This window comes from Ascidiella aspersa, chromosome 1 (assembly GCF_963924565.1).
Source record: "Ascidiella aspersa chromosome 1, kaAscAspe10.2, whole genome shotgun sequence".
Taxonomy (NCBI): Eukaryota; Metazoa; Chordata; class Ascidiacea; order Phlebobranchia; family Ascidiidae; genus Ascidiella; species Ascidiella aspersa.
Genome location: NC_139447.1, coordinates 32,701,977 through 32,774,065, shown reverse-complemented (window position 1 = coordinate 32,774,065; position 72,089 = coordinate 32,701,977). Strand labels below are relative to the sequence as shown.

The 72,089-nt window shown below is 35.2% G+C and overlaps 4 protein-coding genes and 1 pseudogene across 4 annotated transcripts; all 5 read left to right on the top strand.

Annotated features, from left to right (window-relative positions):
* Positions 1-6,297: 6,297 nt before the first annotated feature.
* LOC146169833 (uncharacterized) lies at positions 6,298-7,303 on the top strand (annotated as a pseudogene).
* A 28,839-nt stretch (positions 7,304-36,142) lies between these two features.
* Positions 36,143-41,889, top strand: LOC146169832 (mitochondrial cardiolipin hydrolase-like). Its single transcript, XM_083387525.1, has 5 exons — positions 36,143-36,355; positions 38,500-38,622; positions 39,708-39,822; positions 40,010-40,123; positions 41,786-41,889. The coding sequence occupies exons 1-5, from the start codon at positions 36,143-36,145 to the stop codon at positions 41,887-41,889; spliced, it is 669 nt and encodes a 222-aa protein (XP_083243651.1).
* An 800-nt stretch (positions 41,890-42,689) lies between these two features.
* Positions 42,690-45,280, top strand: LOC146169831 (peroxisomal membrane protein 11A-like). The gene is made up of 3 exons (XM_083389266.1): positions 42,690-42,864; positions 43,531-43,646; positions 44,332-45,280. The coding sequence occupies exons 1-3, from the start codon at positions 42,809-42,811 to the stop codon at positions 44,862-44,864; spliced, it is 705 nt and encodes a 234-aa protein (XP_083245392.1). The 5' UTR covers positions 42,690-42,808; the 3' UTR covers positions 44,865-45,280.
* A 2,903-nt stretch (positions 45,281-48,183) lies between these two features.
* On the top strand, positions 48,184-50,214 carry LOC146169830 (amyloid beta precursor protein binding family B member 2-like). Its single transcript, XM_083383296.1, has one exon. It carries the CDS (start codon positions 48,196-48,198, stop codon positions 49,801-49,803), a length of 1,608 nt encoding a protein of 535 aa, XP_083239422.1. The 5' UTR covers positions 48,184-48,195; the 3' UTR covers positions 49,804-50,214.
* A 1,424-nt stretch (positions 50,215-51,638) lies between these two features.
* Positions 51,639-71,016, top strand: LOC146169829 (uncharacterized). The gene is made up of 14 exons (XM_083383293.1): positions 51,639-51,810; positions 52,462-52,655; positions 53,506-53,665; positions 54,261-54,415; positions 55,740-55,891; positions 56,784-56,900; positions 58,540-58,743; positions 62,092-62,207; positions 63,214-63,454; positions 65,150-65,239; positions 66,709-66,914; positions 67,962-68,165; positions 69,319-69,469; positions 70,348-71,016. The coding sequence occupies exons 1-14, from the start codon at positions 51,643-51,645 to the stop codon at positions 70,491-70,493; spliced, it is 2,304 nt and encodes a 767-aa protein (XP_083239419.1). The 5' UTR covers positions 51,639-51,642; the 3' UTR covers positions 70,494-71,016.
* The last annotated feature ends 1,073 nt before the right edge of the window (positions 71,017-72,089 follow it).

Sequence of the window (72,089 nt, the reverse complement as noted above, 5' to 3'; positions counted from 1 at the left end):
ACAAACGTAAAAAAGTCGTAGCAGAAATTGTTCAAATTCCGCGAAATTCAAGCAAACAAGTCATCACGGTAAATACCATTCTGCATCCAACGAAAAAAAATCCCGTTTGAAAAGTAAATTTGCTTAGTGTTTAAACCGCTACAACAAACGTGATATTTTGCAAACTCAGTCCAAATGTTGCGTAGTGAAAACTCGGTTAGGGTTGTTGTAAGTTTTCTGTGTAAGTGTCTTAATGCCTCATAAAAGAATGTTAAGGAAAACGCTGCAATTAACGCAATATTTTGTGAACTTATACTTTTACGTGGGTAAACAAACTGCAAAAATCTATCAAACATAAAAGTATAAATTTTGCCACATGAAACTTTATTTTTTTCAAGGCAATGCACTTTACGCAGGTTATTGGCTTATAAATGTGTGAAAACGCTTTACCCTTTTCGTCAAGAGGCTTTGCGAGAAGTCGCACGCCCGCCCTTTCGAGCTAACATGTAGCCACTGTTGTGTGATGTTTTTTAATGGTACGACTAAATAATCGACTATAGCACACAACACTTGGCTAAGCATGTCATACATCTTTTAAATAACGAAACCCCGTAACATTTGTCAATTGACAATAACTCTCAAACGTAAAACTTCAGGTTGTAGCAGCAATTTGTTTAGACTTGCTTGATAGCGTGATATTTAAGCAAATACGTAATCCCGGTGCTAAACTGCGTCAAACGTCAGAAATCCCCATTGAAAAAACAAATGCTTTCTGTTAAACTGCTGCAATCAACGCAATATTTCGTGGTTAAGTATTGCGTGGTTAAACCCATTGTAAGAAGTCATTAGACTTTGGCCTCAATCACCATCACAACATTGCTGGGAAGGCTTGTTGTACGATATCTGTATAGGTTTTCTGATGTGTTTTCAAAGTATGTTTAGTATACGACCCGTGTGGTATTTGACGTCCAACGAAAGAAAACCTCGTTTGAAAAGTAAATCTGCTTAGTGTTCAAAATGCGACAAAAAATGCGATGTTTTGCGAACTCTGTCTAAATTTTGCGTAGTTGAATATACTGCTAAAAGTTTTAATTAAGTCTTTACTTGGAACGTTGCACACGTTCGGTTACAATAAATTTCATAACATATTAAGTTTTTTTTGCTTTGAGCCTATTGTTTACACCAAAGCGCTGGTCGTCCCTTGACTTATAAGGATTAAAATTAAATTACTCTTTTCATACGGTTTTTAATACACAGCAACAAAATATGTAGCGACATTTATCGGTCCAGAATTGCTAACAAACGCATTAAAAATAAAAGTTGCTCACCCGTGACCGGTTTGCGACGGAGCTCGCTTGAGATGTGAGACTTTCTCTAATAGAAAGAAACTAATTTTTTTCTGTCTGGGAGCATACGAGTTTCTTTCTAGTTTTCCCACTTGCTCGGCGACTCGCTTAAGAGGAGCAAAATGAGCCACGGTTGCTCTGTCTGTCTCTCCCTAATATGAGCCACGTTGCTCTGTCTGTGTCTCTCTAAAACGCGAACATGCAGCCGACTGCCGACTGCCGACTCACAAACTTTCTATTTTATTAGGTTTAGATAACTAATATGGGCAAGAATAACTCACAACTTATCAGGGGCAGGGGCGTATCCAGAACTTCAAAAAGGGGGGGTTCCGAATTTTGAACTTAGGGAATTCCCCGTTATTTTTTCGTGTGGCGTTAACGACGTCATAAAATAGCGATGGTAATGACGTCATAAACAAGAAAAAAAATCATCCGAAAGAGCCAATTAACGTCCAGCAAAAGCGAACATTTTTAGACGCAATGCGAACACGTGCGTTGTCGACAATCCTGCCAGGCGCCAACTGCGTCACCGCTTATCGTGCAATCGTTAACTTCAGGCGAAAAACTAAACCAAGACCGTGAAATATATGTGATTGATTTTGATAGATCCATGTACGGGACTAGCTAAATTACAAGCACGTCTGTCACCCCCTGCAATACTAAATGGAGATCGTTTTTCCCAGGTGTTTTTCGGTTAGCGCGACATATAAAACTACTTTGAAGAAACGGTATAACTTTAATAGTTAGTTAATTTAGTTCAGCGTTTGATAACCGTTGTAAGTTTGGGCGCACCTGGCAAGCGTAGCAAGCGCGATTTTTTTTGTTGCTATAACGGCATTTCTTTTAAATTTCTTGCAAGTTTTTATGACATTGCCGAAAATAAAAAATGTTATATGTCAAATAGTTTTGAATACGTTTTCGGTTTGTCCGCGACGCACTTGGCAGCCTTCCACGGTGCAACGGTAAAGAAGCGCTGATCTAGTTCAAAATACCGCATCAAAACGTTAACAAGCCGGACGTAGTAAAATCATTCGCTTACGTAGTTTGAAATACTTACGTAGTTCAAATAGTCAAAAAGTATTTGAAATGAACTCGTATATAGTTTGTCAAAGAGGCGACGGGCCCGATGAATTACAGCAGGTTGCCGACCCCAGTCTTGCACCAACATTTGATATTAACGCAGACAACAAACAGCGAGAAACATCAGCACCGTCTAACTTGACGTTTTCAGGGAGAAAAAAGCGGAAACCGCTTAATTTATATTATTAATTGTCGAACACACACTTGCTGATTAGCCAACCCGAACGAATAACTAAAGGCGAAAGAGAAAAACTATCTAGCGTTTACGGTCGGCCAAACAAAAGACGAAAAACGGCGTTTTGCGTTTGATTTTGGTTTCGCATTAGCTTAAGAAGCGTGACCCCATTACATTTAAAAACACGCAGCTTCGGACGGTGAGTAAAACTCTGGCGAAAACGAACAAAAAACGATAATGTCACTTACGAAAAGAGGGGGGGGGTCCGAACCCCCCTAATGTGAATGTGTAACGCCATCCCTAATAATGCCTTCAACGTAAGTATTTTGCTTGCTGCGGCCCTTGTACAATTTTAAGTTGTGTAGGCCCCACTTTTACGAATACAAGTCACTTCTCACAATGAACATTGAACGCGTGGGACAATAAAGCGCAGCAGGATGCCAGCCGCCGTCGCTCCGCGAGCTGAATAAAGCAAGTAAATATGGACGAATTATGTTTTGAAGTTTTTCTGCCGCTAGATAGGAGTAGATAGCTGTAAAGAACTAAAACCATGACGTCACACAATTGTTTTTTGTCTCCCAATTAAAGGCGCCCAGAGACGGGACTCCTAAACCCCTTACACGCACCTACATACCATTCTACGCCATGTCTGAAAATTTGAAAGTTCTACGATGTCTATTTTTTCTATAAAGCTTCGGACAAAAATCGGTTTGAAACATACCAAGCAAACCTTAACAACCAAAAAGTATCATACTCATTAGCCTCTATCTAAGTATGCTAAAGGTCACTTACAGTCATCGGCAGCATAACTCTTAATCATAGCAACACAATAATTGCAGTCGCAATGTTTACATCTGCATATTACCGACTAATAAACATACAACTTTTGTGACCAACTACAACACAACAATGTTTCAGAAAACATTTAAAAGTATGTAAACATTTGTATAGAGTTCATTTTGCTGCATACCACAAAATATTTGGAATTGTAATAGACAACTAAACAAAGCATAATCATGATTTCACTTAGATGGTAAATTAGAATTATATTTTGTGTAACTATAGATCACAATTCCCACAATATGGTTTCAGACATCATTGTTTTAAATTTTAGTGATTGGGTTTTTTACATTTTATTAATCTAAATGTTAGGAAACGGTTTTGCTATTCATTGCTGTTTTGTGACAAAAGGATATATTATGAATAACCTCCCAGCAAAAGGAAAATAAACCAAAAAAAAAATATATATACGAGGATTTGATATTTTTTTTGATTATATTTGAAAACCTACTATTCTAGAATACCCAGTTATTTTTTGTAGCATTTTCTGCTGATTAACACAAAAGGAATTAAAATGCATTAAAGCTGTGAAGTCCTGTTGTGTATGTGTGTCTGCGACAAACCGAATAAGGTTTGTTGTTAACTTACAATAATTGTTGCTAATTTAGCATTAATGACATGGGTTATAAGCACCTGTAGGTAAATAAATGCAAATTAAACAGAGATAAATTCTAAAGCCACGTAAAGTCAAGCTACCCGAAAAAAGTAAACATTTAAACCTTAAAAGTTAACGTTCAGGTAAAATGCTTAGCTGCTTTAAAAGATAGTGGGGTGTTGGGGTCAAACACAATGTGGAATAATTACCTTTGTTTCTGCTGATATCAAGTAATACAGCTTTGATTGAGAGCAGATAGACAAGACTGGGGACATCAGATGGTAAGACACTTCCTTGAAACTTGATTTGGCTCGGCAAGTACTCAGCAATCTTTTTATTGAGTTCTGGATCTCTGAGCTCGTTCAACCAGCCACTGATAGTTATAAGCTTTTTTGTGTCAGTTGAACTAATTTGCTGCATAAACTGAACTGCAAAGTCAACTAATTTGGATCTTTTGGCCTCACATATCTGATGGTTGGGCTCGCAACTGAATGCAGTGAGAAATGAGCTAACTCTTGAGTTCAGTGAAATGTTAAAATATCCGAACATGAATCTTGACACAACTTCCCATCGACTTTCAGTTAACTTAGGAAGAATGTTAATAAATTCACTGAGAATGGAATAAAACACCAAGTGAAGAGCTGAGAAGTTTTCTTGCAATAACAAATGTGTGAAGCTTGTTCGTTTGAAACCTTCCAGTATTTTTAAGCTAACTTTATATCTGGAATCAAGATAGTGCATGAGAAAGGCATCTGCATCACTTTGATCCATGCCTACATCACAAAAGTCCTTGACTGTAAATACAAGATCTCCTTTTTTAAATCCATTCCATGCCAAAAGAGCAATTTTGCTTAAGTGAGCATGTTTTTCCCTGATGTGTTCACTTTGACAGAAATACTCTAGAACTTTGAAAAAAATATATGTGAGGGATTCTATTTCCAACTCTTTACCTTCTGCAAAATGTATGTTTATGACATACATAATGATTATGCAGAGAGCAGGAACGTGACACAAAACACCAATGTCTCTCTTTCTTTCCAAATAAGTCATTACTAATGTGACCTGTTCTGCCGTTTCACAGATTTGTTTACAAATATTTTTTTGTGAAGCAGCTGAAATACCTCTAAGGTTAAAGACAGATGTTGTTTGGATAATTTTAGTCATATTGTGAAATTGACCAGGCCTACAAGTGAAAACTTTTATAGATTTTTTCCAAACTTTAGCTTTAAGCAGCCTCTTTATATGAACATCAGCTGTTGCTATTTCATCTGATGGCAATGGTTCATCTGTGAAGAAAGCATCATTATTTGCTTCATCCAAGCCATCACATACAAATACAACATTTTCACCGTCCCCAATTTCTTCAATTAAAGACTTTTCTGTAGTTTGCTTGTGTCGAAATTTGATGTCTGTTCCATTTAAACACATTTGTAGAAGTGTAGTTTTGGTTTTAAAGTTGATTTCCCGACAAAAAACAAAGAAAATGTACTCGCATTTTGAAAAAAGCTCTTGATGTAGAACCATTTCAACAATCATGCGAGTAAGAGTGGTCTTGCCAATACCAGCTTGTCCGATAAACACAATGTTGTTGCCGTTTCGGTCGATGTAGTCCTGTCTGGCTTCTTCAGAGGCATGTTGTCTTGCATCTGACTCTGCTTGTTTAAAAGCCTGCTCTATCGCTTCCCTGATGCCAAGGCTTTCTGATTCAAGTGATAAAAGTTGCTGAAAATCTTCTCGTTTGCTGTAATGTCCTTCTTTATTGAGTTGTTCGATAGATTTTGATTCATTTTTAGTTAATGCAACAGGCACCAGCTGAATTGGCTGGTCCCGATCAAGTTTTATCGGCATATTTCTTATTCCTGATATTAATTTCGCATGTTTTCGCAATTCCATTTTTTGTCTTGCTCGCCAAACTATAAATAAATATAAGAGCATAACAACATTTGATTGGAAAAAATTTAATGTAAAATACACTTAACTTACTTTTGTCAGGAATAAATTGCAAAGCTCTAATTAATAAAGAAGGTCCTGATTGGTCAGCCAAACTTTGATGAACATTTGCATCTGGTTGTTCGTTATTTGTATCTGAAAAAAGGCGTTTTCTAATTTAACACAATTAAAAATATTAGTTTGACTTCATTACAGACACAAAAAAAATAAGAAAAAAACACTAAAAATTAGCTGATCTGACATTATTGCTAAGGAAAAATAATGACTTGCTATTCCAGATTAGATATGTTTTGAATTTAAAATAAACTAATCCAGAATGATGAAAATCGAATATGTGTGGTTAATTCCATTTTCAGTTGTTTAATTTAATACCAACTTGATCAGATTCTTATTGTTTGGTATAAAATTAATATATTTGAAAAGACAAACCTCACTAAATTATACGCATATGTACTTTCTTTTTGGAAAGAATATGATAAAAAAAAGGAAATTTACTATACATTAGTAAACGAGGAAGATGACAATAAGAACTATGATGAAACTTTAACTGTTTTAAATGAGTAGTTTATACCAAAGTGCAACATAGCTTTTGAAAGACATTTGTTTCGTCAATTGCAAACGAATGACGAATCAGTTGGTCAGTTTGTATGTCGACTAAGGCAAAGTGCAGCTACTTGTAATTTTGGAAATGAGACAGATGACCAAATTCGTGATCAAGTAATTGATAAATGTCACTTAAATGCACTACGTAGAAAGCATTTGAAGCTGTGAATTCCCAAGCAAAAGTGATGGAGGGAAGCCAGGCAGTCAACTACATTGAAAAGCCTGGAAAACGTCAGGTTGCTTCAACATCAAGAAAAGAGGTAAAAACCTGTTTTGCTTGTGGCCAAAAGGGACATTTTAAGAAAGATAGGATATGTCCAGCTAAGAAAAAGGCTTGTGCTAAATGTGGTAGAGTTGGACACTTTAAATCAAAGTGTTGGTCTAATGGTTTTAAGCTATCAAAATGTAATGGTGAAGAGGGAACTCGTACTTTTGAAAGGCGTTCCAATAATAACACTGTACAAAATGGAAAAGAGAAGGAAGATGGTGATGGATTTGTTTTTGGTCTGAAACCTCTAACAGAGTTTTATACAGTGACACTGGTAATTGGTGGTGTTACCTTGCCAAATATTTTGGTTGATTCAGGGGCGTCAGCAAATATTGTTGACAAGGATACATGGGAATGGCTAAAGATGCAGAAAATTAAAGCAGAAACCAGAAAGTCTGCGAAGGCGTTGTATGCATATGGAAGTGAAGGGCCTCTTGCTACCTTAGGAACTTTTACAGCCCAGGTGAAGACTAAAGACAGTCTTCAAGAGTGCAAGGCATATTTCATTGTTACAGAAAGAAAGGGTGACACCTTGCTTGGAAAGCATACTGCAGAAGTGTTAGGATTACTACACTTGGGGCCAAGTTGTGTGAACTCTGTGTATGAAGATGTTTTGTCCAGATTTCCAAAATTGGTTTGTTGAAGGACTACAAGTTGAAGTTGCACATCAATGATAAAGTTAAACCTGTGGCACAGCCTGTGAGAAGAATTCCATTTCAGCTGAGAGAAAAAGTGGAATTAAAATTAGAAGAGCTGTTAAAGGAGGGGATAATCGAGGAAGCACCTGAAGGGCCCACTGGTTGGATTTCTCCATTGGTGGTTATTCCTAAACCTGATGGTGACATTAAAGTGTGTGTGGATATGCGACAGGCTAATACAGCTATTGTAAGGGAAAGACATCCAATACCCAGAGATTTCAGAGGTTGGAAAACTACCGTTGTGCTAATTTTCGTTTAACAAAACAACTTAACAAACTTTCGTTTGAAAGAGTCACAGTACGCAGAGGGCGACTTTTGTCTACAGAAACGCGTTGAAAAACAAAAGAGATTGGCGCGAAACGCGAAAACAAGTTCCTTTTAGCTACGTCTTTTAAACAAAAATGGAGTTTAACAGGGTTATGTAGATCCGTTCTGGAAAGAGTGTTTATATGTGCAACCAAACATAGAGTCGCCCTGGTTTATATTTTAGGAATAATATATGAGCCGCGGGCCGGATTAAATGGCTGACGGGCCGTATTTTGCCCTGGTCTTATCTAGGGCGTTCAAACGTCAACAGCAAGACGGCCGATGCCAGACCGACGGTCCCCGATCGTCCCAAACCCTGTACCTAAGTTTCAGGCGTTATTTAGGCCATATTTCGATAAATTTAGGACGTATTCCAGCAGAATTAGATCATGTTTAGACGATTTAGATCTTATTTTGTACTGTTATTACTGCGTATTTGGCTTTATTGTGTCGTTGGTCTTAATACTATGGTTTTATCATTTTATTCTGTTTTAGATATGCTTTTTAGGGCTTATTGTGTGTTCCCATGCTAACCGGTTCGCTGATATCATAAAATTCCGCGAGACGGTTCTATAAACCGGTGCGAACCGACTGAATCCCAGCACTGCTTGGACCTTTACCAAGTGGAGACAACATATTGATTGTGGTGGATTATTATAGCAGGTTCTATGAAGTGGTAATTATGAGGTCAATTGCAAGTTCCTGTTTAATACAAACGCTAAGCAAAATCTTTGCACGATTCGGTATGCCTTACTCACTTCGGACTAATAATGGCCCACAGTTCATTTCTAAGTAATTTGAAGATTTTCTAAAAGAAAATGGTGCTGAACATGTTCATACAACTCCACTTTGGCCTCAGGTTAATGGAGAAGTGGAGAGGCAAACCAGAACTTTAATGAAAGCAATCCGTGTGGCTCATTTGGAACACAAAGATTGGAAGGCTGAGATGGAGAAATTTTTAATGGCGTACAGATCAACACCACAGTCATCAACTGGAGCCTCTCCATATTACTTAATTTTTGGTCGTGAAATGCGAACAAAGCTTCCGGAGCTTTGTCAACAACCAAGGGTGACGGAAGAAGTGTTTCATGACAGGGACTGGAGCAACAAGCTGAAAGGAAAACTATACACTGACGAGAAAAGAAGAGAAATTTCCCCTGGAATAAAAGTTGGTGATCAAGTTTTGGAGAAGCAGCCCAAAACCAATAAGTGTAGCGGATTCTTTGAAACTCTGTGACCCCGTCAACTCTGGCCGCCTGTAAACAGCTTGCCGGCTGAATCGCTTATGCTGTCACTTTAATTTCCCGTCGCGTATTGTAATTTCGTTGGTCGTATGGCCGATTTCCTAAGTGGTGTTATGTGTCGCGTTTTCTAACGAATTAGTAATTACTCACATCTGTCCGATGTAGGCTATATAAGAAATGTTGTAAATCGTTAATTTAGCAGTCCCACTGTTCACTTAGCTGGAGTCAGATCGCTACGTACGGTACCGTACACGGAGGTAATGTATTGTATGTATCGTAAGTACCTGTGTAAGTATACTGTTTGTCGTTTGTTTATTGGCAATAAATATTATTTCATTGTGCTAAAAACCCACACAAGCTTTCTACCAATTTTGATCCGGAACCTAAAAAGGTTGTCAGCGAAGAAATTGGCCAAGTTACAATTCAGAATGAGGAGGGGGTGGAAATAAAAAGAAATTCATCATTTCTGTGAAAGTATGTCAAGGACGAAAGTGAATTAGAGGATGTTCCGCATGTACCACCATTGGTCGACGTGGAGGCCTCATACCCAAATTCTTATAGGCCAGATGGAACGCGAAGTCGTTCTGGGCGACAAATTGTAACACCAATGCGGTTACGTGATTTTGTGTAATATTGTCATGTACATGTGTTTTAATGTTGTGATGTAAAAGGGGAGGGATGTAGTGTTTTATAATGTGCCGGTTACCATTTCGTGTCGTCTGTTACATGAACTGTTGTGTACATAAGTATTCTACCTAGCGTGTGCTGAAGTTGTGCTGCGTAATTGACAGCCACGATAATAAATCCGTCTGAATACCTAAAAGTGTGAGTGAGACGCTACAACATCTGTTTAATGTCTTTTTTACTTCACATTTCACTTACAGTTTGTAGACTTGGGTTGGTCTGAGTCAGCAGATTTGCTTTGTGCAGTCTCTTGGTAATAATGGTAATGATTCTCATTATTGTGATGCTCTATGTTGGTCACATTCCCAATATTGCAATGTTTAACAACGCTGCCTTGTAGTGAAATACCTGAATGGTAGTTATAATTAAAAACTTGTGTGAATAAATCTCATTAGTTCCAAGCAGTTGTAAAACAATAGCTGTTGTTAAACAAAGTAATGTTTTAGTATAAACTTAAGGTACAATAACATTGTCACATGCTTTTCATAAAACTATTTAAATTTTAAAATAATTTGACTGCATCGCATGTCTTACCACGATGTTACTCAAATAAACTTTGACGCTTTTATAACTTTTGTTAAACAGAGTGCCTTTTACACTACGATAAAATAAAAAATATTATTTGTAATTACTATTTTACCACACGACTTACCAACAGTTTCCTGTTTTTTTATTTCAGTCTTTCCAATCTGCTGGGCAGTTTCTTTGTAAAACATTATAAAAAAAGTTTAAATCATATTCTCAGTTAGGTCAAACAGTAATGATAAAATTGTAACTCAGCACTGGCCAGGCTAATAAACCACACGTTTTAAATCAAATATAGTTGGAAGCAATGCTGCTTTGTGTTGCAGTTAAATAGCCACAAAGAACAGTTAAAATGTTTTTGATGATACATGCATGCAATGGATATAATGCACCAACAAATATAATTCAAGCTTTTATGTGATTATTTACTAAATAAGTAAACCAGGGAATACACGCACCTTCTGATCTCGTTGTGATTTGCTTGTCTTTGGATTCCACATTTTGATGTTTTGAGACTGAAAAAAAGCAAAGTTACTACTAATAACATGTGGTGTATTTTGCACAAAAACAATGCACTGTAGATACGCAGGTATAAAATAGATGTTGCAGATGTGTGTCTTTATTTTGCACAGAGAAATAAACAACAGAGAGGTTTAGAAATTAGAATAAGTTCAAATAGCAGACAGGGATTATTTGAAGCTAAAAATTTATCTTTGCCGCATTGCAACACAATATACTAACCTGTTTGATTTGTGCTTGGAGATGGCTCAGACCTTGCATCTGAAAATTAACAACTCAATGAGCTTTTTGACGATCATTTAGATTGGAGGGAAAAGTCAAACAATAGATAATAAACAAGCTAAAAAAAGCATTGTACACAAAAAGTGCATTCAAACAATTTCTTACTTTGTGCTTGCTGAAAGGTTATGTGATGGTCTGCAATCAACCCAGCTAAATACATTTCATTGTTATTAGCAACAGAATGTTGAAAAGGGGATATATTTAACTAATAAATGATGTGTAGAACAATTGGTAAGCAAATAGATGGCTTATATCAGTGATGCTCAACCAATACACCAGGGTTGCCAGATAGAAAAAATAAAAAAAGCCAAAATTACTCCAAAAAAAGGCCAAAAAAAAACAAATCTAATACCAACTCTAACAAGCCTATGTTTTTCCTTAAATAAATAAAAAATGCAATAAATGGTCATGCTGGTACATTGAATTTCTCTTTTTGTGGCAAATTTTCTTAATTTTTTGTAAATTTGTCTTGTCAATTTTTTTCTCTTTTTGTAAATTTTTCTTGGCAATTTTTCTCTTTTTGTAATTTTTTTAGAATTTTTTCTCTTTTTGCGTTAGTTTGATATCTTCTTAACATAACACTCATAACATTTTTGAACAAAACGAAAAAAGCCAAATTTCATTTGGATTTTTTTTTGAAAAAATAAAATCCAAAGAGCTTCAGAGAAAGCCTAAATTTTCAAATTTGGCTTTAAAAAATCCTAACTGGCAACCCTGCTATACACCAGTGGTTCTCAACCTTTTTTATCTTACAGACCGGTACAATTTCAAAACAAATTTTGCGGACCGGTTGACCTTCAAATATCAAAATCAACCCAAAATGCAAATATGACAAAAATATGCAACTTAAAAGCAAAGAATGGAAACTTAAATTGAGCAAATTTCTCATCGATATCATACGTGTTATACGTGGTTCCATTAAAGTTTTTCACATACAACTGGTCCTAAAATTTAAGACTTGAACGATCTGTAGCCTACTTTTAAACAGTTGGGCACAACACTTGCATTGTGTCGTACGATAAAGTCCAAAGTAGACTATTACCTCTACGTTACGTCACAATGTTGCAAATTACGACGCTGGCGAAGTTCTAAATTTGATGGACAAGCCTTCAGTATCTTGCATTTTGTAGTTGAGATTTAAGATTGTAATATATTTGGCGGACCGGCAGGAAAGTTGACGCGGACCGGCGGTTGAGAACCACTGTGTTATACACAATTGGGTTGTCGCTCGACTTGGTTGGGTTGCCGATGGGAATAGTTTTTTTTTATATTTAAGAATTTTTATTTGATTTATTGAAGTTCTGAGTAAGATGATTATCCATACTTTTTAAAATTGAGTAAGAAATATGAAGGTTATGGCGCATATCAATTAAATTTGAACTTATTTATGTTAATGTCTTGTGTTTCGTTTGCTTACAAAAATCAATATGTTTAGGATTTGTGCCGCCATTTATAAAGGTTGACAAACACTGTTATAAATTCATGTTTTATAATTAAAAATAAACCTTATAATATTTTTTAATGCAAATACCGTTTTGATTTTGGGTAAGGCAATTCTACAAAGACTGTAAGCATAAAAGCTATAAAACGATAAATTATCTTGTTACCTTCTTTTAATCCTCTTCTAGCTCTTGGACTCTGATCTGCAGAACAAAATTTGATTAAACTATACTTTATCACCAATACTAACAAGCGGAGTTGATTTCTCTTGTCCACTGATTTCTATATATCTCTATTACTTTTAACTAGCACGATTTCTTTAAAAAGTTTAAATTTGTTAAAATTACTTTAAGTTACAATCATAGTTTGTTAATTTTTTGCTCTTTTTAACTTGCATTTCAACCAAACTGTTCACTAAACAATTTTGTAAAATAACCAACGTCGCTATTATTTGGAATTTTATAGTTATTAGTTTTTTGATATTCCAAAAATATCAACTAAGCATTCACAAGTGTTTTGTATAAACCCCATAAAATAATAATTTGTGTTCCACCGGTCATCGCTAAAACATTAAAGACTGATGGGGCCAAGACACTAATGCAGTACTTTATACAACAAATGTGGTTTAAATCAAGTTTTTCCTAAAGCGTCAAAACGTTTTCAAAACAATTTTTTAGATAAAAAAAACACGAAGGATAAATTTGCAATGCAATATTTGTTTATTTTTGAGGGAAAACTATATGGATATATTATTTTCAAATCAACTTATAGGCAAAAATATAAGCTGAAAATTACTGATACCGAAATATTGGTAAGAAAGGCATATCAGCCAATAAATAAGTTTAACTTATAATTCTTATTTAACAAACAGATCTAAAAAAATAATTAAACCAACCTTCTTGTTCTATTTTTTCCACCTCACGTAAATCAAAAGAGTGTTGGCGATTTTGGTGATGAGGTTGTCGATAAGTTTTGACAGAATATGTAGTCTAGACAATATTTTAAGTGCTAAGCAACACTTTGTGGTAATTTAACTAGACGACTTTATTCAATTTTAATGTTTATTTAACTTGGTGGTTCTTGTGGTAAACACTCAAGTAGTAGTTGTAACAGATTGCATATTAAACAGTTAAAACAAATTGGTTTGTTAAAAAACTAGGGTATAAAATCAACTTAGTAGATTTAAAAATTATCATGAAGTTAAGAGCTTGATACACCTTTAGTTTAGGATTTTTAGTGTAATAAATAAAGCAGTAGGTCCAGTGACAAGTAGTAATAGAATCTGAAACTAATTTGGCGTCCGATATCATTTACTGTCATAAAAAGTGGTGGTTTTACTATATTACAAATATTTTAATCAGCAACAGAAATATAGTAAAGTTGAACCAGAATCTAAACTCACCAAAGTTCCGGGTTTTTCCGATTCTTCCTCGTCTTGTGATTGGTCGCTTCCATCGCTGTTATTCTTGGCATTTCCTGCCACAATATTTACAAAACTTTTAGTGTGGGCATGAAATAGTCAGAACTGTCAACTTTGATACATCGTATAACACATTGCTTTGTGTGACGTAACAATTCCTAAATCTTAAAAAAATACGCTTTGACATTCAGGCGTTCAATATGAATATAAAACATTAATCCAAATCTCATACGCTTTTAATCTATCGCAACCAACATAAAACTAATTTTTATTCAGTTATATATTTATAATTAATGCGATTATTTTTTTACTTGAAATTTTTGTCATTTTGTCAAAATTTACACTTTAGGTAAAAATTAAAAAAAAAAAATTTCAAATTTTTTTCACGTCAAAGTCAATTAAAACTGCACATAATTGTTTACAAATTAAAAACGTATAGTCAGCCTTTTGAAATTGTCGTTCAGTTAACATTTTATCATAACAATTGGTCTAGTTTATCGTATTAGGTTCAGCTCAAACTTCTTTACGCTTTATATAGTTTTGGCTAATAGTTTTAAACAGTATTTTATTTTTTATTGTGATTTGCAATTATCCTATTTCTTATTTGGATAAAATACTAGGTCCTAATAGTTAATTTTCTGCAATTATTTATTCCTTGTATTTCAACTGTTCACACAACATTGTTCTAAAATAACCAGCGTCATGTTTTTCTTTGGCATTTTTATACCTGTTTGTTTTTTTGAAGTGACAAAAACATCAATTAGGTAATTTTGTTTTGCACAAACCTTAAAAAATAATTGATTTGTGTTCGACAAACATCAAAATTATGTGGTTGACGACACTAAGACACTAATTTAGTACTTTAAAATGAATGCATATATTTCTAATAGGTCAAAATTTTGTCAAAAAAAAAATTTCAAGGTCAAAATTTATCATTTTTTGATCAAAAAATAATCGCCCTATAAAATGAATCCATAAGGCTTTTGTAACAAAAAAATACAAACAATTAAACAAAATCCAGGTAGGCTATGCCACAAAAAAATTCGCGTTCACTTTACTCGCAAGGTCTTCAGGTATTTTACGACTTTGTCAGCAAGTATAACTTAAACGCCATTATAATTAAGTATTGCTTTAAAATGTGTAATAAGTAATATAGTGTTCACTGACAAACAGCACTTGGACCAGTGGTTTCCAACCTGGGTACAGTTTGTAACACTTAAGGGTGCCAAGAGATATTTTTAAATCTTTTTGATAATATTCCTGAAATATTCTCTATTAAAGAGTGTATTTGCAATTTATTACGGCTCAATTACAAAAGACATAACTACGGGCCCGCAAAAGTAAATAAAGTATTTATCGCCCAAAAACATATCACATTATTTATAATCCATAAAATACCTTGACTTTTCTACAAAATATTACGTTTTGGTAACTGGCATCAATTCAAAGAAGAACCGTGGCCTCTACAAATAAGCAATTTCGTTAGGTCAAAATAAAGTTAAAATTTGATTAAAATAAAAATAAAAAACTTTTTAGGTCAAATCAAAATGACCCTAGACATAACGCATTGTTCCAATGATAACAATATTTTTTTGCTTACGGTTTCCAGTTAACCTAATGACATAAATTCGGGCTGATCATGTAGTCGATCCAATTATGACACAACACACAACATTGTTTTCCTTTACGTAGCAACAAAATATTTTGGAAACTCTTTTGTTCACACGTTGCTCAAATAAAGTGATTTAAGCATTTGTTGGTGCAGACAAAATGCTAAATTTGGGCCGAAAATGCTTGTCACCAGAGGGCTGAAAACTTTAGGCAATGATAATTTTTCAGTTTAATAACATTAGAATTTTTTTTTTAATTTCTTAATCGATTAAAAATAGTTAAGTTGTTTCCAAAACTTACTCTTTTTCTCTCTGTTGTCCTTCTTTGCTCTGGCAGCCTTCGCTAGTTTCTTGGAACTTGTTCTTGGGCGATTGCTTGGTGGGGAACCCCCCTTTTTCTTGCTCCTTGCATCCGGATGTTGACTGGTGGAGGGATTATCATCGGAGCCACAAGACGAAATATCTTCATCAGGGCTTGATCCTAAACAAAAGTACAAGAGTTTAAATCACTGATTAAATCAACTTAAGCAACTAACTACACTTAAACACTACTTATAAATTACTTTGGTTAGAAGTCCCTGCTCTTGACTGCGAAGCAGATTCATTCTGAAAAAAATTAAAATCAAGATTATAAAGAGCTATAAACAATTAAAAAACAATCCATAAAAATGTTTTGTTTGCATTCTTGAAATAAGAAATCAATCAATTATTTTCTGCTAAATTTTACAGTTGAACTTTAGTCATATATTATAACCCAGAAGAAAATCTATCACAATAATAAGTAAAGTACCAAAGAACAACTTGATTAAGGTTTGACCGATGTCTATAAGAAACGTTTTATTTCTTAAAAAACACTTGAAATTAGAAATAACAGAAATCATACATACCTCAAAATGTAGGTTTCTTGTTCGTTCGTCAGACATTTCGCAGTTTAAATGAATTTGTAAAGTTTCCACATGTTTACAAACCTAATTCAGCAATTTGAAAAAAATATTCTCCCATAAATTGTGTTAATCTATTTAAAATAGTACACCGAAAGTCATTGCAGACTCGCCGAATCTGTCGATCAATGTTACAAGCCTGAGCCTGCAGTGAGGTTCGAACTCACGACCTCCAGTCAAGCTGGGACCGTCGCTCTACCAACTAAACTACACAGGCTCAGAGAGGAGCCAGTCAAGAAAAACCATACGCCAATGCTTGCTCAATCTCTATTCAAAATATTCACATATTATCCGCATTGGAAAGACATTATATATTTACCAAAGGTTTACTAAATAACAGGCGTAGGTTGACGTCACACCGACCATACGGTTTCAATTAAATGACGGGGGTTTCAACCCGGTAACAATATGGAGCACAATTACTAACAGACCAGGTGTCAAGCAGGGCTGACGACTCGGTTTAAAACAACCTAAGTACGATGAAATAAAGTCGAGTCCCATAACAATATGGAGCAAAATGCTACATACACTCCCCTTGTCTTTACTAGGCCCGGAGAAACTCCATGTTGCTCTTCTTCTTCCAGGATGTTTTTAAAGTAGTCCCTAAATGACAGACATTCTAACCTTGGCGTAAAGGTTAAACTAAAAATTTACACTATCAAGCAACGTGCACCATAGGACCAGCCGGCACGTTAGCCGCTAAAGGAAATGCACTTCAGAAGATACAACTTCTTTAGCGTGAGAGATAAATTTATCTGTTTATAGGCTTAGAGATTACTTTACGAGAAGAACATTTTTTTACGTAAAGTTTCACCTTTAGCTTAACAAAAAGGGCGTAATTTTGCAAATGACTGGACAGCTATGCCGTAAATTTAGTTTAGCTCAAACGCGGTTTTAAAATAACCGATATTGCAATATTAAAACGAGCTCACAAATCAGCGGCAAAATACTTACAATGGAGGCGGCTTGGAAAGGACAAAACATATATCAATAACTGACAATGGAAAGCGCGCACAAAAATTACGAATAAACTATAGCTGCCGTCTTACGTAATGAACCTATTGTTTCAACTCAATTTGATTTTTGAATGGCTCATCCCTGCGTTAACGACAATAAAAGCTATAGGCGCTATTAACAATTACCCAGAAATGTGAACAGAACGCCTATGAAAAAAATAGCAAAACGTTAAGAATAAGGGAAAAGGAAGGTTAGGGAAGTCAGAAGCCGTAAACAAGGTAACGTTAAGTTATGAAAGCTTACTATCTTATCATCAGGTGTAAACGTCGTAAGAAAGTGCGGCTTCTATCGCAATGGATGCGAAAGCTTCTCTTGCGAGCATTTAAATCCGGCGGACGCTTTCAATCATCGAGATACTTAGAACCATCAATCGAACGACAAGAATTTCTTTCTGATAAGATTATGTAAAGAGAAGGGCGAGAAAGATAGGTTGGGAGTACCTTTAGAATAGAGATTGGCTCAGAGGTGCATGACGTCATAGATGTTTCGAACGTAGTAGATGCAATAAACTCGCGTTGTGGCGTCGCGTCTGCAAATGAAAGTCGAGGGGTCGCGTCTGCAGATGAAAGTTCGCTGTTGGACGTAACTGCAACAGGCTGCAAATATTTTAACGGAACAATGATAGGTTTTGCTGCGCTGCAAAACGACAAAGAAGCGACTTCGAAACTGGTTGAACGCGGTTGGTCGTTGTCCATCTGCGGGGCTGAAAAAAACAGCTGCAGGTTGAAAAACTAAAACTGTGTTCGATGTTGGCAATATAGTTGGTGGAACGACCGTCGCTGATGGCAAATAAACATCAGTAGTAAGAAGTGGGTCAGATAGTGAGCAAATTAGTTGTAAAAATTGTTACCATTTGTAGAAAATTGTTACCAATTGTAGAAAACTGTTACCAATTGTAGAAAATTGTTACCAATTGTAGAAAATTGTTACCATTTATACAAAATTGTTACCAATTGTAGAAAATTGTTACCAATTGTAGAAAATTGTTACCAATTGTAGAAAATTGTAACCAATTGTAGAACAATGTTACCAATTGTAGAAAATTGTTACAATTTGTAGAAAATTGTTACCAATTGTAGAAAATTGTAACCAATTGTAGAAAATTGTTACCAATTGTAGAAAATTGTTACCATTTGTAGAAAATTGTTACCATTTGTAGAAAATTGTTACCATTTGTAGAAAATTGTTACCATTGTAGAAAATTGTTACCAATTGTAGAAAATTGTTACCAATTGTCGAAAATTGTTACCAATTGTAGAACAATGTTACCAATGGTAGAACATTGTTACCAATTGTAGAAAATTGTTACCAATTATAAAAAACTCTGACCATTTGTAGAAAATTGTTACCAATTGTAGAAAATTGTTACCAATTGTATAAAATTGTTACCAATTGTAGAAAATTGTTACCAATTGTAGAACATGTTACCAATTGTATAAAATTGTTACCAATCGTAGAAAATGTTACCGATTATAGAAAATGTTACCAATTGTAGAACAATGTTACCAATTGTAGAACAATGTTACCAATTGTAGAAAATTGTTACCAATTATAAAAAACTGTGACCAATTGTAAAAAATTGTTACCAATTGTAGAAAATTGTTACCAATTGTAGAAAATTGTTACCATTTATACAAAATTGTTACCAATTGTAGAAAATTGTTACCAATTGTAGAAAATTGTTACCAATTGTTGAAAATTGTAACCAATTGTAGAACAATGTTACCAATGGTAGAACATTGTTACCAATTGTAGAAAATTGTTACCAATTGTAGAAAATTGTTACCAATTGTCGAAAATTGTTACCAATTGTAGAACAATGTTACCAATGGTAGAACATTGTTACCAATTGTAGAAAATTGTTACCAATTATAAAAAACTCTGACCATTTGTAGAAAATTGTTACCAATTGTAGAAAATTGTTACCAATTGTAGAAAATTGTTACCAATTGTAGAACATGTTACCAATTGTATAAAATTGTTACCAATCGTAGAAAATGTTACCAATTATAGAAAATGTTACCAATTGTAGAACAATGTTACCAATTGTAGAACAATGTTACCAATTGTAGAAAATTGTTACCAATTATAAAAAACTGTGACCAATTGTAAAAAATTGTTACCAATTGTAGAAAATCGTTACCAATTGTAGAAAATTGTTACCAATTGTAGAAAATTGTTACCATTTATACAAAATTGTTACCAATTGTAGAAAATCGTTACCAATTGTAGAAAATTGTTACCAATTGTAGAAAATTGTAACCAATTGTAGAACAATGTTACCAATTGTAGAACAATGTTACCAATTGTAGAAAATTGTTACCATTTGTAGAAAATTGTTACCAATTGTAAAAAATTGTTACCAATTGTAGAAAATTGTTACCAGTTGTAGAAAATTGTTACCAATTGTAGAAAATTGTTACCATTTATACAAAATTGTTACCAATTGTAGAAAATTGTTACCAATTGTAGAAAATTGTTACCAATTGTAGAAAATTGTAACCAATTGTAGAACAATGTTACCAATTGTAGAACAATGTTACCAATTGTAGAAAATTGTTACCATTTGTAGAAAATTGTTACCAATTGTAGAAAATTGTTACCAATTGTAGAAAATTGTTACCATTTGTAGAAAATTGTTACCATTTGTAGAAAATTGTTACCATTGTAGAAAATTGTTACCAATTGTAGAAAATTGTTACCAATTGTAGAAAATTGTTACCAATTGTAGAAAATTGTAACCAATTGTAGAACAATGTTACCAATTGTAGAACAATGTTACCAATTGTCCAATTGTAGAAAATTGTAACCAATTGTAGAACAATGTTACCAATTGTAGAACAATGTTACCAATTGTAGAAAATTGTTACCAATTGTAGAACAATGTTACCAATTGTAGAACAATGTTACCAATTGTAGAAAATTGTTACCAATTATAAAAAACTGTGACCATTTGTAGAAAATTGTTACCAATTGTAGAAAATTGTTACCAATTATAAAAAATGGTGACCTTTTGTAGAAAATTGTTACCAATTGTAGAAAATTGTTACCAATTGTAGAAAATTGTTACCAATTGTAGAAAATTGTTACCAATTGTAGAACAATGTTACCAATTGTAGAAAATTGTTACCAATTGTAGAACAATGTTACCAATTGTAGAACAATGTTACCAATTGTAGAAAATTGTTACCAATAATAAAAAACTGTGACCATTTGTAGAAAATTGTGACCAATTGTAGAAAATTGTTACCAATTATAAAAAACTGTGACCATTTGTAGAAAATTGTTACCAATTGTAGAAAATTGTTACCAATTATAAAAAACTGTGACCATTTGTAGAAAATTGTTACCAATTGTAGAAAATTGTTACCAATTGTAGAAAATTGTTACCAATTGTAGAAAACTGTTACCATTTGTAGAAAATTGTTACCAATTGTAGAAAATTGTTACCAATTGTAGAAAATTGTTACCAATTGTAGAACAATGTTACCAATGGTAGAACATTGTTACCAATTGTAGAAAATTGTTACCAATTATAAAAAACTCTGACCATTTGTAGAAAATTGTTACCAATTGTAGAAAATTGTTACCAATTGTAGAAAATTGTTACCAATTGTAGAACATGTTACCAATTGTATAAAATTGTTACCAATCGTAGAAAATGTTACCAATTATAGAAAATGTTACCAATTGTAGAACAATGTTACCAATTGTAGAACAATGTTACCAATTGTAGAAAATTGTTACCAATTATAAAAAACTGTGACCAATTGTAAAAAATTGTTACCAATTGTAGAAAATCGTTACCAATTGTAGAACAATGTGACCAATTGTAGAAAATGTTCTGAAATGTTAGTAAATGTTTGAATTTCGCTTTCTGCGTAAGGGGAAAACCCGATTGTGCGTCGCGTCATGGCAAAACTAATTTATGTTGCGCGCCAAACGCGGCACTCAACAGGATGCAGGATGCATCAATCTCCTTGATTGGTTAACTGGCGTCTCTCTGTGAGTTCTGTATTGGAAAAAATATTGACAACAACTGCTTTATAGTGAAGGATATGTATTATTAGAGTTTATTTTTAACATAATTTCTTTGGTGATTTACCTACGACTTAATTTTCAATGGAGTTTTCTCACCCCTTTACCTGTGTTGTAGCTGGCCCAACGGGGTGTGTGGTTTTTTTATGCTGCCCTACGCTTTACATAAAAAGTGTTTGTGATTTGCAAAGTTTTAAACTACCAATTGATAAAAGTTTCTTGGTGTTTGGGCCTCTATTTTTCACTATTTACGACCAATTCTAGTAATTATAAAAGTATAGAAATGTAAGTCTGTGTTGTGCACAAGGATTGGACACCTGGTCGTGCCCAAACTGATATATTTTGCCAATATAACGATAGAACTTCAAACAATTTTCGCGCATTGTGTATCACAGTGTAACAAGATAAATACATGGTATTTTTGTGCTTCAAACTTATTACGTGTTTTTTCGGTGCATGTTTACAATGACCCTCACAACATGTTCGTCAAATTAAAGCTTAATATACTAAAAACTCTAATATATCGAGTCAAGCAATGTGCAAACTTTCTTGTATGCCCACGTAAGTCATTTTTCCTAAATTAAAGTTTAGTCAATTCAAAACATGAAGTATGTGTGTTGATTACAAGTCTCATTAAACTAATTTACCTCGACCAATCAACCTCACTATTACCGTACTTCAAGGTATTTGCTGTAGTCACATAAATATATTTACACTTCGCATGACGGAAACAGGTTACGTGTCACAGCACGAAAAACATTTTTTAGGGCAGCGGAAATGTGCGTCATTACGTAACGGTGCGTTTTGCTGGGAATGTTTTTGTTACGTTTCTTACGAGCGACAAAATAATGGTAAATTTCCATTACGTCATAGCGATAAAAGACAGGTTTTATGTGAAAACAAACGGGGTAAAAATATGCAATACGATAAATTCCAAATTATCCACTAATTATTACTTATGACGCTACAAACAAAATAAACACGAATTTTTTTTTTTGCCCTTAATGATATTAAAAATTGACTTCAGTATATTTGCATTCCTTATTGACATGTAATCGAAAAATACCCAATTGATTTTGGTATAATGCTTATTAAATATCTATAATGAGTTTCAAGGCTTAAAAAAATAACAAACGGGTGGCACGCTTGGAAAAAGCAAAACATAGAGTATTTACTGCTTATAATATAATTAAATTTCATCGCTACATTAAACTAAAATTGTTCGTAACAACAACATGTATTTTGTGACTTCGGTGTAATCAGATTCATATAATTTTTGTATTTTCGGAAAATCATTAACTGTTGCTAATTTTTTTCGCAGAAATAAGTTTAAAAGTATATTATATTATCATGAAATAACAATATTTTGCCATTTTATTATTATGCTTAGTTTAAATAAGAAACAACATCTAAATGCAAACTCCATTAAATTCAGTCGTAGGTAATCAACGAAGAAATTATGTTAAAAAATACCATCTCCTAAAACCTTCCATAGGACTGCTAGAGAGATGCGAGCGTTCGGACCGACCGCGCTTGGCGGCCCCATAATCAGTTTGCCATAACGCGACGCAGAATCGTTTTTTTCCCTTGCACAAAAAAGCGAAATTTGTCATTTGTTTGTAGGAATCCTGCCATTCATGATAAAACCAAACTTTATTTTGCGGCTTTGGTTTAATTAAATTCTTTTTAATAACTCGTTTCACAAATTGTGTTTTACCACACCCCGTTGGGCCAGCTACAACATAGGTTAAGGGGTGAGTAAACTCCATTGAAAAATCAGTCGTAGGTAAATCACCAAAGAAATTATGTTGAAAATAAACTCTAATAATACATATCCTTCACTATAAAGCAGTTGTTGTGAAATGAATATTTTTTTCAAAACAGAACTCACAGAGAGATCAAGGAGATTGGTGCATCCTGTTGAGTGCCGCGCTTGGCCCGCCGCATAAATCAGTTTTGCTATGACGCGACGCACAATCGGGTTTTTCCTTTACGCAGGAAGCGAAATTCAAACATTTGCTAACATTTTAGAACATTTTCTACAATTGGTCACATTTTTCTACAATTAGTAACAATTTTCTACAATTAATTTACTCACTATCTGACCCACATCCTCCTATACTAACATCATTTTCTAGAAACTTGTCTTTAGAGAAAGAAATATCAAGTTTAGGAAAAAAGCCTAATTGCGGTCGGCGCTGATTAGAAATTAAAAAGTTCGAATTAATTCCCTTGGGACTCGGAAACCCAATAACTGCCCTTATTTTACCTAGCATGGCAGCTAGACGCGTTTACGTTTTATCGTTGCAAGCTTCAAGTTTGCTTGAAACCTTTAAAATTAAAGTTGACAAATTACTCTTCGAAATAACGATTTAAAAGAATAACACACGGATTAATAAGACTAAAATACGTGCAAAAGCGTAGGTTAAAAATAAATTAAATCAAAACTACAGGTTAATAATAATTATTTTAAAATGTTAGTAAGTCAGAAGGTTTATGCGTGTTCAAATCACTGGGCGCGTCACCAAATTGTGTAAAATATACTTATTGCAAATAAACCAACGACAATCAGTACTTACAGGTACTTGCATACGTACAATAATTTACTTCCGTAACGTAGCGATCTAGACTCCGCGATAAACAGTTTAAAAGACTGTTAATTTTGGCATAAAGCAAAAACACTTAAATAACATATTCCAGCTGGCGGTAATTAAAGTTCTTAACAACACGCTTGAATACGAGTAATGAGAGCAGGAAATTTTGGACAATTGACGAAACGCTTTCAGCAATTTGCTGACAGTTTAAATAATATACAATGGCAGGCGTAAGTTGACGTCACACCGGCCAGGCAGTTTTAATTGAATGACGGGGTTTCAACCCGGCAACAATATGGAGCAAAATTACTAACAGACCAGGAAGTGTCAAGCAGGGCTCACGAGTCGGTTTAAAACAACCTGAGTCCCAGAAAATAAAGTGGAAAAGAACAAACGTTTGTGGCTTGCAACATTTTCAGCCTAGCCACAACAACATGCCATTTTTGAAAATTGACGTATCATTAAACATTCTACATTTGATTTCTCCCATAATATACATGCACATTCATACCAGACGTTATTATATATTTGACGTTTCACGTGTCAAGCGATTTTCCCAAAAGTTGCCGAGATATCTATAAATAGAAGAGGGTTAGCGCGAAGCTCGAAAAAAGCTTTGCATTCACGTAATTAAATACGACAAACTTTCGGTGTGGAGAGAGGTCTGCCTCTGTCCAGGAATTAGGCCAAGTCTTATTGCTGGTCGCGAGTGGATTCTTTTGAGAAGTCAAATAAAAACTATTTATTTAAATGAAACGAGAATAGTTTTCCAGATCAAATATTTTATCAAAAAATGTAATTTTGACTTTTTAAATTAGAGAAGCAATTTTTTTCCAAGGTCATAGGTTTGACCTTTGATTCCCTACCGGTTAAAGTTACAAGTTATGGCTGACAATTCCGCGTGAACAAAACCATAAGCTGCTGATATTTCGGGAAGTTTTTAAATTCGCGAACCACAATCTCGCTCAGCTGCGCCTCTTGACCAAATATGTAGCGTCTGAAACTTAACGGCGGCTTGGAGAGCTCATAAGCATAACGTTAGCGCTGTCTGGAATGCCACAGCGCAACAATTACCAGGAATTTGGAATCGAATCCCTGTCGCCTCTAGCAAATAACACCGGCTTGTTTCACAGAGGCTGACAACTTGGCGAGCTCATTAGCATAACGTTAGCGCTGTCTGGAACTTTAAGACTTATGTGATAATATTGAACTCTGAAAACGTGTTAGGCTTATACCGTTAAGTTTTTATTATTTTAGAACTTTTAAGTCACGAAACAACTTACTTTTAATTAGTAAACTTTAGTTGCAAAAGATTTACAGCTAAAGTTACTTTTACCTTTTAAAATTATAAGTAGACCACGAAGTTTAAAACAGGGCTGCGGAGTCGGTTTAAAACAGGGGTTCTTAACCTTTTTTGTATGTTTTACCCTTTTCACAAAGATGAATATCAGATTTACCCCCAATATATAAAATGGTTCTATTTTTTTTTTAAAACGAGTAGCAAATTATATCAGTTATGATGTAACAATGAAGTTACTAAGAGATAAGGATGTTGCCAATTAATTAAAATAGCTATCATCGCGAAAAATAATGTTACCGACACCAGATGATAAAGAATTAATAGGCTACTATAGGCTAACTTCGAATTAGCAGTTAATCTGAACTAGGAAACTAGGCCATACCTATGGCTTGCACACTTTTTCTGTCCTGTCAGGTGATGTGGGTATTTTGATTGATAGCTCATTTACCCCTAAAACAAGAAAATTTACCCCAGGTTAAGAAAGGCTTGTTCAAAACAACCTGAGTCCGAGAAAATAAAGTCGAGTCCCGAATCCTGCTTTTCATTCCTGATTTTAAGTCATACTTTGCCCTACATATTCTTGATGCAAAGATTTTAAACATTTATAGTTGCACCCAACTTTCTTTTAGTTATCGTCTTTTATGTAAACTACTCCAACCAGTGGTGATAGTAAGCTTGAAAAACATACTGGAAAAATATAAATTCGATGTCGCAATCTCCTTGGATACAATTAGACTATGATCTCAGATGCTAATTGGCGCACGACATCAAACGCTAACCTTACTTTTGCCGCCCACATATTTCCTTAATTTACAAAGATAAAACTGAAAAATGACTCAAAGTATTGATCAAAGCTTGTGCTTTACAATGTCTGACTCATCATAACCCCACTAAACGATGGTTGGTGGTTATAGCGTGCTACACAATGTGAGCCTTTGTTAACCGATAAAACTGAGCATTTGCCTGTCTGGCGTGATACAAACAACAAAAATATCTTCCAATTATCGCAATTATCTGGGAGGCCTTGGTTAGTTTTGTGAAAATGGTTTGCACAGTCGTTGTCGGTCTGCGAACAAGTGATGAAGACGCTTCAGTAGGTGAAAATTCGCGAACCACTTGATGAGTCGCAGCTCCACGTGCTTGGAAGTATTTGCTCGCAAAGGTTGCTTCCTCGTTGCAGGGTGCTGGACTTATTACCGCAGCAGAACTAGCCTTGGGTCAACTAGAAAGCATCATCAGCCTGTTGAGAAGGTCGGCAACGTTTTCACGGTAAGTCGCACTGGGTGCATGTGCATTTGACGAGCTTGCCCGCGGTGAGATTTGAACTCACGACCTCGGGACCCCTGCTGGAACGGTCGACACGATCACGTTATAAATGCATCTCAAAATATAACTCAAGATTTGTTATTCTGAAGTGATGTCCATAAATTAACTGTGAAATAACAAAATCAATTTCTTTGTAAAATAAATGTAAGTAACATCAGTGTACAAACACAAAAGCTTGTTCGCCAAACTTAAAACGTGCGTTGAACATTAACAACAGCTGACTGGCTGCTAGGGGATTCCCCTAGTTGCTGTTTGACGTCACAAACTGAAATCGCGTTAAACGACGAATGACGTCACGTGACTAAACGCACCTTACGAAATTTTAATTGTGACGCAACAGACAACTTAAACAAGGCAAAATAGAAATTTGAACTAACGTGAGGTGTGCAGGGCGATAACCTCTGCAGATGCGCGACGTAACAAGCATTTATGCGAAGAGCAAAATTGTGGATTTCTTGTGAAAACACGAAGAGTTCGCACTTGAGACTTGTTCCAATATACGATGATTTAATTAACCTCGATAGTGAATGTTTTTTGCTACCACCGTCGATGTTTAGTCTTAACGCGTTCAAGAGATATTAAAAATTTAACAAGTGCTTCAGATATTCAGGAAGAAAATTGTATCTTGTCTTTCAGCTAAGAAATGCAGCTGAGATTTTTTTTGTTGAAAATAAACGCATCATCAAATATGTTACTTGAAGTTGAACGAAAGGCAATCCTAGCAACAATGAAGACTAATGTTATACGATGCACTAAACATAATAATAAATTTGAAGGGTTGGAAACTTATTGATAACTCTGGAGTTCATAGTATTTACATTTTTTAGTATTTTACATTTTATGAATTTTAAAATAGACTGTACTAAAAATAATAAGGAATTTTAAAGAGTAAACATGTTGATGTGATTATAGCAAAGTTGAAAGTTCATGATTGCTGTTGCCTATGATGTGCTCAAGGAGTTCAAAGAAGTAAAAGTAGGTTGAACAACAAATCCAACGGTATATTACAAATACTTTATGTTAGAGGTTAGATACAATGACTTTTTATGCAGCAAATGGAAATGCCAACCCAAAAGAAGCTTGACCTTGTTGTGCAGCCCAAGAAACGTTGGGCTGTAAAGGTTATAAGGTTTATTATGTTGGCTGAACATCAACACTTGGTTGGCTGAAGGTCATTCGGCAAGTGACCTCCGGCACGCGGTTGACTAAAGGTCATTCGACGGTTTAAGGTTTGATATGTTGGCTGAAGGTTATGTGACCTCAAACACGCGGCGGCGCTGTGGAGCACTGAAGTCTTGCGGCTTTTCAGCTCAGTCGGTCGCTGGCTTGAGGCGCCTCATGCAAATGCATTGGAAATCACAATGTAATCTACCAGTGGTTCTTAAACTGGGGGACTTTCCCTGTGGGTCTTATAGTAGGGGGTGAAGGTGGTTTCCCACGCAAAAGACCTGCCATCAGCCGAATCTTTCACAAATCATTCATAAAACTTATAGGTTAAGAATCTAGTTTAACACTTTCATTAATACAGACCTCTGGAATAAGTAAACGTTTTCATCGCAACTAACCTATCTAATATACATTGTGAACAGTTTAAAGTTCACCAATTGAACAAAGTAAATTAAAAATCAGTTTAATAAAAAACAACAAATAACCATGACGCAGCAAAATAACAACAAGGGACTCAGCACAATCGTGGGGAATGACGTCACGCGATGAAGTAGCAGAAACGAAAGAAGCGACCAGCGCAGTTTTGGCGTTATTAAAGGAAAGGCGAGATGGCAATAAGGCAAAGCAATGCGTTGCATAAAAACGATAATGAGTGATCGTGGCCTACAGGACAGATCAGACCCGGGAAGGAAAATCACAAACCTTAAACATTAAAGTAAAAAGTAACAAGTAATAATGGTAACGAAACTTGACAATGTTTACAAAATAAAAAAAAACCAAACAAATGGTAAAAATTAAAAAAGATGGATCAATCTAAAAAAAATGTAAAAAAAGTATTAAACAAAATACTTATTTATAAATATAATTCCAAAAATATAGAAATACAAACCACGTAAAAATTAAGCACATTTAAAATCAATGAAGGATTTATATGTGGATTGCATAAAAACTCGCGACATTGACGATTGAAGAACTAAACTACTACAGTGGAACAAGTGACGTTTGTTAATATCACGGGGAAGTACTTGTCGGGGCTTCCCCTACAGCTACACGTAATAGAGTGCATAAACAAGAAGTTTAACATCAAACAGAAAAGTTATACATCCAACAGATTGTAAAGGATTGTTGAAAAGTCAGATAAAATTAATAAAACTTAATAAAATTAATAAAGTAAGAAAATTAACAAGGATATTGAAACATGAAACCAAATCAAATAAATGCAGCAAGTGATGAAACTGAAACAACTAAATGTTGACAGCAAAGAGTGAAATGTGGAACATTCTGGATTCTACCAACTGAAGTCGACTCTTTCCTCGTGCAACAATAAAATCGTGTCAGTGGATTTCAAACTGTGTCGTGGCTGACGGTAAAGTGCTTTGCAGATTGTAAGCTATCAACAAAATTTAAAACAAACTTGTTCTCACAGGTAAGTTGAGTTCCCGTAGTTTCGACTTGAGGATGTTTTTGATTTTGTCAGAAATGTGCCACGGCGACAACCCACTAATTCTTCGCTCTGTCTGGGATGAGACGGAGCATAAACGCGTCGCTTTACGTTATTGCACCTTACTGAGGAAACACAATTCGGCGCCACACAAAGGTCGTCGAGCGACGGGCATCGCGATCCTTGCACAATAAAACACTTCAACGTCCCGACCAAATGCTGGCGAATCAAGTCAGAGTGCTGCAGATTATTATCGCGTAAACTTTTTATTTTTGAATGAAAATACTGCAGGATATGCGAGCACGGTTTGGCTCTCACCAAAAAAAGATAAGCACTCTTTCACGGTTAATTCCGTGTTTTGTGTCAGGGTCCACTTGGGCTGATGTTTCACCTGCGACAACTAAATACGCTTTTCTAGATCCATTAGTTATTGTCGAGGGAGAGTATATAAATAGTACGGAAACGGAAGTAGGCAGAAAGCAAACATTTTCCAGAAATTAAATCGGCAATTAATGTTTTAAGAAGCTGCCCGGAAACTATTTTTCCAAATGTTTATCAATTCCTTCAACCCCTTCGTTCTCTGTGTTTACATGTTTCCACTACCGAGCCTGAAAGGGTATTTTAAAAGTTAAATACCACTTTCATTGCTTCTCATTGTATACACCTCAATATGTTTATTTCTTAATATTTGCATACGTTTCGTTCATCTATTCTTTTTCGTTCATTAACTCAATTAAAAGAATTAATTATCCAATACTTTGGTGTTAACCTGGTTCTGATGCAGATTTGCATTAACAACAAAAAAGCTTTTGATTGAACATGGACGTAAGTGCGTTTATTATATAGTCGAGGTCAGCGTACGGCCACTTAGGCCACTTAAGATGTCGCTCCAAAATCCGCCGCTTTGCGCGAGTGCGCGAAACAAAGCATGGACATTGGACATATCCGCGCTTATATGCTGAGCTCATACCAACCTGTATTCTATACGTTATTGGACGAGTTCTTACCACTTTGCATTCTATGCGTATTTCTTTATGCGATGTCGTGTATAATAGTTCTGACGTAATAATAGCCAGGGTCAAGGTAGTTGCCCCTTGTTTTCAAACGCAGGGGGCGTGACCCCTTGTTCCCCAGGAATCGCCAGTGTTGTAAGGTAAAAGACGCCAGTGTTGAAGGTAAAAAATATATGGTTACAAGCAGGGGCGTATCCAGAAATCCAAATAGGGGGGTTTCGAACTTTCAACTTAGGGAATTCCCCGTTTCGCGCGTCTGACGTTAACGTTTTGTCCGTCTAAAGCGGGATTCCCACTGGTTAACGATACGACTACGATCGGGGAATCCCCATGCTTCCTCCGATTTTGAAAAACACGAGTGATCCGACAGCGATGTTGGTTACGTACGGTCGATGCCCACTGCTACGATTGTGCAACGACCTTATTCTAATGTATCGTACGCCTACAAGCCCTACATGTAAATAAATTTTGTAACAAATTCAATTAATGATTAACTCATATTTAATCATGTTGACTAGGTTAAATCAAAATTAATCATTCATTATTATGCTCTAAACAGTTTGACAAAGACTTTTAACCAAGTAAAAAATGATTTATTTCAATACTTATAACGGTGCTACAGTATGTTAAGCTGTATCTATAAAAATGTTTTAAAACAACACCATACCTAATTTTAATATACTATGATCGTAGGATCAGCATAAAAGTGTATTATGCAAAAAAACAAGGTCTAACTAAGATAAAAGAGCTGTTATATCTTATTCAAGCAGGGTTTCTCAGTGCACGTGGCTTACTTCACGCTTTGGATATAATCATATACCTCAGAAATTAAGACTCAGTTTCATTTTTCATTTTGATTTTTTTACACAAAAGAAAAAAAGGAGCAACAGAAAGCAATCATCACGGAAAATACAAAATGGTATCAAAAATCAGAAGATATATCAGCATAAAGTACTTGCGTCATGTGTTGCATGTATAGAATTACATGCTGTGGGGACTTGGCTCTCAACTCTGATGCTATAAAAGCACCAAAATTGTCAAACCTATCATTCTGCCTGGGCTCACTTAAACTTGCCAACCTTGAGTGTGACGTTTCTAAAACATTGAGCATTTTTCTCTGCAAAAAAATATTAGCATGGTAATATTGCAATAGAGCAAACACCTAACATTTTCTTTACATACAAAACTGCAAAAAAGACTACATGGTAATTAGTAACAATGTATTTACCTGAAATTCTCTTTGATCACTTTCTTTTACTGTCTTCCTCTTCTTGCTGCCGTTTGCATCATAAACTGTCTCACTGCATGTTGGAGTGTCACTGTTGTTTAACTGTCCCTCCAATTCTCCATTTGAAAAGGCACTACAATCTGTATTGTACTTACAGTATATAAAAGCAAATTCATTGAAATGTAAAGGAAGAAAACTATTTACATTACAACCAGAGCTGTGGAGTTGATTTAAAACCTTCAATTATAACTCTGATTAATAGTCATACATTTACTATTTGTGCTTTAAATATTTGTGTAACTTAGAACTCCTTTTTTCAGTTTAATGCTACTCCTTTGTCCGAAAATTACTACAGATTCTCACTCCTCAGACTCGAGAAATAAAATGTTTATACATCATCTGAATATATACATATTACATACTATTGTCATAAAGTGATAGAGGTTCAATTAAGTAGTGTTTTTACCAAAATTTTCAGAAACTGTAACCATTTCCTCAGTTTCTGTGACTTCTTGGGAGAAAAAGTTGTCCTTTGTGCTAGAAAAATGATGCAGAAATATTTGTTGTTTGTCAAATGAAAACAAGGAAAAAAAATCTGTCTAAAGCTCTGCATATTTATATGGTTTAATGTTGCTACCTATCTCTTATGGCTGAATTTGGTGCTGGAATAGAACTTACAATTTGAAATTTTTTAAGGAACAAAATCTGTATGAATATCAATGCATGAATTTCCAACAAATCTGTATAGTATTTGAAACAAGCTATTAACACTGATTTTAAAGGCATTCTAATAACTCTTCCTTGAAGTTTTTCTGGGAGTACAAACAAGTCACACCTTCTGTGTTTTATATAACTTTCCAAGAAAGACAGCTGTGAAAAGTATGGCCAGGCTTCCGGAGCCTGCACACCAGATCCACTTGAAGCACCAGATACCTTTTTATGCTTTCGTGCATAGGTGCTTCTCAAATTTCCCCATCGCATCTGGCAGAACTGTACTGTGTATTGTGAAACAAATAGTGGTAAGCATTGCTTTAACTTAAGAATATCAGTAAACTGATTTGAGCAGTAGATAGTGTATAACAGTAAAATAATATTAAATGAAAAGTTTTAAAAACAAAAATACCAGATGAATTCATTTTGGCAGCGACTTCTTTCCAGGCACTTTCATTTTTGTTTTTATTTTTTTTGTCATGGTGAAATTGATTGTATATAATAGGTAGGTTTGACACAATGTCAATCAGCTTCCGATTCCAAGTCTCTTCCTCCATTATACAGTACTTAATTAATTATTATGCTGTGAAAACCAAAAACAATTTTACAATATGTCAAATATGTTTTATAGTAAATATTCTCCACAAAGAAATAAAACATCTGTTGTTCACTTTTATAACATTGCTGTTTTCAATTATTACACTGTCTGAAACTGCAATAATGTTAAAGACTGAAAAAAGTACACTGTCTCAGTGATTATTCATTTATAACATTGCCTTTATAAGTGTAATGTCTAATTATGGTCTCCTATGGTCCACTGCCATGGCACAGCACCAACTGTGTTAAAGTGCTGACACAGTTCATCCCTAATAAATCTTGCTTCTCTAGCATAGAAGGTCGATCCGATATTTGTGACCCTGCTAAAGTTGACTGAGGTGGGAATCGAACTTCTCCAGGAACCAGGAATGCACTCTCCAGACTCATCTGGGATGTCACCAAAATTACTGGATGGTGACTGCAAATAATTATGAAGTGCAATACTTGCTTGGACTGCCATTTCTGCAAGCTCAGGTTTACAATTTATTAAATTGTAAAAAATCTGCCATCTTACAGCTAAAATACCAAACGCATTTTCCACTACTCTGCGGGCCCTACTTAGCCTATAATTGAATATTTTTTTTCCTTTGTTAGAAATCTTCCAGGATATGGCTTCATCAGATACTTTTTTAACGGAAAGGCATCATCACCAACTAGCATGTATGGAACTGTTATACTGGATTGCTTTAATTTGGATGGAGCTGGAATACCCAGGATATTGCTCTCAAGTCTTCGTCCTATTTCAGAATTGAAAAGAATACCTCCATCGCTATGACGACCAGAGTCCCCAATGTCAACCAAAATAAATCTGTAGTGTGCATCACACACAGCCAACAAGACAATTGAAAAATAACCCTTATAATTAAAATACTCTGATCCACTATGTGGTGGACATTTTATTCGAATATGCTTTCCATCAATTGCACCAATACAATTTGGAAAGTTCCGAAGAGTTTCAAATTCAGAAGCAATTTTGATCCACTCTTCCTGGTTTGGTGGTTTTAAAACTTGTCTGCCAAGGACATTCCAAATTGCTGAAAGGGTTTCTCTAAGAATTTTCCCAATAGTTGAATGACCTACTCTAAAAGAGTATGACAACTGCTTTTGGGAAGATCCCGTTGCCAGATACCTGATGAATTTATATTATTTAGTTTTTAATTGTTTTATGTTATACTTAATATATTGATGTCATACCTGATAGTCAATACAAGCCTCTGTTTGGGAGTTATTGGTTTTCGAAAGTTTGTTGTAATTTATGCTATATGAGGCGATAGCAATTCCAAAATATAATTAAATTGATCAGGGTTCATTCACATATATTGCCGAAATTTTTCTGGATTTTTTTTTGCAAGTAGTTTGTCCACAAGAAGAAATTCTGATTGACCATCTCTTTCCATGAAAATCTCGTCGGCCCAGAATTCTCTGCTTACAAAAAAACTGTTTTTTTGTGAAAAACGATAAACTTTATTTACTCAACATACCTGGCTTCGTTTGTTTTCAAGAGACTATACAAACAAGCTGCTTCTAGTTGAACCAACACAACTTTTTCACGCAATAATTGCATTTGCCATTGATAGGATAAAGACATTTTTTATGTAAAATGATGCAAACTAAAGGTGTGTTTACTTTTTTATAAATGTATGACTATTAATCAGTTGTTGACAATACAAGTTGTAAATACTTTTACCCTGTTTGTTTGTCCTGTGCTATTATTATGCTTGGTTGAAACTAAATACAAGTCAGACCATGATTTGACTAGCCTACTTCACTCCCGACGTCCTTACGTAGGCCCGACAAAGTAGAGAAACAGTTTCTACTTTGTCGTAGCGTCGTTAGCTCGTCTTAACGCGTCGTAAGCATCGCTAAAAACAGCCGCTCTGCGTATGCTCTGACGCAGTGGGCATAGGCCGTCGTTAACGTTCGTCGTTGTCGGATCAGAAGGCCCTAACGACGAGCTTACGACGCCAGTGGGAATGGGGCTTAAGACGCGTGACCCAATTACATTTAAAAACACGCAGCTTCATACGGTGAGTAAAACCCTGACAAAAACGTTACCTATAATAAATTAACTAACACTGGGGCTTGGGATACATGCTTAAACACAATCTTGGTAACATTGTACCATGTTGTAAATCGCATTGAGTGTGACGTAACATTTCCATTGTGATGTAACACAAATATATTGTCACTGGACAAGGAAATGCAACAAACCGGTTGATTTAGTTCCTTGATTGACTTGGCCAACGTTTGCATCGCAGCATTGAAAGTCCACACCATCCAAGTCTCAGCTCCTCAATATTGTGGATGGCAGCAGATATTGCACGAGCACTCTCATCATCAACTTCGTTGCCGCCAAAATCGAGTGATTTGATTATGTTAAAAACAGGGTTACATCTGTTGTAAGACAATATGCTAAGTTTTATTTTAAACATATTCAGATATTTTGTTATCGATTCATAGGAAAACTACAAAACTAATTTGGCCATTACGATGATGGCATTATTTTCATGATTAATTTTCTAACTCATTTAGGTAATTTCTTAGCCGGGTAAATAACCAAAACTGTACATATTGGCTATTAGCCTGGCACACTGAAGTAGGCATACACTATAATCCTACTACGGTTATGCAATTAACGCACAAAATTTGGGTTAAGGTGTGAGTTAGCCTTTGGGTGTAGCTGGGTCAAATATTATTTATTTAATTTTAATACTTGACCCCCCGCACCGTAACCCAAATAAAGTTTCTTGTGGTAGGATTCCAGACTGCTATTTTTTCGTTTGAACGCCAATCAGACCAAATTAATGCGATATAACACACAAATGTAACATTTTTCAACTTAATTCCGTTCATTATACATATACGTTTGTATATTGGGTCGTTGTTACAATTTACAAAATTGCCAAAAAAAGGTAAAAACGACGATTTTCTATTTTGCTTCCATAAGAGCCCATTATAAATTGAGGCAATTTGGGAAACATTTGAGCGCGCATGAATTTGAGTTGCACAACTTGTATAATTTCTATGGACTTTGGTTAATACTGTATCACTTTGAGGTTTCAAATGACTAGTCACACGTGACGTTTTAATTCAAAACCTGACGTACGAAAAACGATGATGATTTACATAAATATTTTTAAAAACTTCTCAAAAAAGTTTAATTTGAAAAGAGTTTAAAGCTTTGAAAACGTTAAACCTTGCTTCAATGCTTCTCGTCCCCAAGCAAAATGCCAGTTTTTGGGTAAATGTCGGCGCAGCGGTGTTTTTGGTGGCCGAAGCGTCCTGGTGTGTGTACCGTCTTTACCGGAATCGTCGAAATAAGACAAGCGACAAAACGGCGCCATCCAAGATATTTCATAAGGTCTTGTTTTTCCCGGACAAGAAGATTCCATGTCAGAATTTCCTGATGGCACCCCAGGTTAAAAGAAAATAATTGGTTCTGTTAACTAATTTTGGTTCATTTTTAAAGTTTGTAGTATATAGCAAAGCAAATAATACATTAACGGGTTAAGATCTATCAAATTACTAATAAAAATTAAATAAACAAATTACAATACTCTTGTTTATTGGTTTGTTTTATATAATTTGTTATTGCATTTTCTAAAAAATAGTATTGTATGCTTTAAAACCTTTGGTATCTTTTTTTGACACATTTTTGAATTATGTATGAAAACATGATTTGTTTTAACACTTTCCATTTATCTTTTAATGCATTCACATAAGCTGACTTCATATTAAATCTAGAATCCGCACATTTTTTGAAGTACAAACCGAGTTGTCAAAAATGACATTGCAACGACAAAATATATGTGGGGTAATAAATATATTAACAATAATACTTGAACAAGCTGAACCCAAATGCTAACTTTTACACTAACCCAAAAATGTCTAGCAATATAAACCCCCGATGAATTATAGTGGTAGGATTCTATTACAGCTCCCAAATCACTGCTAAAAAATGAATTGACATTTCATGTGGTTATGCCTTTGTTTATACAGATTTCCTTTTCAAATCCCCCCTTTTTTTAACTCCATAATAAATCACTAAAAAGTGTGAATAAACACGTCATATTGTTGTTTATATAGATTTGTTGTCTAGAGAAAAAAATGTAAACATTCAGGTGGTTCATGTGAAACTCTTCCAAATACCAAAATTTGTTTCTTTGAAGTGTACTGGATCTATGTATTTTAATACAGCTATCCTTATTTAAATGGGAAGAATTTTGTTAAACAAATATTAAATATACATAGTTAGTTGTCCACATTATTTTTTTTTCACATCAGGATCAGATGATTAAATATTATGTTCTACCTCATATGATTTACTTGCTGCTACTTGGGTTAAGTATTTTCTCTTCTGGGTTGCCACAGTCTTTTTAAATTTAAGTATATTCAAATATGATGTTTGGTCCAGGAGACCATTGGGGTCCGAAACTTGTAAAAAAATACAATTTACCATTATAGCCTGAACTGCTTCTTTTCAAACAAAATTCATGCTGAAATTTAAACCACATCTTGTTTGTATCCTTGATAAATACACAGCCTACTATTAAAGACATTACTACATTTTTTGTTTTTGATTGTATGGGTAAAATCAGTAGAGCAGGGCTCTGTGAACTATAAATAAAACAAAGTAGTATACAGCCTTGATCAAACTAAACTTAAAAGTTATAAACCCTTTTGTTGATTCAATTTTACTTCAAAATATAGAACTTTAATTTTTCAAAGCTGTTATAAGGCTAATATATGTGATAGTAAGGCAGTGGTCGGCATACTGTGGCCCAAGTGTGAGCCGCAGAGCCATTTTTAGTGGGCCGCGAGTTACTTTCGAATAGCTTAGTGTTATCACATAGTTGTAGGCCGCGTGGTAGTCGAACATTCGATGTACTTTTAACACTTGGTGTGGCATAAAAAACTTAAATTGGCTCAGCTTGTAAAGGCCCACGTGCCAATGTTTCCCTAAGAGTGCCTGTCAAGCTGTATTTTTTGCCAACTTTAAATTTACATAAACGAAAAATTGTTCGCGCTTCCCGCAAATGTTCTTCGTTTTGTGGCATGCCAGTGTTTTGGGAATCGAGGCGCCGTCTATTATTTCACCTTAAAATCAAATCTCCTGAATTCACCACTCTTTTCGTGGTGGTTTTACGTGGTGGGCCTTCAATAGCTGTGAAAAAAGTACTTTGGGCCGCGACAAAAAAAGTTTGCCGATCACTGTAGTAAGGTGTACATTTGATTTCACTTGTTCATTAACATCTTTATTCTTAATCTAATGTTGAAATACCTTACAGAAAGATTTTTACAGAAATTCCAGTCTTACATTTTTGTTACCATAAATACAAATTGTATGAGCATTGATTTCAATGCTAGAGAATAATGGTACCAGGTTTTTGTTTGTGACATATTTCCAAAATCCATGGGGGCATAGGACTATCCAGTATTTTCAAAGTCTAATTGGTCAACCTCCACCAGTTGAAAAAGTATTCTGAGCACTATGTAAATTTCTGTTTTGTGATGTAATAGTGACTCCGGTTCTTTGTGACGTTTTCCCCTATTGTGACGCAGGGTTGCCGACGTAAGCACTGCACTTATTCACACCTGGAGTCTTCATCTTTCGTCCAGCTGATAAGGCAAGTGTTAAACGCGAGGAAGTCCATCTACCTCTGCATGTTCAGCATTACTTGCAACGTGAGTAAAGTACTACAAGTTATTTCGCCCAATGCAACAGGGCACCGAACTATTTTTTTAGTAAGCAACAAAACTGTTAAAAACACACGAGTGAAACACTGAATCAAATATGCCACGGGACGAAACATTGGACTCTCCAAGCCGTAGTTGGGCGACCCCTGCTCTAGTGTCTGACTATTGACTTAAAACCTAAGATAACGTTTTGTCAGAAATGTATTTTCAATTTGTAGTCACGTTTTGTATTTCCGCGTTTACGCTGGGTACGACAATATTATATCCTTTTTATCAAACAATTTTTCTGTATTTAAGATGTCGGGATGGACATTATTTATGTGCGTTTTATTAATAGCGGCATCCTCGGTACAAAACTGCCGTTACAACTGTACAATATCCGATCCTACGCATATCCAAGGGAAATCACTATGGGTTTAAATTTTATTTGGGAAAACCGGAAAGGTTTTAGTAACCATTTTTATGAGTACCTTTTAAAATTGAACAGTCGATTCCGTGGTTTTATTTGGTCCGGTATCACCCTTAAGTCAGTATAATCGGCCGTCAAAACAGCGCTTCTTAACCGGTGTACCATGGAACATTGCCAGGTGCGCCTGGCGGACACTGGGAAAAATATCCTACAATATTAAAAATATATTTTTTAAAGACTATATCTTTCGACTTAGAGCTCACCCAACAGTTATTTAAAGACAAAGCAAATATGAGGTCTGTAAAATGCAAGAAATTCCGGTCACAACAAAAACATGTAGTTTGCTAAGTTTATTTGGCACGGTACCACCCTATACTACGGAATGAGAATTGATCATAACACTTTGCATCGGGTTTCGGCGATGGCCGTTATTTTAGCGATCATTCTGTTTAACATTCTAGAAATCACACTTGTTAAACTTGCTAAAAACAAAACATCTATACTTGTTAGGTAAATAGGTACACTATACACGAATCTGTTATGTAGCGTTTCGATGCGCAATTGTATCATCAGTCATTCAGTCTTATTAAGATGACGTCCATTTACTCGACCTATTTGGCTCTGATAATCATTATCAAAAACACCTATATATATCGTTTACCAGGAATTGGCGAGAGCTGTCCTTCTAAAATTCCGCCAGGGTGCGCGAGTGCGTGTAATAACCGACACAGAATACATGCATCTCAACGGATCAAGAATATCGGACTTCATGAACGAAGGTTAGTTCCAAACATCTCAAACTAACTGTCATGCCAAAATTATTTTTAAAGCGAAGTTAGGCAGCAATACGTAATTTTTGTTTAAAGTGTACTTTTATTACAGATCGAACGGATTTCGAGCGTCAAGTTTTTAAAAAAAAAACTTGCGGGCTAATTTGTTTCCAACCGTGTGCACTTTTGCTTGCAGGAATTGTGGTTCGCCACGACCGCTCATCTTTCCTCATGCATCACAAGTTCATGATCATCGATGAAGAAACGGTGGTAACCGGCTCTTTCAATTGGACACATGCAGCCGTTATCGGTAAGCGTTGAAAAGTGCATAATTAACTTGGAAAATAAGCATTTTGAAATGTGTGAGGCAATTTTGAGCATGTCTAAAGCAATCTGTGCAAACATGATTTAGGGAATTGATTATAAAGAGGTTTCTTCCGACAATTATTTATTCTGCCGACGTTTCGATAACCTATCCTATGCGCCTTGTTTCATTTTTTCGCCTCGTTTTGCCACCTTGTTTTTTCGTCGTTTTTCTTCACTGTATATATACCTCTGCAAGGTTACAAGTTTATATGCCCTGATGAAGATTACCTGGATAGGTTATCGAAACGTCGGCACAGAATAAATAATTGTTGGAAGAACCCTCTTTATAATTGATATTATGCCTGGCAGCAACAGTATATTCATAATTTAGGGACAATTGATTTATTGCTTTAAAATTCATTAAAATAAAGTGAAAAACAGTTTTGTTTGAACAGAAGCAATCTTTTAGCCAGTAGTATAGCAGTTTTGCCGCCTTTTAGTTAGCGATAGAGACCAAAAGCGAACGTAAAGTTATACAATTCTCCCATAAAATTAAACCTATACCACTTAAATGACTTGAAATTGACTGATTGATAGCCCATTGGTTAATTGCTCAGCGATAAAACGCCATAAGTCAAGTTAAAGATGGAGTTTTAATCGTCAGGCCAATTCGTCTGAGGCCAATTTGAGCATGTACAACAATCCTGTTCAACGTGATCCAAAAAACCCTAATGGCTTTGAAGAGCGCCTAATTTAAAGTTCAAAAATAGCCTATTGGAAATCTTTAAGCGCACTTTTGAGCATGCCTTATCCAATCCGTTAAAGATGTTTTTATAGGACCCCCTATTCAATCGCAAGCGCTAAAATTTAGGTGAAAAATGGCCCTTTGGGAAATTTGGGGGCATATTGCGCTAACGCATTCTCTCATATGTTCAAGATTTATTCTACAGTTTAAAAGTTACATTTTCCAAACATGATTTTGTCCTTTTGATCAGCCTTGGACAACTTCACACGGCCTCTTAATTGCACTAGATGTTGTTTTCGCGCCCTATTTATGATTAACACCTCCAATGTGCGATACAAACACAGAGTATACGAAAAATGCGGGTGTTCGCTTTAAACTTTTTAAGTTTAATTTTGGGAATGTGGTTAGACGCTTTTAAAGGTTGATGACGGAACTGACTTTAAACAACATGTTTAATAAAATAAGTTGTTTAAATTTTGTTTATTCATCCAAATACGTTTTTGTTTGCCAGTCTAATTCGCTACTGGACAACGCAGCAATCTGTTTTTTTAATCTAATGATGCTTGTCGTATTCCGTGGCACCTTGGCGAATGTAACTTTAAACAAACGTTCATAGCTATACCATATGTACTGAAGCGAAATAAAGAAATACATATTTTTTGTTTAAATGCAACTTTAGGCTTAAAATGTGGATTTTGGCAAACGTATGCTTTAACAGGGGACAACTTAAGCTCAAATTTCATTTCAATATGCAATATTATATAAAATTATCCGAAAAAAGATTAGAAAATAGTATTTATTCTTCGCCGAAAATAATTAGAATATTGATACAAACCGTTGTTTTGTGCATTACTTTTTTCGACCTGTCATACACATCATGCATTGCAAAGGCAGCAGCTTACTGAACTTTTAAATATATAGGAAACAACGAGAATGTGCTAGTGACCAACCACCCAGACGTACTACGACCTTACCTGGCCGAATACAAGAGGCTTTGGAAAGCATTCTGTGCCGAAAAGAAATAAACATTTTTGTTTACACGCCCAACCTTTTTCTGCGACGAAGTTTTCTTTTTTACTTTTGTCAAACTTGATTATTTTCATTTCTTTCCTTTTTGTGAAAACACTTTTTTATACTCATGTTCCAATATCGTTTTTTTGGTGAATTTCTTTTGACAACCATGCATTTGTCTAATATTTTGTTCCTGTGCTAGTGTTTCTGTTTTCTTTAGTAAAAGTGCCTAAAATATAAAACAATATTTTCAAGAAAAGTTTCCTAAAATAGTGACAGGTCAGAATATTTGTCGAAATGTTTATGGTAGCGTAATTAATCCAAGCAGTTCAGTAAGTTCAGAACAGGGTTGAAAGTGAATTAATTTCTTTACCGTAACGCATAGAAAATTTCAGAAATGACGTCACAAAGTTACGTCATAATAAAACGTCTAAAAGAAGTAAGTAACCTTCGGAAACTTTAGGTTTTCGTTTGACGTAGTGCACAAACATGCAACTGAAATACAAGTTGATGCTTATTCAATGAGATGGTGGGGTGACCTGGTGAATAAGGACATGAATATTTTTTAACGGTAGGCTACGGCGAACTTGCAAAATTTGTAACCATAACACCCTTTCGGTCTACTTTTACCACTGCTTTCAAGTCTGCTAGCCAAATTTCTTAATTTTCAACTTCGAAAAATTTGAATAAAGGATTTCAAAGACTTTCCAGCAACCCATTTTGACCGCGCCTATTGAAATTATCCGTTTATTTGTTTTCTGTGTGGTTAAGGTTAATTGCATGCCTGACTGAACCTGGACTTTGGCAAGCAAGCATGACTTAGGCCGTTTTTGTTTGTTTTTTAACTGGAAACATATGGCCAAAAGAATGTGCTAAGGTCTTGTATTTGCTCAGTTAGGAAGTAGGGAGCTCAACTGACTGTCCACTGTTAACATGGAGAAGTTTATCGAGTTTTCGAGCAAAACTCAGGGCAGGGACAAAGCCTACAGGTATTTTTTATAACGCTAACAACTGTGTATCGTTACTGAAAAAGTGTAATGTGAAATTTCGGCGCTGGTCTAGAATCCTACTACATTAAATTTTAAAAGTTTTTGCTAAATTTTGCTTCCAATTACTTAAGTGTACTGCTGTCCTATTAGACACACGTTATTTTAAATGAAAAGTTAAGCAAGTTCATGTTTTGATAAATAAAAATTGTCAATAATTTCTTATCATCTTTTATACTTTACAAAAAATGTTCCTTTTTAAAACATGACTAACTTCATCTAGTGAGTTGAAACAACATTGAATTAATTTTATTTTTAGCCCACATGTGTATGCCTGTAGTTCATAAATGGTACTTGCAAAATATTTCCAGGTAACAACTATTTCAGCCTGCATATTGTGGCAGGTGCAAACCCAATATTTTTTCTTAAGAAATTTGTTTGGAACACTTGACCTGGTATATTGCGCACTTAAATATCGGAAACAGTAGAGGATTTCCAACCTAAGGTGTACCAAAAACTTAATTGCATAGTTACACATCTCAAAAATTGGTTCTGCAGTTGCACAGCAGAGATCTCAGCGAAAAGTGCCATGAAATGCAGACTGGCATAATTTCCAATCATTTTTCAGGCTTCTAGTTCTACCAATGTAAACGTCATTTGATTTTGCAGAGTTGTTCAATATGTGTGCAAACTGGTTGGGTGGGGTTTACAGGAAAATGGTGGAAGTGCAGAACTCATAAAAAAGCTCTCGCTACTTGAAAGCCATGCAAGTCTTGGAAGAAAGTGTAAGTTTGTTAACTCTTTGTCAACATTATATTCCCCTTAGGCACATGAATACGTCTGTCAACATTTGAAATAAATACAGTTTTCATTATCATTCAACATAATTTTTGTATCACATTTTACTTTCTACAGACATAACTTACCAAACTTTACCCCAACTCAAACATTTGTGTTTTTTCAAATTTGGCGTAGTGCCATTTTTTATATGAAATATATAGTGATATTTACATTTCTTATATGTAAACAACATACTGTCTTATCCTAAAAGTGAAACTGTGTTGTTATAATTTGCAAACTTCTATATACTTTAAAAAACAACATGTTAAAAAGTTGAAACACACTTGTCTACTGATGGTTGGGGCTGCAGAGTTAAAACAACCTGAAACTAACTCTGGCAAAAAACAGGAGTCTGGCTCCCACCAAATGTGTCAATTTTTGTTAAGTCCAGAGTTCAATTCTGACTTCACAGATTGTATTTTAACCATTTACAGAACTAAAATAGGGTGGATATTCAGCAATCCGCTAAAGGGTGTCATTCAACTCATATTCTATCTTTACCATTTACTGTTTATCTGTTTAAAAAATTTGGTACTGCACACCCAGGTAGTCTTACTCAAGTCCAGAGTCTGACTCCACCTCTTTTTATTAAACACTGCTTGTTTGATGTTTACAATTGTATATTTGCAGTTTTCCGACTTGGACGGTCGATTGACAGTCTCAGAGCTGCCCAAGTTACAATTCACCTACTAGACCCGGTATTAAGAACAACCCTGACAGTTGCAAATCTGAACAGGGCTTTGTTTCTTCTAATTGATCACTACATTTGGATGGGCAAAGTAGGTCTGCTAAAGGTGGACAAAATTTGGGACATGCGCTCCTCAAAATTTTTCTTTGCCGCCATTGTTCTGTCCATTGTCCGTGACATCTATGCACTTTTTGTGACATTAATGAGAATAAAAGGCCAAGCCAAAATGGAGTCGAAAGAATTGCCACCGCAGTCATTGACCATAAAGCAGTACCTCTGTTTCGTCTACCTTTGTTTAAAGGAAAACCGAGAAGCAACAATTGACCTTGTGAAAAATATCTGTGATTTGCCGCTGCCTGGTTCCAAGCTGGGTTATTTCCCAAGCAACAGTGGGTTTGTTGGTGTATGCGGAACCATATCTTCATTAATCGGGGCTTACCAGGTCGCTTACCCAAGTGTTAAACTCCGGCCATAGAGTTTTGATGAAACTGTGCAATCTGGCTGCTATCTCTCTATGCACTGAAAATATGATTTGACCCTTAATTTGCACTTATGATTACATGACTTTGTCTACTCAAGACATCTTTTATTTTTAGTAAAATGTATTGTGTGACCATTATACATATTTATTGGCACGCTTTCCAGAGATGACGTTTTGCATATTTTTTAAAATGATGAAGCTAAACATTGCTCCCTTCTTTAAAAACTTTTGTGATGTAGTAGCATTTTAAATAGGTACCATTATTTTTCTGAACAACCTTATATTATACATGTGTTATATTTATATATACGAATATGTATGTATGTATGTGTTACCCTACAATAATGCCTGCAAATAAACAATTGATGTATTACTTTAAAAAATGTGGTGAAAATACATTTTATGTTTTATTTAACTGTTGTGTTTGACAGCCTAAGAGTTATGATAAAAGCCCACTACACCTGACGCAACATTCTCCTAAAAAAAGCAAAATAGGCAAATAATTCTTTTGCAATTGCGATGTTTCGTTTATCAATTTGGAATAAATAAGGCCACGGCCTAAATCCCACACTCAATAATAAGTGTTGAATAACTTCGATTAACCCTGTAGGTATTTCGTTCCTGACAAGTTGCTAGTCGTTTGCGGACGTACAAATATATTTATTTTTATAAATAAAAAACAAATAAAAGCGAACAGTGTATTATAAATAACAATCTATTCAAGTCAACCGGGCTTCCGTTTCCAAAGTCCATCGCACACCGCCGTCTTATCGTGTTGTAAGCGCCTTCTGGTGCCCCAAGATATTGTAAATCACTTAAAAGTTTGTTTTGGGCTTCATTGGAAACCTTCTTAAAACACATTTTTGTGTACTATTGGTGTGCAACCATGGGCGCCTTGCCCCCCCCCCCCCCTGGAATTTCAAAATGCGATTATTGGTATTATTTGTAAGTGTAATATGTATTACATATGAAGGTTAAAAATATTATACATTATCCATTATCCCCAGTGGCGTATCTAGGGGGTGAGGGTTCTTACCCCCCTTTTCACAAGTGATATTATCGTTTTTTTTCGTTTTTTTCACGGTTTAACAAACTGCGGCGTGCTTTACAAGTAATTGGGTTAGTCAGGGCTCGGCAACCTTTCGTATGCAATGCGGCATTTTATGAATAATGTCAAATATTAACAACTCGTATGCCAAATAATATATATATTTTTTTATATTTAGTTTTGCACTGCGGAGTCGCTTAAAAACATGCCGAGTTCGGCCAAATGTGCGATTTTGTCGAGTCCCTAATATGGGTCCGACTCTACAGCCTGTATTTCATTCAATGATACGTAACTAAAATAAGATGAATACTCGGCAATCCACTTATAGGGGTCATTAAAAATACAACGAACTGTCACGAACACAATACTGTGACCGCTATTTTCGATTTTACTTCGGTACCTAGAAGTGTTAACTATCAGTTTCGCTTTTAGCTTGGTTTCAATCGCCCAAAAACACACGTGCTTACCTTTAACGTTGATTGCCCTGATTTAACGCAGTAATCATCACTTCACTTTTGGGGTACCGTACGGTTAGTCGCAAACAACAAGTTTAACGCCCACTAAAAATCATGTTAAATACAACAGTTAAGAAACTAATTAGTGACCCGAACACTGCAGATCGAACTAGGCGCAGTTAATGTTCCTCGCTAATATCCGATGTTGGTGTAACATCGGCATTTATTCAACTGAAGCACATTCTTAAATGGTGACTGTCGTGCGCGTTTTAAAGTCTCCATTTTTATGTAATGATAATTAACGCAAAACTATGCTCTTTAAGCATATTCTAAGACCACGTGTTGAGTGTGCAACTGACACAACTTATTTCCCCTCAACAGCAGCTTTAAATTTAGCTGACTTGGCACACAGCTCGGCGCACATGTTGCGCTAATCGTGGCATAATAACACCCGGTAAAAACGTTCTTTGTTTAGTATTGCAGGTGGTGAAAGGCGTGCTTTTAATTTAGGGCTAGTTCCGTTCATGGATTTTAGTAAACTGCACTGCTGATAGTCGAATTATGTATGATCCTATAACAATTTTTTAGGTTTATTTTTTCGCCTGAAGTTAACGATTGCACACTGTGGTTTCGCAGCTGGCGCCTTGCAGGATTGTCCACGACGTACGTGTTCGTCTTGCGTCTAAACATTCGCTTTTGTTGGACGTTATTTTGCTGTTTCTGATTATTTTTTTATGACGTCTTGTCAATAAATATTTTGCGATAGTTTAAAAACAATTTTCACACAATATTGTAATAAAAATTTAGTTGGGTTAACCAATTCGGGGTATAAACAGGCCTTTGAACTCAAATATTGGTTTAATCAAGGCTGACATTATATAGGTAATGGTTTAAAAACTTTAAAACTTTTATGCAAACTTTGTTCTTCCTTTCTTTTGCTCATTAAACTTATCTTTATTGCGGTTATTCCCCTTGAATGAGAAAAACAGTATCATTTGTTTGTTTTTGGAAATTGCGTTTTTCTCGAGTTGACGGCATCCTTCTTTCCTTCTTGATGATTTGGAAAAACTTAACTTTTCGATTAAATAACAAGGTCTCTCTGGGACTGAAACATGTCGTCATGCCTCGTGAAATACGAGTTATTTGCTGAAGTGATAAGGTTATTTTCTGTGTATGTCGGTTTACTGGGTTTTAAAATGCGCACAAGTTTAATTGGCTTATTTACCAAAACCTTTGAACTTACGTTGGCCAGGATATTTATACTTTGTGTACAGAAAATCGCCTCTTTAAATGATTAAAACCTACTTTCTGTATTTTGTAAAACGCAACACTAGTGATTTTATGTGTACAGTAAAATTATATGGAATGATTTAAAACAAAAAAAATGTCAACTTGATGAATGTAAAACAGTATAGACTTTCTTGTCTCAGTCAAAATCAGTCACTATAGGTTCTAGTTTATAAAGAGAAATATATTTCGCCAATCACGGCATCATCAGTCTCTAAAAAAACGAATACAAAATAATGTTAACTTAATGAATGTATTATGGTAGCAGTTTACACGATTTGGTTAAAAGTATAATATAACACTATAAATAGTAAATGACATAAGTTGAATTCTTATCAATATGTTCTCGTTATAAATATTACTTTCTAACATTTAGTTATTAACTTATTACACTTCATTTGTGTAAACTTACTGTTTTAAAATATTATTATTGTGAACATGGTTAACCATACTACCAGTGCGGGTACCATATTTCAGCAAGTGTGAGTTAAGAACATAATTATCTGTTGTCTAACTAGAGAAATGTTAGCAGAAAATGTCTAATATAAGTGATCCTGAACTTTCTGAAACTGTTTTTGCTTTGAAACCGGAAACAGAACCTATAAAAGCAAGTGACAACTTAACGTTAGACGACACTGACGATTGTATCCCAAAAGTGGAACAAGATAGTTTAAACGGAAATTTATTAAATCAAGAAGAAAAAGATGATGACTTTGTTCCGACTTCAACCGACACAAAAAATGCTGCAGTTTACACTTTTGTAGAAGAAGACGATATCACAAATGAAAATGTTTTTGAAACCCCTTTGCTAAAGCAAGAAGCCGGCAACCAAAAAGAATCCCTGGAGAATGAAGTTGAACTGACTTGGGATTCAGAGTTTTCAGCCGACAAAACAAATACTACTCCTTTAGCAGAAGATAAAAACAGCTCAACCCCCTGGAGAAAGTTGTCCGACCGAGGAGGCACATATTATTGGAATATTGAGACCGGAGTATCACAGTTTAAAGAACCCAAAGGGCACGATGTTCTCGATCACGATGAAAGCGTGCCTTCTATGGATTCAAGTTTAGCCGATCTGGAAAGTGCGGCCTTTCGGTACGCATCGCTATCAGCGGCCGATGATTCCCTGAGCGATTCTAGTAGCAAATGGGCTTGTGACAGCGATACGGGGCAGATGTTTTCCGTTCGTTCTTTGGGGTGGCTTCCGATGGACACTTGCTCATCCGATCCGGAAACGAGCAGTGCCGATGTTAACCGTTGTATAAGGCACTTGTCGAAAAGTCACGGACAAATAATGGACGGCATTGGGGCATGGGGTGACGGCAAGAATTTGCTGCTCCTCATTGAAGACGAAAATGTTAAATTGCTGGACCCGCTTAATCAAACCGTACTGCAGACTCAGCCTATAAAGCACATTCGTGTTTGGGGTGTTGGCCGTGACAGTGCTCACGATTTTGCCTATGTAGCAAAAGACTCGTTAACCAAAACCTACAAATGCCATGTGTTTCGTTGCGATGCTTCCGCCAAAGCGATCGCCATGGAACTGCACATTGTCTGCGAAAGCCTTTCACAGAAAAACAAAAAGAAAACAGAGGCTGACATGGAGCGAGAGAAAGAGATAGTTGCTTTGGCAACGCCAATACCAGTGCTGAAATCAGACCCAGGAAAGGATTTTCCGGTGACTTATCTCGGTTTTAAAGCAGTCCATTCTGTCAACGGAATACACACAGTTAAAGACGTTATCCGCGAAATTACAACTGACGACACTGCGCTGTGTGTTGATTCCATTGCAAACGTTAACACCAACTCGCTGATCATCAAGAGCAAGCAAGACAGCACACAGCTGGTTGAGTGCCGCATGCGCTGTTTGTCTTTCATGGGAATCGGTGATGACATTTCCTTGTTTGCTTTTATCAGTGTGGTGCCAAACGAAGCTGTGTGCCACGTCGTGCAATGCCAACCCAACGCCGCTAAGCTGGCACTGGCGGTTCAGGAGGCTTGCATGCTGCGATTTCAAAAGGCTGTAGACGCCAACCAAGCCGCTGTTCCACCACAGACGACACCAGAACACCATCATTCGCCGGTGAGGCATTTTATACGGCGAGTTTTTTCCTTGAAAAAGAAGAAAACTGCTGCCTCCTGAAAACTGTCTGTCATCAGTAGTTGTATGGAAAACAAATTAACTCCTATTGTAGCATAATAGCTAGAAGTTGCAGTGTGACATATATGAATATTCAACAGATGTTAAAAATGAATAAAGATTTATATGAAACGTTTAAAATATGCTACCTACTTCTGTACAGGCTTTGATATTTGTCGGACATCTAATTTGTATTGATTTGTAGGATATAACACAAAATTTGTGACGTTCTTAAAAATATATATTTTAAGTAGATTTGTTATAATGATATTGAACTTCTATGGTACATTGAATTATATGTATATATTTTATTAACAGCTTAACATGTTTTTTTTTTAATCCCTGCCTTAAAATATATATACAATATATATAAACTTTTGTACCTTCTTTTTTGCCAATTAATAATACTTATTGCAACGCACTGTTTGTCAAACTTTTATTGAACTTCTAAAGCCCATAACATGCCTTATTACCCAAAACAGTAAGGTATATTGTCATTTTTTGCAAATATATGTGTATATTGCTGTTTTAGGAGACATGGTCTGTGCTTATAAGACTACACGCCTACAATGACAATTGTGTGTTAATTATAATTTGCATTGTACATAGTGTATAATAAAAGCTATTTTTTTCACTTTTTTACTTAATAACATGTGTTTGTTTTCAGACACTATTGTGGCATTGCAAGTAGTAACCGCTTTTTGATTATAACGCTATCAAGTCCTATTAAAATGCAGTCATATTTTATGCGCAGTTTGTTTATAGACCATTTAGTTTCTATTGTGCTATTTTCTCTTTTGTTTGTGAACCTATTTCCAACTACCAGTATGTTAAACATTTCATATATATATATATAACTATTACATACGTCAAGTGTTTGTACACTGCTAAAGTTACCTCTTAACCAGGGGTGGGCAACTTACGGCCCGAGGGCCAGGTCCGGCCCGCCAACACAAATCATCCAGCCTGTGACTTATTTCTCAAACTGGACACGAGGGCATTCCTCATAAGTTTTCAACTTTTTTTGGCTCTTTGCGTAAATCTTGTTCCTCCATTGAGTGTAAATTGCAAATTACCCTAGTTATCCCTGATTAACTATCGTTGCAGTTCCAATAATATGCATAAAGTCTTAACCAGTGGTTCTCAACCTTTTTTTCTTTCATAGCCCATTTTCGTTGCACGCAAATTCTGTGGCCTAAAAAATTTTTATGAAAGAACAAACTATATAAAAGGTTTAGAACAAAAAAAGCGGAGCATATATCAAAAAGGATCATTTATTCAACCGTGCATTAGTTAAATATTTGCTTTTGAACAATAAATTTACGTTTTCATTTACATTCCTTCTTAATTCCTCCCCACGCCATTATTCCTGTTTAATTAGATATAGTGACACAAAAGAAACTAAATTCTTCAATAAATCTAGCTTTTTTAAATCGGTCTGTGGCCCACCTAAAAGGTTCCATGGCCCGCTGGTTGAGAACCGCTTGTCTAAACAGTTAATATTTAACGGCCCGCAGAGACCTATCTGAGTTTGGCTTTGGTCCGTGACTAGAAAAAGTTGCCCACCCCTGCTCTTAACTGTTTAACAAATATTTTGTGTTTTTTTTTGCGAAAAATTGCAAAAGCAGCATTTCATTCTACCAGGTTCTCACAAGTGAAAACTATTATTTCATAGCCATTTCATTTTACTGTAAGCCCTTTTATAAAAATATGGTACTTTTTTAAAAAAATGTATATTATTTAGATTTACATTCTAATGCTAGTTAGCGATTTCTATTATGTACCACAAACTGTAGTTGTACCGCTGTTTCAACACTTTTTTGTATATTTAGAATGATCACGATGTCTGTAAGGTGTTTAGGAACGCTAGCGTTGATTCTGTTTTTTTCGTCAAGTCAGGCACGGGGCTCTGAAAGGCAAGGAAAACTGCATTTCACGCCCGGAAAAAGTTCGGACGACTTTCCTTTCAGAAATGTCAGTCTACCATGGACAGATCGGATTAACGATTTGGTAAAGGTTGCCTAGGAGTTGTAAATGTTTTTTTGACTATCAAAATCTGTGTGATTGATGTTGATACACTAAATGTACCAACTATGAAAAAATGCCAAAGTGCTGCATTAATCTTTTAAACATATTTTTTTCATCCATCAATATTTGTTTAACATCTAGTGGTTCCAAAAGTGATATCTGCTGTACAAACACATCTTAATAAACTTTGCTCTATATATATTACTTTTATAAATAGATTCCATTTTACACCGGACCTTATTTTTATGTAGTGGTGTTTCTCCCCAAGTTATTTAGATTGCAAGTTGGTTACAACAGAAAATTCTTCAAAAAATTGGAAACCACTTGTTTATTAAAAATAAATAAACCTAATTTTCACATCTTTCACCCTGAAGGCCGCTTGTATAGGTTGCCAAAACGTTGAGGAAGAATTATAGTTACCTTGTAAGCTTTTTGATTAATATCTGTGTTTTGCCATTTTTCCGTACAGTGTGCTGTGTTTGAAGTGGTTAACACAACAATCATGGATCAAGCGTGTGCTGTGGGTGTAATTCACAGAAATATAGTTTTTCACAATAAGAAAATAGGCATCCTCATTTTCTGTACAAAAAAACAACATTTATAAAAATGCCAACTGTTTATTCTTCAATTCAGGTTTCACGCCTCAACATAGACGAAGTGATGCTGCAATTGGCACGTGGCGGAGCCCACCTGAACGGCCCCGCTCCTGCAGTTGAGAGGTTGGGAATTAAGCCCTACAACTGGAACACAGAGTGTCTGAGGGGATATGCCCAATCTGGTGAAGCTACCTGTTTTCCACAGCCTATTGGACTGGCCGCCACTTTCAAGTAATTTGCGTTAAAATTTGCAAATAGAAAAAAAATTCTCTGTGTGAATTGTTTTTGGAAAGTTTAGACCATGGGGTCACTAAATACAGCCTGTGGACAGGGTCCAGCAAGCCGCTTAACATTTCCCGACCCTTTTTTTTTTCTTAGTGATCCAATGATAAGTTATTAATACTTCATTAACAGTATAAACTTTAAAGAAACAATAATTATGAAGCTCTTTTTTGTTTTATTTAATTTTTGTATGTTTTCTTTGTTTGAATATAACAGTCAATTAGGGTCAATATAAAATTTATATCCAGCCAATGATCTTTAATCTTTACAGCCTTTTAGGAAAAAAGTTCGTTAATACTGAATTACACTTTAAATGACTGAAATAATATTTACCTCTTTTTAACTGTTTATTTTTACTGCTTGCTATATCTGTTTTTTGTACAGTTTAAAAATGTTTTCAACAATCAGCCAGTCGTTTAGTAAAATGTTTATCAACGATTTACAAGTCGACCGTATTCACATTTTCAAATCGATAACGATATCTCTTTTTAACGTTTTTGCCAACTAAAAACGATTTTTTTTTATATATATATATATATATATATACACTGTAATTTAAATTAATAGAAAATAAAATCCAACTAACTCTTCGGTTTATAAATGTATTAACTATACTTTATTTTGCAACTTTAAATAATGCTGAATAAAAAGAATTATGTTGTTTATCGATATATACTTTTAAATAAACAATGACAATTTTACTTGAATTCAATGTAATATTTTAACAAAAGTAAAATTTCATTTTTACACTTTGGCAATATCACCACTTAAACATGACACTTACGTCATAACATTTCAGTGATGGCCTGATTAACACTATAGCGAAGGTGATCTCGCTTGAGGCAAGGGCAAAGTACAACAACTACACCAAGAACGGTGTATATAAAGACCACACTGGCCTTAGCTGCTTTGCACCTGTCATCAACATAATGAGGCATCCGTTGTGGGGAAGAAATCAGGTTGGTGTTATTATGTCTGGATGAAGTTCTTTTGCAATGGTTATTACTTCCATAGAGTAAAATAAACTAATTATTTCCTTGAAGTATAAAATCAAATTTTTAATAAACACCCAAAATTGCTTTTTGAAAAAATAAAGAGTGTCTAACTAAACAAGGTGTATTTAAAGTTTGGCCATTACAACCAAGTTTAAGTTAGACATTTAAAATTTAGACTTTTGTTTATATCATAAGATTAAAATTTTACATTAATTTTTATCGGTGGAATAAGATTGTTTTTTTTTTTTAGTAAAAATTTCCATTGTAACCTTACTTCATCTTTGTAAGTCGTGAAAACCGAGTTAAAGAATGTAAAATAAAGATTTTGGTTTAACGCGACATATTTTTCTGTTTCAAAGTTATTAAAATTGAGACTGTTTTCATTTTATACTAGCTTTCATCCATGTTACAAGACACCAATACTAGTCTTTTTTCGTAATACAACTGTTGTTTCAATTTTGAGTTGAATTTGTCTGAAATTGCAAAGTCACTTTCTATTGATCATTCAGCTTTCCAAGATCAGCCAGTTAAACAGCCGAACTTGTGTTTTGAATGGCAGGAAACATACGGTGAAGACCCAGTCCTAACCAGCATCATGGCCAAAGCGTACGTTAGCGGAATCACCCAAATTGACGCGGCAACGTACCCTGCTGCGTCAGCCGTCTGCAAGCACTTCGATGTACACGGAGGTCCCGAAAATCTCCCTGTATCTAGGTAAGAAGGATGTAATGTAATGCGATGTAATGTGTTGTTAATGATACGTTTAAGTACGTATGCACCAGTGTTGTAAATAAAAGTCAAAGTTAAGTTATTTGCAGAATAACTAAGTCCAAGTGAAGGCTTTTGCAAAAAAATTGCAAGTCAAGTTCCAATCCCAGTCAGTTCACTAAGTCAAGTCATTATGAGAGCAAGTAGACTTTTAGTCAAACTTATTGACATAAGAATAAACTGTTTAACTAAAAAAAATTATAAAATTGCTGGATTATAAGCAATAACTTAACTGAAAATAACTAAAACGTAACATCAAGCAAATTGTTTATGTAAACAGGTTTAGATAAATAACCAAATTCTACTAAAAACATTTGTTGCAAACACTAAAGTTTAACCCAAGTTGTTTTTACAAAATTACTTAAGTCAAGCCATGTACGTCAAATGACTTAATTCAAGTCAAGTCATTCGAAAATATTGAGGTCATGGACTAAACTCATTACCACATTGGTATGCACTGGCCACTGTGTACTTCATTGTTGTGTCTTGCAAGTATTCCTGTGTCTAGGTGAGATCTTATCGGCTGTAATGTAAGGCAATGTGATGCGCAGATACGTTTAATTGTGTAGTGTGTGCACTGTGTAATGCGTGTGCGTCTGGCGAATCCTTCAGGATATGGAATAGTTTGTTTTGATCTGTTCAGACTCTTTTGTGCATTTTTTAGTTCAAAATAGAAAACTGAATGCCACATGTTTTGATTATAAATCACTACCCTTTTTGCAAATTCGGTTGCTATTTTACACTCGTGCAAAGGAAAATCTGAATCAGTGCTTTCCAACCAGTGTGTCGCGACCCATCAGTGGGGGTCGCGAAGCTATTTCAGGTAGGTCGCGAAGCATTTCTAAATGTTACAGTTTTCTATTTGATTGGGAAATTATTACATTATCATTACGTAACATTTATGCAACAATGTAACAAATGCGACTTGTTATGATAATATCCAACATGCTAGATCAAGTTTCGCATTAATAGTGAATTACATGTGTATACATTGTTTCTTTTCTCATTAATTTGTTCTTTTATTTGGCCATCCCATATCATATTGTGGGTCGCGCAATAAAACTTGCATTAAAAGTGGGTCGTGAACTGAAAAACGTCGGTAAACATTGGTATAAATCATGAATTTGTTTTCATGTTTGACCAAACTATTTATCATTAATTATCACTAGCGACCATTTTTAACAATATTGCTGCCAAAAAAATTCCAATTTTCGAGGACAAACAGTGTTAAGAAGCGACCTTCTACAAAAATTCCCCCTATTCTTTACAGGTTCGGCTTCAACGCTGTGGTGTCAGACCACGACCTCGGAACCACGTTTCTGCCGGCGTTCCGGGCCTGTTTGGGCGCCGGTGCCGAGGGAGTCATGTGCAGCTACAACGCAATCAATGGTGTTCCTTCGTGTGCCAACACCGAGACCTTGGGTGCGTTTCTACCAGTGTTAAGAAGTCCTGGTCAAGTGATAACTCCTAATTTGAACCAATAGTAAACCCCTAATTAAAACCAAAATAAACAGTATTTAGTAAACTCCTAATTTTAACCAAGGTTATTTGACACTGTGCCTTGGTAAATTTATTTGCCCAAAAGACTTAACCTCTATAATCTATACATTTTTATCGACACACTATTTTCCGTGTATCTTGGCGTTTTAACAGGCTCCAAGATCAAAATATCCGTGAATGTTTGCGCCAAGTTATTATTTCCATGTTGTTCATGCTAATGTTATTTATTCAATATAATTGATTCGGGACAACACTTTATAAATTAAAAAAAGCGTTTTTAATATCTATTAAGTGATTTCCGTGATAATGACAATAAAGTGGTTAAGAACAAGTGGTATAGAATAGATCAGGGGCGTGCAACTGTTTATCGCAACGGGCTATAATGTATAGTTGTGATAGTGCTGCGGGCCAGACAATCGAACAACATTTACAGTTTTTATTAAAAAAACGTGAAATTTTAATATATATTCAAAACACTGAATCCATAAAGTAAGATCATGTCACTGAATGATTACCAGCAGAACAAGGCAGTTTTACTACAATGCACACTATGACGCAATAAAGGAGGTTCCGTCAGTGTGACGTAATACGAATTGAAAAATACCAACGATTCCGTTACAAAAGTAACTTAGAAAAGTATTAAAAATGAATGAGCTACTTGACGGAGTTTGTGCGGGCCACGTAAAAAGGTAGCGCGGGCCGTATGTTGCACGCCTCTGGAATAGATGGTCAATCCGGGAAACATACTATAAAATGTAAATATCCCCCAAACCCGTTTACCTATAGACTTTAGTTTCTAATATTTTATTTTCAGACACAATCTTGCGTAAAACCTTCAAGTTCAAAGGTTACGTGGTGAGCGACGAGGGCGCTATAGAGCACATCGACAGCTTCTTCCATTACACAAAGACCTTTCTGGACACAGCCATCGGTCAGTCTTCTATCGTTTTATCCAGGGATGACCGATACTTTTTATAACAATGTTTTGCTAAATAATTGATCGGTCGCTCGATCTGATACTAGTTATTTCTTCGCTAATGTCGATATAAGATTTACAAATAATTTTTAATTTGGGACGTGGAATAGCATTGGTGACAATTTGCAGAGGCGTAATGGAGTTTTTACAAACCCACTGAGTTAGCTTTCGTGTTCATATGTTATTTTTGTAAATTAAATTACCTTTTACAGTTAGAAATGCTTAGTAAGATGGCAAATCATGGATTAAATGCTAATTTTTTTTTTGGTATCTGATCTGCATCGATACCAGCCTATGATCGGACAAGTTCCGATACTAACACTTGATATTGGATATTGTCACCAACGTGATATTATCGGACGTTTCTATGCAGATTACAGATGAAGTAGTTTGGCGTTAAACGTGTTAGAATACTTATTAATGTTTATTTTAAATCGGTACTCTTGACTCCTATTTGTTTTTTTTCGGTTTTACTTTAATTTATTCCAAATTAGTTATACTGTTTTATACGGCGCGTGTTGTGCCCATATTAAATAGAATAGCGGTGTAATATCAAAATCATATTTACCACATTTGCCAAATAGTTTAAAAAATGTGGCCTAATGCGAATGGCATCTAGGGTTGCCGATGACGGTTAAAACATTTCCCGCAGGGCATTGACGTAACTTCGACACATAAAACGCGATATTAGCCATAAGCTACATGCTGGGAACTTTATGAAGCACGATTAGGGAAGGCTATTTGACCAATGCCTTTTTAAACTCAGATCAGCGGTGTCCGTATCGCTGGTTGCCAGTGTTTCCTTTGAGAAATTTTCATACTCAACGAAATGTTCGTTTTAAATATCGTGCAATTTTAAGCCTGGGTTAGCAGTTACAAAATTTGAATAGCAAGTTTTTTCTATGAAATACAACTTTTTTAAACTGGTTAAGTTGCTGTAAAACTTTACTCAAATACCAAAAAATGCTTTTTGCTACTTCCTTAAAGGATTAGGTATTCATTCTGCCACGAGCAAATTACAAATGATTATACAAAAAAGTTGAATAGAAAAAAAATATTTTATCACAGTAAGAGATATCCGAATGGCGACCATCACGTCCAACAAATTCACATCACAAATAAAATTGAACACTTTTCCTGTGGAAATTTGTCCGCAGTTTGTTTTCTGCCTCTTGGTTTGATATTTGTTTGAAAGAAAAGCAGCTTGATATTTTTTTTCTGTTTCCACAGGACATTCCCCACTTCTTATTATTAGATTATTCGTATTAAAAACTGGAAAAACAAAAATAATCAATTAACAAAATATAAAAAAAAAAATTGAATTGTCTAACATTGTTTATCAGATTAAAAAATGACATAGGGATATCACGCGTGTTTTGCCTAATAAGTTTTTTTAGCAAATGATTTAAAAAAAAAACAGTTCAAAAGGTGTAAAATAACTTATTGTTTCGCGCAGTTGTTAAGAGCGCCGTAGCCGACCTGGAGCTTGCCGTATCCCTCTTCACAAACCGATTGAACCATGTTTATTACCCACTACTCGAGTCCGACTCCGACTCCGCAGCCCTGATTAAAAATAACCTTGTTTATCGCGCAGTTTCCAAGAACGCTGGTGTGGATCTGGAGCTTGCCATATCGCTCGTCGACAACCGCTTCAACCAGCTCCCGGAGGCGTACATGAGAGGAAACGTGAGTGAAGAGAACCTCCGGGACTCCGCCAAGCGTCTCTTCCTCACCAGGATGAAGTTGGGAGAATTCGATCCTCCCGAATCCGTGTCCTGGAATAAGGTGCCTTTGGACGGTGAGAGACTTTGTTTATTGCATTTTCGTTTGTGGCAAGATACATTGTTTTATGAAACGTGTAGTAGGCTACATCAGTGTTTCTTAATCAGGTGAATGGTTCACCCCAGGGTGAATACAATTTGTGCAGGGGTGAATCAACCAAAAGGGGTGAGTAAGGGTGAACCGTCAGAAATGGATGATAGCTTGCGAGCATTTGGTGACTGTGTTTTGTGCTTTTGTAGCTTTATATCTCTGGACTCGAGAAATTGTGGTAAAACTTAGAAGGGATTTGGTGCTGTTATATATAGACGAGATAGTTTTATCATATCATGAGACAAGGGTGAAATCGTAAAACTTACCTTGAGTTGATCTTAACAAAAATCAAAACACCCTAAGTCATTTTGTGCTGTTATATATAGACGATATAGTTTTATTATATCATGAGACAAGGGTGAATAAAATCTGGAGATAGATGCTAGGGATGAACAAAACAAAAACATTTAAGAAGCACTGGGCTACATCCACATTTGTCTGGGCAGTACCGTATGTCACATCCCATATGTAGGCGTACATTGCTTAGGCCTCGAATCTCTAACGTTCATAGTCAAAAGCGCTTCCAACAACGGGTGACTTAACAAACTTACAACATTTAAGTCCTTTTTGAATATCAAAACTCATATAAAAGTAAGTAGGTAGCGATTTTATGAACGTTTCGAAAAATCTTTATTTTGTTTGTAGTGATCCAGGGCCCTAAACAGTGCGATTATTTAGAAATTTTTAGAATATCACAGCGTATATAGAAGTAGGTACCATTGTGAACGTTACGAATATCCGTTTATTCATTTTCAACATCAAGATTTTAGAGTAAAAACTACCAGAACTGTCCAGGGATGCCCGACTAACATCAGTAGACAGGCTACTTTAAGAAAACTAATCTGATTTCGAAACTATCTTGTTAGAAAGTCAAGACAATGTGTCCTAAATTGATTTGCTGCAGGTGGCAGAGCTACGCAATTTGAACGTCAGTATGATCAAAGTAGTATCGAAGTAATATATAACTGGGTAGCAGTATATTTCAAAGCGAATAATTCAAAGTATAAACCACGAGCCACAAAACAGGAATTTGGAACTGAAATTCTTATCGGCTTTCTGTTGTTCGCCTTTACTTATATGGTAAACGCAGAGCGTTCGTTTAGCTTCAAAATATCATGCTTCCCATATTAAAAAATAAAAACTTCACATTACGATACGAACTAATGGGTCGTAATTCGTAATGCATTTATAGAGAATGTGGAAATACTTTGAAAGCTAATGAAAAATAGTTTTACCTTATTCCTGAACTATAAAATGAATACTATCAAACATTTATAAAATAATAACATTTTTATGGCCTATGTATACTTTTCTGTCAAGTATAGCGCTAAATAGAAAATGTTGCTTGAGCGGCTTATCTTAAATTGTGCTTGTCTTGTGACCTAAATGTTATGTGTGTCGAATAAATGTTAACTGTGTACCTTTTGCCTCGCTGTTCTTTTGCCAGCACACCTTTCCGACATTTGTTGAACATGTCGTCATTGTATGCACCTTATTGCACAAACATTGCGAAGTTTGTTTTTGACGAGTTATTTAAGTCGTTTGACCACCAAAACGCTTCAAATAACGATACAACCAACTGTACTAGAGGTTCTTTACCTTAACTATTGATATCGACTACGAAATTTACCTTTTCAAAATTATAAAGCTATAACCTGCTTTATATTGTTGAACAAACAATACTACACTGACCTTATAATAAAAACATGAAACACTGCTTCAATAAACGTTTTGTCAGTTAACATTCAAGATGGCATCTCATAACATAGCCACAATAACCCGTGAAATACTGACCTAGTAGTAGCAATACTCGCCTTTTCTTGAGACACGTTTTTGTCTTCAGTTGAATTAAAGTTATGATATTTAGTGTACTTAGTCGAAATATCAAACATTCCGTCCATGGGTGCCGAGTTTGGGGTACTTAGGGGGCTCCGAACACCCTTAATGGAAGTTTGGGTGATCAGCCCCACTAAATAATGTGAATCTCCACGCAAAATGCCTTGTACTTATTTTAATGCGTACGATTTTACTCCTTGTGTCTTGGAATTCACTAACAAGTTACAACTTTTAGATTCCGCCCTAATATGTGCATAAACTGTACAAAGAAGGCCTTTTATGCGAAAATCCCCCATGCACAGTCATAACTTTGGCTGGTTGAATCGCGATCGCTGTTCATTAAATATTTATGCTTTTAAACATTTTGTGCGCAACAACAAAAAGTCCCGCGAAAACAAATGACCTGCATGATACCAACTTGAATGCTCTAGTTCAAGTTGTTTTCGTAAACATGGAAGAACTCTGGGAACATTCACGTTTTTCTCTGTAGTTTTAATAAAAATGTAGTTTATTTCATAATATCGAAATATTGATTTTTATTTTCGTTATTTGGGGGGCAATAACTATTGCCATCATCAGTGTAAAATAAAGTGATAACATCACAATACTGGGAAAATAGACAAAGGTGGCGTTCACCCCATTAAAAATATAAAGAATTTAATCACAAAAATGTATGTTTTGCTCTTGGCATGAAATGTAGACATGTTTACATCTGCTTGCTGTTTTTTGAAAATCAAAAACGGTTTGCAATGTTTTCCAATTGGCAGCTGTTTAATAATTTGGAACACTAAAAGTTTTTGAGAGCCTGGTATAATCTAAGCAAGACTTAGACGCTGGAGAGATGTGAAATAACGAAATTTTGATCGTACTAAAAGAGTCGCGGTTATTACAGGTTAAACCTAACTAATCCACTCTTATCTTCTGCTGTTTATTCTTTAACTCTAAGGTAAAAACTAAAAGATCATCAAAAGTAGTAAAAATCGTTTCACGAGTATTATCAAAGTAATATATACATTTTGTTATGTGCCTTGGCAGAAACGTTTCTAACATATCTTAAGATAATGGCATGAGGCTTAGTTAGATGAAGTGTGATATAAAAGCACATACAGAAGTAGTTAAAAATTTGTGAATGTTTCGAATATATCTTATAATAATGGCATTAGGTTTTAGTTAGATGTACCAAGATTATCAAAGCCCATACAGAAGTAGTTGGCATATTATGAACGTTTTGACTAATTCTTTATTTTGTTTGCAGTGATCTAGACTCCCATACGCCGCGATTATTTAAGAGTTTTTAGAATATCAAAGCCCATATGGAGGAATATATCTTAAGATAATGGCATGAGGTTTTACTTAGATGTAGAGTGAATGTCAAAGCTCATTCGGAAGAAGCTAGCATTTCATGAACGTTTCGAATAATTCTTTATTTCGTTTGCAGTGATCCAGAGCCCCGAACACCGTGACCTTGCCATCCAAGCTGCTGCCGAGTCGTTTGTTCTTCTCAAGAACAACGGCCTTCTTCCACTTTCAAAAACCAAGCAAATGAAAATAGCCGTGAGTTGTGTTGTTTTTTGTATGTTGATCGATTCTTGCTTATGTGGGGAAAATGTAGGGTTTTTTAGGTTGTTGTTGTGATTGATATAGGTCGATCCTTTTTACCGTAACTTTGGTGAAATATCACTGTCAATTTTAAACGGTCATAGTAAAATTTGGCAATCTGTTATTGTTTTATTTTTTCTCATTTTTGTTGAAAAACGTTTTGGAATTGTTTGGAAATATTTAAGTTATTTCAATTTTAGATTTACAGAATTTCGCAGTTTTAAAAAAATTAGAACATGCCAAATAAAAAATAATTAAAAAACTACGATCTAGCATAAACAAATTTCAATCTAACATAAAAAAACAGTTTTTTATGTTATGAATTGCGGCTAGTTCTGCTTTCTTATCTAAGGCGCTCTCTGTTCTGTCACATCTAAGTTAACAAACTAAAAGCCCTAACGTTGTTCCAATTTAGTTTGAAAAACTTATAGAGCTCCAGTTTAAACTTTAATCTAATTATAAACAGCTGAGAAAATTTTAGTTGAAAAAGTCAGCACTTTTATACCTGTATTGTATGGTTCGGGGGTGGGCAATTACTTTTTACTGCGAGCCGCATGTGACAGTGCAGAGGGTCACGCCCCAAAACTCGTGGAACTTACGAGAAAAACAAAATATACGTCTTTAAAACAGGCCAAAAATGGACGTTATGGGTTCAAGGATCCGTCCCTGAAAGATTGTATATATATATGTATATATATATATGTTACAATCAAACATGTAGAAAGTCGCCCTGGTTTGTATTTTTAGAAAAATGAGCCGCGGGACGGATTAACTTGCTTTGGTATTTCGCCAAGGTGTGGTAAAGATGTTAGGTCCTTTTAGCAAACACGTTAGCAAACAAAAAAAAAACAAGTTTGCCCAAAAAGCCAAAAAAAGTTGTAAAGCTCCGGTGTTAACTTTAATATAAGTTTAAAAAGCAAAAAATATTAAAACGGCAATCAGTGTAACTTTTCAATTCTAGGTGCTGGGTCCCTTTGCCAATAACCCCGACGCATTGACGGGCGATTACTACACCGACTTCGACCTCAAGTACTTCTCTTCGCCCGCCGACGCATTTCGGGGCTTTCCCGGTTCCGTTACGGTGGCCAAGGGCTGCCAGGGCGCTTGGGACATCGAGCTTCCAAAATGCCAAGATTACAACCAGTCCGAGGTGGAGAGCGCCACTAGTGGAAGCGACCTGGTAGTCGTTACCTTGGGAACAGGTTTGTTTTCATTTAAACTTTGCCCAACTTGTGACGCAACAATAACGGTAGACTTTGGTATGGTGATTTTCAAACTATGTGCCTTGAGAGATTATCGAGTGTCGCGCAGATTTTTTTCGAATTTTATAAAAGTACCCCAATTCCTATGATATTAATCCAGTGTATTGGTATGCATTTAGGGCGAGATTGAAATTCGTCTTGAAACCAGCTGCTTAATAAGCGTTTGGTCACTTGTCTAGACTAAGGATGTAGTAAACGTATTTAATTTGTTGGCAATTGTTTACAAAATCAAGGATCCACAACACACATCTTAAAACACCTAATCAACGGTAATCAACGAAATTTTCCGCTCTTCAAAGATGGCGTCATCAGTTATGAAAAATATAACTTTTTTTAGTGATATATTTTTTGAACTCCAACGTTTCATTTTTCAAAGTAGCGTGAGGTTATTTTATTTTAATTGTGTAAGCACTCTATTTATTGCGGTAAAACGGTCAAAGGTCGCTGGGCACATGGTGCCTTGGCATTGTAGTTGTCATTACGGCAGTTGCCGTTACTACCTTGTCGCGATAGGAGCTCACATTGTTAGTTACTTGTAAGTGTTTGGCGATGATGTTTAACTTACACTCATGCTGTTTCTGTTTCAATGACATTGTTTTGTATTTATTCGAATTAAGATATGAATCCACCTGTGTAAGGTTTTGTGTTTTGATAAATTCCTGTACACTGATAAAACCTCAGTATTGGATCGGTTCCATTAGTTTTCACCAAGTTTACATACTTTGTTCTGTTTAAAACCTAAAAGCTTTATTGCCCCGAGTCATGGTCCACATAATGCGGCATATAGTCAGTGCTTTACATTACATTGACGCCCCGACGTGGCTATTGTGTAACGGGCCCTTTCTCTTAACTTTTTCCATAGCTGGCAGTTTTGTACGCCGCTCAGCTGACTCATTACCACGTTCGCTTTTATGTAATAGTAAACCTGTTTGAATTTCAATAGAAGCAAGCAACAACCTGGGTTGCCACAAAGTCTTTGAATATTTAAGTCTTTGAATGTCTTTGGCTCGATTTACGTATTGGAGGAAAGTCTTTGAAAAAAACCTTATGTTTTTCCGATATTTCGTTTTTGTCTTCGAATACTCTTAGAGTTTGTTTTATTGTCCAGCTATAAATATGTGTTTTGAAAGTGCCGTTAAAATGTTTTTTATTTTGTTGTCTATGGCATAAATACTGTAATTATATTGAAAAACCGTCAAGCGATTCAATTTTAGGTTTAAAAAAAATTAGTAACATTCTTTGAAAAGTCTTTAAATGCTTTTGAATAAATAAAAAAACGTTTAAGATATTTTTTGAACGTTAAGAAGTTAAGTAACCTCATGTACCTTTATAGTTTTTTTTTTAACTTTCAGAGTAGAATTGCAAATCATGACTGAAATTCGTATATTAATTTGATATCAGATTGACACCGATACCACCCTAGTATCGGACGAGTACCGATACTAACACTGGTATCGGTTCTAACCCCTCGAAGCTTAATAATAATATAATTTTTTTAATTCACTTATAAAAAAACACAAAAAATTTTACTCAGAAATACTTTTTTTGAAAGTGACTATTTCATCAAACCGTTTTTTCCTACCCTGATGCTATGTGTACCACAGACAGCTAATAAACATTATCACACTTTACCAGGACGCGGCATCGAAGCCGAAGGCTTGGACCGGTGGGACATGTTTCTTCCTGGAAATCAAACTCAGCTTCTGCAGGACGCCGTTAAGTATGGTCAGTTAAGAGCCCATGTAAATAAACGGCTAAGCGAATTACCGTGCCTAAAAACAAATCGATTCTTGAACACTTTTTAGACGCACTTTTTTCGTGATGCATCTGACGCAGTGTTGTAATGAATCAGTATATTAATGAAAAAAGTGCCGTTTGGAAGAAATGACTTGACATTGGGCCAAATCACTTGACTGGACTTTGGTGTTTTCATTAAACACTTTTGTTAAAATTTTCGTTTTTTCATGTAAAGCAGTTTGCTTTGCTGTATGTTTCGTTTGTGGTGTTAGCTATTCGAAATATACCCCAGAATGAAACACCTTTGTCCACTTCAATAGTTAAACTGTTTATTTTAATGACAATTGCTTTGCGACTGGAACCCAACCCATTTTTAAAGTTTGCAACACTGATTTGCTGTTATATAGTTTGTATGTGTCACTTCTTAGCTTTACAGTTAGGAACACAGCTACAGTCGTTTTTTTTTCTTTCACAAAGGCCCCAGTACTCTTTAAAACTTGGTTTGATGAATAAAAACGCTACTTCAAATCCTTTTTTCTAAAATTTTTGCGATTTCAGTAGTGCTAGTTCCATCAAATTTAAATCAGTAATATTCAAAAACAGATCTAGTAATTGTAACATTTATTCTTCCGGTAATTGCAATTTTAACCAACGTTTCGGCAACCTACAAAAATCGCCTTCAGGTTTAAAGACTCCGAGCGCTCGTAGTAGGAGTTATTTTTGGAATATTAACATTTTGCCTGATAGCAACAGATTATATAATAATCGTAACAGTTTTAAAGGTAATTTTAACACAAATACTTTCCGTCTACCATGGATCGTAACGCTAAACAGAATCTGGTTCTGGTATCTAAATGCGACCCTTTCCATCTCTATTTTTTTATTTTCTGAAATAAATTCACATCTTTTTTATTCTTAGTTTAGTTTCTGATTAAAAAGCAAAACTAGTTTGGAATTTTGTTGTTATAAACGTGGTAAGAAGATGAAAGTCCATAGAGAAGTAGGTATCATTTCGAACGTTTCGAGTATCTCTTTATTCATTTTCGGACATATATGGGCTTTGATATTCTTAACTTCGTCTAACCACAACCTCCAACAATTATGCTCCAATATTTGTACATAGTTTTTGTAAGGTCGGTACCCTTTTTTTAATCTTTTTTTTTTAAGTTTCATTTTACTTTGCGTCATCTTGTTGGCCGTGTGTGTCATTCATTCTCTATGAAGGCTTTCTGAATAGTTGGCCAAAACGTTGAACAAGCAAATATATACTAGAAGAACTTATTTTTAGTATACTATGCTTGGTAGCAACAGCATATTTAATGATACAAGCTCGTATCTAATCAAGTTAATGTCGATCTTCTCGGCCTTAAAAATACTTATATATACTATATAAGCCCATCAAATATTCAACCTTTTACGAATGTCCGCAAATTTTCTTAACCTTTTTATGATTTTAGCTAAAGGAGCCCCAATTCTCGTTCTTCTATTCAACGCCGGTCCTCTCGACGTAAGCTGGGCGCTTCAGGACAAGAGGGTTAGCGCGATGATGGCTTGCCACTTTCCCGCCCAGTCCACAGGCCAGGCTCTACAGAAGGTGCTTTACTCTGGTGGCCTTAACCCTGCTGGTAAATTGCCTGCCACTTGGTACGCATCATTGGACCAGGTGTGTGTTAGGAATAAGGCATTAGAAGTTGATTGGCTATTTTTTAGGGACCACAAAAAACGCTCTCGAATCCGTAGGAGATTTAATAATTTAAAAACGCGTTTTCCAACCCACGAAATGTTAAAGGTGATATACGTTTTTCTCCACGTCCTTTTAAGGTTGGTTGGGCATTTAAGGGATCACGAGAATTAATGTGATCAAATTTGGGGAAATTTCCATTTTTTTCTAAATTGTGATTTAAAATACGTGCTCCAATGAACAAAATGTATAAGGTGCTATACTCCGTAAACGCGTCATTAAACCAGATTTGTGCCAGAAATAAGTGATTTTTTTTCTTTTTTTGATGCGACCACGTATAACAATGCGCTTAAATTGTTTTATTCCTATTTAGTATAAAAATAATGGTGCAAAAACGCGGTTTTAACCCACAAAATTTAAAAGATGCTTAACTCCAGGCCCCAGGGGCGTTAGTCCAGCACCAAGATTGCCCGCCACTTGGTCATTAGGCCAAGTTGGTTAGGAATAAGTGATTTTTTTCTGTTGCTTTTTCGATACGTTAAGGTTTGATTGCGTTCAGTTTTGTATGTGTATTCTCATCAAAAATAAAAATGTTTTCTTTTGTTTATTAAAATGCCTTAAGTATAATAATTATTGTTTTTTTTTTTAATTTGCCTTAATTTTATTAGAAAATTGGTGATTTTTGAAATGACAAATAAAAGTTCCTCCGAAAACCAACTACCGTTTTCTGCATTTTAGTAGGCCTGATTTGTTTTCTTCTGTCTGTTTATCTGCCTGTTTAAAGAAATGCATTCATATAACACGGCTTTTTTCCAAAAAGGTTAACAAAATAATCAACCGCCAATTTTTCAATTTTCATAGCAGTTTAATTTGCCTTCGTACTGTTATTTAATTAATGTTATTAAGCAATATATGAGTTTTTGTCTCTGTATTTTCTAATTTTTTTTTCAATTCTTCAATTTTTTTTCAATTTTTTTTTGTTTAATATTTTTTTAATTTTTTTTTTAATTTTATAACCGTGTTGTCAAGGTACCGGAGATGACCAACTACAGCATGCACGAGCGTACTTACCGATACCTGACCCCTGACCCCCTTTTCCCGTTCGGCTACGGTCTCTCCTACACAACTTTCCAGTACACCAAAGCCCAAGCATTCCCGTCAACTGACAACCCTTGCGGCTCTGTAACGCTTCTTGTCACCGTTTCCAACACTGGAAGTCTCTCAGGAGACGAGGTGGGTACTCGAGCCTGTGCGGTCTGCTGGTTTGGCGTTTTTCGCTTCTGTTTAAAATAAATCCCGTATTTCTTTTTAAATATCTACTATAGGTTCTATACAAAATACCCTAGTTTTGTGACAACAAGAGAATTGGCAATTAGTCTTTATAAGCGGGCGGTTGCTGCCTCTTAAAATTTCTGAGCGAAATCCAAACAAAAAAACTGGACACAAATATCACAAACAAATTATATACTTGTAAGCCTTAATTGAAAGGGTGTTTCCCTCGAAGGGCGCCTTCCACAGCAGACAGATAAAGGTACTCCTGTTGGGGGAGGTAAAGTAGGCGATGACGTCACAGTCGGTGTACTTAGCAAAAAAATAAGATGTCCAAATTGTATTTAAATGACGTAATAAGAATATCAAAGCCCATACAGAAGTAGGTATCATTTTGTGACACTGATGAGTGACTTCTCTCTATGTTGAAAATGAATAAAGAGTTATTCGAAACGTCCAAAATGATACCTACTTCTGTATGGGCTTTGATATTCTTATTACGTCTTACTACAACCTCCAACCCTTATGCTCCAAAGTATTTAAATGACTTTTTGAAATATATTTGAACCTGTTGTACTATACTTAATTGCTTACCGAACCTGCTTTAATCTGATGTACTAAACGTATAACGAACAACACCTAAATTCTTGAAGCAAACTGTTTTAAATCGTACAAAATTAGTAAACAGTTTCAAATTAGGCCAGGACTATATTCCATTTAGGCGCTATTGTCCAGGTCAAGTGGTTTTGCCCACTAGCTTAGATTAAGTCAAGTTAACATACGAAACGTATAGCAGAAAAAAAAACATGGGATTAAAACTACTTTAGCGTTTACAAATTAAAGGTCTACTTATTAATTTGTCCAAAACTTTAATCGATTAAAACACTTAACCAACCATGTCAGGTCATTTTGCACAAAAGACTTGGTTTAACTCAAGATAATGTCCGAACGTAGCGTTTAGCAGAAAAACTTATGTGCTTGACATTGCTTTAATATGAGTTAAAACATGGCAATTTGACAACAAAAATCATTTAATTTCAACTCTTCATGTCTTATTCGATATGCAAAGCCATTTAAAAAGGGTGCTATGCAGCTGATACAAGTTTACCCTTTCAAGGTCGTCCAAGTCTACCAGGTGTCCCACAATGCATCGGTGCCGACTCCGCAGCGACAGCTTGTGGCCTTCCAACGTGTCAACGTTGAAGCTGGAAAGGATGCTTTCCTAACGATGGACATACAAGCGTTCACCAGAGCTATTTGGAAGAACGGTAAGTTTTTGAACAAACAAACAAATTAGATGGTGGTTGTAGCTGGACATAGAATGAATAATAAAGCCCATATAGATTCATGTAGCATTTTGTAAAGGTTTTGAATAAAACTTTATGATGGCTGTATGTTGTAGTTCGACGTAAAATGAATATCAAGGCCCATACAGAAGTTGGTAGCATTTTGTGAACGTTTCGAATAAAAAGTAAGATAATGGCTGGAGTTGGCAGTTGACGTGAATGAATATATCAAAAGTATATACAAACGTATACATGCCATTTTGTGAACGTTTCGAATAATTCTTTCTCGGTTCAAATCGATCACCTACCGTATCTTGAAATAAAGAGGTATTCGGTTGGGAGTATTTTTAAAACAAAAATAAAGTTGCGTGTATAAAAAAAGATAATCCGCGCTTAATAGGCTGATGTAATGCATATATTTGCTGTATTCTGTTGCCCAAAACTTGTTCAATTTTTGGTATGTTTGAAAAGCCATTTAGCCATTGTTGTGAACATGGCATTTTGAAATGATTTAAGTCCCTGTCAAGTCATTTTAAAAAAAAAAAAAAAACAGTCAAGTATTTTGTGAAATAATTTAAGTCCAAGTCTTTTTGAACGAATAGCAAGTCAAAGTCATAATTAGAGCAAAAGTGAAGTCAACTCAAGCCATTTATCCAAAATTCCTAATTCGAGAAAAATGATTTTGTCCAAAAGACTTAAATCACGTCAAGTAATTTGAAAATAGTGACTTAAGTCTAGTCAATAACAACACTGGAAAACACATAATGGATTATGTCACCACAGTTATATAAGCACTGCTATAAACACTCGTTTGATTTTCCTGATTCTTGATCCCTAATCCTTTCATTGTTACGCAACAGGCGACTACTACGTGGAGCCGGGGGACTTCACCATCTACGTGGGTGGTCAGCAGCCCCATCAAGCGGTCAAAGTCACCTCAAACGTCATAGAGCTGCATTTTTCCATATCAGGCAAAACAGTTCTCTTAAGCGACTGTGAGGCCTAAGCTATGCAATGCGTTTGTATTTACTGGAACATGGCTTCATTTGTTGTTGAAAATCGTTTATTATACTATATGGAAGTCGTATACTTTGTCATTTATTCCGATAAAACTTATCGCTTTTCGATTGGATACCGATTACTAGTTATTTGTAAAAAATCGAAAAAAATAACACCTAGTCCTAGTTTATAACTAACAGAACAAGTAAAACCAGTCGATTTATTATCAAATATAAATTGTGAAATAAATAAAATAAAGGCATGTAAATTTCATTTTAATTGATATTACCCATTAAATAATCCAAACTCTCTGTGTTTGTTCATAAATTACGGCTAATATATAATCCATGATTCGTGTCCTCATAATGTATTATAAAGTTGTTAAGAGATTCTTAAAATATTATTTTTAACCCACAAAGTGCAATATCATTTGAAAAACAGTTATACTTAATAACAGTGAACTTATTCATTAACTCAATTCGTTACAAAACTTCTCCTATTTGCAACAGATAACATTCTTTATTACCTAAACCTGGTTTCTATATAAATTTAAAGCGCTAATCAAACAAAAGTGCATTGTAAAGCCCAGAAATCAACGCAGTTAAAATTAGGAGTGTTTATTAACTCTATTGCTGTTTATGTGTAAATTTCCTTGCCTTAATTGATACTATTTTTGATAGTTCCGTTTGAAGCCTAAACTTTTGTTGTGCACCTGTGTAGCAATAGAAAATCTTAACGGTGTAAAACTTGAAAAACTGTAATATCGTTCTATGCATTTCTGTCAAATTGTGTTTAGTGAGTGTTTTTTTTTTCAGCATTTTATGTTCCGGCAATTCTAACCTGATCTGTGTTACTGTTATCGCTTTCTTCTCACGAAAAACTGTTGTATTCTATTCAACGTCGATAAGGCAGCACAATTTTAACCAACTGCTTTATCTTCGTCGGTATATGGATTATTGTTCTAATATAAATCTTACTATTTATTTAACAACATGCCCGGTAATTAGATCTAATCTTGACGATCGAGCTTCGTCTTTTGCGACTTCAATGCATTAAGCTTTTCAAAATTCATAACGGCAATCAGATGTTTTATTTTTAGTTCAACAATTTGAAGCTTATGTTTTTGACCGATTTTGTGACATTTTTACAGTCGTAAAATTTACATGTTGTTTAAATCGATCAAATTGTGTGCCTATTCACTGCTGTTCAATTCTCATATCATATTAAATACGCAATCGTTTTGTTGGAAATTTGTCAAGTAGTATAATATCAAAGAGTATTCAAGAGTTAATGGCAGAATACGGACTGACAAGAAATCTAACAGGATGAAATAAAGATTTTACAACTTAACTGTTTTTACGATAATAAATACTCACATTTAGTGGGTTAAAAAAGCAGAATATTCTATCAAAAGTACCGACATTTCTACTTTAAATATGTGTTCAACGTCCAATATATACATTTTCGTTCTTATCAAGTCACAAAAGCATTTTCCACGTTATATACAATTAATAGTTTGTTTGTCAGCTGTGTTGATGTGCGATAATATCGGATCGGAGCCGATACCCGACTCCTAGTAGTAGTATCGGTACTTGTCCGTTAC

Coding starts and splice junctions, on each gene's coding strand:
- LOC146169829 (XM_083383293.1), top strand. CDS start 51,643: ATGTCTGTAAGGTGTTTAGGAACGCTAGCGTTGATTCTGTTTTTTTCG. Junction 58,744..62,091: donor GAATAAGGTGCCTTTGGACG/GTGAGAGACTTT, acceptor TTTCGTTTGCAG/TGATCCAGAGCCCCGAACAC. Junction 68,166..69,318: donor GAAGTCTCTCAGGAGACGAG/GTGGGTACTCGA, acceptor TACCCTTTCAAG/GTCGTCCAAGTCTACCAGGT.
- LOC146169830 (XM_083383296.1), top strand. CDS start 48,196: ATGTCTAATATAAGTGATCCTGAACTTTCTGAAACTGTTTTTGCTTTG.
- LOC146169832 (XM_083387525.1), top strand. CDS start 36,143: ATGCTTCTCGTCCCCAAGCAAAATGCCAGTTTTTGGGTAAATGTCGGC. Junction 36,356..38,499: donor ATTTCCTGATGGCACCCCAG/GTTAAAAGAAAA, acceptor ATTGTGACGCAG/GGTTGCCGACGTAAGCACTG. Junction 38,623..39,707: donor TGTTCAGCATTACTTGCAAC/GTGAGTAAAGTA, acceptor ATCGTTTACCAG/GAATTGGCGAGAGCTGTCCT.
- LOC146169831 (XM_083389266.1), top strand. CDS start 42,809: ATGGAGAAGTTTATCGAGTTTTCGAGCAAAACTCAGGGCAGGGACAAA. Junction 42,865..43,530: donor GGCAGGGACAAAGCCTACAG/GTATTTTTTATA, acceptor TTGATTTTGCAG/AGTTGTTCAATATGTGTGCA. Junction 43,647..44,331: donor TGCAAGTCTTGGAAGAAAGT/GTAAGTTTGTTA, acceptor GTATATTTGCAG/TTTTCCGACTTGGACGGTCG.